The 71,317-nt window shown below is 48.2% G+C and overlaps 2 protein-coding genes and 1 long non-coding RNA gene across 5 annotated transcripts in view; 2 read left to right on the forward strand and 1 right to left on the reverse strand.

Annotated features, from left to right (window-relative positions):
- DEPDC5 (DEP domain containing 5, GATOR1 subcomplex subunit) overlaps nt 1–20,594 on the forward strand; it is a 159,917-nt gene extending 139,323 nt beyond the window's left edge. For all 3 annotated transcript variants that reach the window (XM_068135206.2, XM_078767894.1, XM_078767893.1), the window contains exons 39-42: nt 1,593–1,764; nt 1,871–1,931; nt 6,755–6,837; nt 18,470–20,594. In XM_068135206.2, the coding sequence (XP_067991307.1) occupies nt 1,593–1,764; nt 1,871–1,931; nt 6,755–6,837; nt 18,470–18,765 (612 nt within the window). In that variant the 3' untranslated portion in view covers nt 18,766–20,594. The remainder of the gene's footprint in view (nt 1–1,592; nt 1,765–1,870; nt 1,932–6,754; nt 6,838–18,469) is intronic.
- A 14,759-nt stretch (nt 20,595–35,353) lies between these two features.
- LOC144888758 (uncharacterized) lies at nt 35,354–41,632 on the reverse strand. Its single transcript, XR_013621329.1, has 2 exons — nt 41,328–41,632; nt 35,354–36,613 (listed from the first exon to the last, which is right to left on the reverse strand). It is a non-coding gene; the product is annotated as an uncharacterized LOC144888758 (long non-coding RNA).
- Nucleotides 41,633–41,755: 123 nt separating this feature from the next.
- On the forward strand, nt 41,756–60,337 carry LOC137439448 (14-3-3 protein gamma-B). Its single transcript, XM_068135209.2, has 3 exons — nt 41,756–41,955; nt 44,131–44,334; nt 59,240–60,337. The coding sequence occupies exons 1-3, from the start codon at nt 41,866–41,868 to the stop codon at nt 59,726–59,728; spliced, it is 783 nt and encodes a 260-aa protein (XP_067991310.1). The 5' UTR covers nt 41,756–41,865; the 3' UTR covers nt 59,729–60,337.
- Nucleotides 60,338–71,317: the final 10,980 nt, after the last annotated feature.

Consider the following 71,317-nt stretch of genomic DNA (forward strand, 5'->3'; position numbering starts at 1 on the left):
GGGAGAGGATGGAGGGGGAACCACCTTTAGAGGCCATTTTTCCCCGCAAGCGGGGGTTGGCCTTTTTCGGGAACTGTGGTTGTTGTTGTTTTTCGGTCCCCTTTTTGAAGCAATGTTTTACGGCCGGATGCCCTTCCTGACGCCAACCCTTTTTGCCGCCTTTAACGACAAGCAGGGAATTACCAGTGAACTGGTACTCAAATTTGCCGACCTCGGAAGGATGACAGGCTGAGTCAACCCCCCTGGCGTTAATTCAGCGATTGACCGGGATTCGAACCCAGGATCCTAGGATCCTAAGCCGGCACCCTAGCCGCTAGCCCAACACCAGGGAACGAACACCAGAAACAGATTTGACCAGATGCCACCAGGAATTGGAAGAGGGAGACAGGTTTGAGAGTTCAGTCTTGAGAAAGAAAAAAAAAAAAAAAAAAAACCTTTAGAGGCCATTTTTCCCCGCAAGTGGGGGTTGGCCTTTTTCGGGGACCGTGGTTGTTGTTTTTCGATCCCCTTTTTGAAGCAATGTTTTACGGCCAGATGCCCTTCCTGCCACCAACCCTTTTTGTCGCCTTTTACGACAACCAGGGAATTACCAGTGAACTGGTACTCAATTAGCCGACCTCGGAAGGATGACAGGCTGAGTCAACCCCCCTGGCGTTAATTCAGCGATCGACCGGGATTCGAACCCAGGATCCTAGGATCCTAACCTGGCACCCTAGCCGCTAGCCCAACACCAGGTCTCAGTCTTGAGAGTAGAGAGATATTGTTTTCTGGCTCTCCTGAAGGTAGACACACACTTGTTCCGGGCTTTGTGGAAGGAAATTAGATTGCCTTCCGTTGGATCTGCCTTCCAGGAGGCGAAGGCAAGTTGTTTCAGGGCAACTGCCTCACCGCAAGATTCCATGTACCATGAATGGGAGGAAGGGTATGACAACTGAAGACGAGATGGGATAAATCTGTGCATGAGAGAGAGCAGTTTACTTTGGAAGAATTCTGAGGAAGAGTTGATGTCAGGCAGTAGAGATGGGAGACCAGTCCAGGTGATTGATGGCTGCTTGAAGACCGTGCCAGTTGGCCTGAGTGAAATGCCAGACTCGTCGACGCTGAGGAGGCTCTCTGAGAATGGCCAGAAAGATGTCCACTTTAACAAGCATATGGTCAGATGAACCGATTGGAGCAGAAGAGCAGCAGACATTTGCAGGGAAGTTAGTCATAACCAAGTCCAGAAGAGAAGATACTCCGTTGACTGATATCCGGGTCGGGAAATTGACAGATTGTGTCAGTCCCAATGAGTCGCAGAAGTCCTTTGCCTGGGTGCCATGGCTGTTGTGAGAGGTACCCACACCCAGCCAGCTGGCATGATGACAGTTGTAATTACCAAATCAATCAGGAAGAGAGAGTTGGGATGAGTAGATAGAAGTTGGTCCATGCTATCAGACAGAGAGATGTAGATAGTGATAGTGAGTGTAGATTGTGAGTAGTGATCGTCCATTTTTTCCCCCATTCATGCTTTTTAATAGGTTATGAATTTTTTACAAGACCCAATCAAACGGCTTCCCTCCTTCAGTCAGTCATATGTATTTTGGTTTTTACAGGTTCAGGGTTGGTGTCGTAAAGCAACTTCCTGTGGACTGCACCTGGTTCCGGCTCTCGATGGCCCTTTTGCCCTTCCCAGTTTTCTTTATGGTGATCCACTCCGTGCACCTCTCTTTATACCTCTGAACATCACCTGCCTCATTCCGGAAGGCAGCGATAACATCTTTTCTGGTAAGTCTGGTTCAGTGAAACTCTGCTCAATCAGCAGCAGCCATTGTTTATGCATTTTCAACAATTAGTTTACAACTGTAATGGTTTGATAATTGTTGCCGCACAGGGTTCGACCCGGAAACATTTGTTGATCGAATGCAGCTGTTTCAAGAGGCCATTTTGTTACGGTAGGATTTGATATCTACACCGAAGGTGGATGGAGGTTATGTTTCAACCCTGTCTGTCTGTTTGTCTTCCTGTTTGTCTGTGAACAGGATGTCTCAAAAAGTTGTAGACGGATTCGGATGAAATTTGGTGGAGAGGTTCAGTATGTGTCAAGGAAGAAAGGATTCGATTTCGGTGAAGATCTGGATCTGGATCCGAAAAGATTTAAGTGATTCATCACCATTGAGAGGGCAAAAATCGATATATAGCATGATATCTCGAAATGTTGTGGACGGATTCGGACTAAACTTGGTGGAGAGGTTTGGTGTGTGAACAGGAATAATTGATTTAATTTTGGTGAAGATTCGAATCTGTATGTGGATCAGAGAATGCAAAGGGCTGGCAGAAAGACGAGGAACTATACTAGATAACGATCAATCCAGACAGCACCAACTGGGATTTCCGGGACGACTATTCATTCGAACATCAGTTAGGAGATGTCTATCAAATTAATTGACCCCATAACCACCTAAAACATTATTTTTATTTTTTTTGTACACAAGATCGAGGCTCGTGTAAGAGCTAACATTAATCACAAAAAAACAACCGACACATAAAACATATAATAAAGGGAGCGGGAGAAGATGGGGAGAGAGAGGGAAGCGCACAAGTACAACAGCAGAGAACAACGACATCGGGGGATCTGTGGGAGGGAGAGGGCTTGGGGAGAGGAAGCATGGGAAGGGGGTTGGTGGGAGAGGTAAAAAACACATGGACACTGCTAGGACTTCCAGGAAAGAAGTCGGTATTTCAAAAAAGTGGATCTGGGGTGAATTAACGGGGGTAGAAAAGATCAAGGTTTTGGATGGGGGAAGACAAGAGATGGTGGTGAACAGCTGTTTTAAAGACCTGGAGGGAGGAGTGGGATTGAAGAGAGTGAGGGAGTTTGTTCCAGGGGTGGGAGTTAAGAGGAATGAAAGAGTGAAGGTGAATAGAGAGTCTTGATTTTGGCAGTTTCAATTTTCGGCACAATGTTTTTGGAACTTTTTTTTTTGTTTGTTTTTGTATACTGAATCGAGGCTCGTGAAAGAGCTGACATTTACTTCACAAACAAATCAACCAGACAAACAAAATATATAAAAAGAGGGAGCGGAAGACAAGAGCCTCATCTCCTCATCCTCATCTCCACCCCATCATGCATCTCTGCCATCAAATCAAATGGACTCCTCCGACGACCCAGGTACATTCACCGTGGCTCCGGTCGTAAGTTTGTTTATTTGCAATCAGGTCACTCCATCCCCGTCCTCTGGTCGGTTCAGCGCACTCGCACTCTTCGTCCCAGCGCACCTGGTCACAGCAACGCACACGATCGCACCTCCTGCCTACGAACCCTGGCTAAATCACCTGAATTCATCCCTGCTGTTCAAAACAACATCAAGCTCACCTTGTTCAACACCCGGTCCCTCAACAACAAATGCCTCATCCTGAACGAATACATCCTGGATAACAAACTGGACTTTCTCTGTCTCACCGAAACCTGGCAACAACCTCTGGACTACTACACACTCAACCTCACCACACCCAATGGATATTCCTACGTCAATAAACCACGCTCGGAGGGCCGAGGTGGTGGAATTGCCGTTATCCACCGTCGAGACATCAAGACCAACCTCATCTCCATCTCATCTGCTCCATCATTTGAACACCTGGCTTTTAAACTCTCTGGTCGCACGCAGTCAGTCATGGCTGTCGTCGACCGCCCTCCCAAACCACACCCATCATTCCTGTCTGACTTCTCCTACTTTCTGACCCAGCTATGTTCCCTCTCCCCCTCAATCCTCCTCCTTGGTGATTTCAATATCCACATGGACTCCACTGACTCCACAATAACCACTGACTTCACTGATTTACTCACCTGCTTTAACCTCACTCAACATGTCGACTTTCCTACCCATATCCATGGTCACATTTTGGACCTTGTCTGCTCCACTGGATTAAATTTGCACCATCTCTCTGGCTCCGACCTCACCCTCTCTGACCACTTAGCCATCACTCTGACCATCAACATCCCCGCCCCAACACCAAGGCATTATCGCACTATCAACTTCCGTAAGCTAAACGCTCTTTCACCTACCTCATTCTCATCCACCCTCTCTGAAAAAATGTCCACTTCTCCCTTCATTGACCTCCACACCCCTTCCGACCTCACTGACTACGACAACCACACTCTCTCCTCCTGCCTTGACCAGCTTGCGCCTGTAAAAACCAAAACAGTTTCTTTCACCCATCTGCTCCCTGGTTTACCCCTGAACTCTGCCTGATGAAAACTCGTGCTCGCCAACTTGAAAGACTCCGCAATAAAACGGGTCTCACAGTTCACTCCCAAGCCTACAAGGACCACCTACAACACTACAAAGATGCCCTCTCCCGCGCCCGCTCCGCCTACTACTCTCAAGTTATCCACTCTGGCTCCGGAAACCCAAAAGCACTCTTCTCGACAATAAACAAACTCCTCCGCCCCCTGAACACCACCACCCAGTCATTCACAGTAGACAACTGCATCTCCTTCTTCTCTTTCTTCCAACGCAAAATTGACAACATCTACAACAGCTTGACCACCGCCGCACCCGCTCCCCCTCCAACCATCTGCCCCCCCTTGTCCTGCCATCCCCTGTCTCGGTTCTCCCCAATCTCCCCTACTGACCTCTCTGAACTCCTCATAGGAATGAAAACTGCCATCTGCACTCTTGACCCCATCCCCTCCAGCTTTGTCAAGGCCTCCCTCCCTGCTCTCTCTCCACTTATCATTGCAACAATAAACTCCTCCCTGTCTACAGGCATCGTCCCACCTTCCCTCAAAATTGCTGCTGTTACCCCCATTCTAAAAAAACCTGGTCTAAACCCTGACACCCTAAACAACTTCAGACCCATCTCCAACCTACCCTTTCTGTCAAAAGTTTTGGAACGCGCTGTAGCCACTCAACTCAAACATCATCTCTCTGCCAATAACCTGTATGAAACATTCCAATCTGGATTCCGCTCCAACCACAGTACTGAAACTGCTCTCCTCAAAATCACCAACGACCTTCTCCTCTCCTCTGACGCTGGCAACCTCAACATTCTCGTCCTCCTCGACCTCAGCGCTGCCTTTGACACCATCGATCACACCATCCTCCTCACCCGACTTGAATCCACCTTTAACGTTACCGGCACTGCCCTCTCTTGGATTAAATCATACCTCTCTGACAGACGCCAGTTCATCTCCATCAATAACTGCAAATCCCCCACTGCTCCCCTCCCCCAAGGTGTCCCCCAAGGTTCAGTTCTTGGCCCCCTCCTCTTCATCCTTTACCTGTCCCCCCTCGGTCACTTAATCCGCCGTCATGGTCTCCAATTCCACTGCTTCGCCGATGACATCCAGCTTTTCATCTCCACCAAGTCCGTCTCCACCGACACCCACTCTATCCTGACAAACTGCATCACTGAAATAAAATCCTGGCTTCAAATCAACTTCCTCAAACTTAACTGTGATAAATCTGAAATAATCATCATTGGCCCAAAAACGCTCACAAAATCCACCCATAACTTTGCCCTCAACATCGACGGTATCCCAGTATCCACCTCCCCTCACATCCGGAATCTTGGCGTCATCTTTGACCAAACCCTTTCCTTCGACAAATACACTAAACAGATCACAAAGTCAGCCTTCTTTCACCTGAAAAACATTGCCCGTCTCCGCTCATCCCTCTCCTCCACGGCTGCAGAAACCCTCATCCACGCCTTCATCACCTCCCGTCTGGACTACTGCAACAGCCTCCTCTATGGTTCACCCTCAAAAATCACCAATAAACTCCAATACATTCAGAACTCCGCTGCCCGTCTACTCACCCATTCCCGGACCCGTGACCACATCACCCCCGTCCTTTACAAGCTTCACTGGCTCCCCATCCCCCAGAGAATCCAGTACAAAATCCTCCTCTTGACATACAAAGCCCTCCATAACCTCGCCCCATCCTACCTGGCTGACCTCCTCTCCAGACACACTCCCACCCGCAACCTCCGCTCTGCTGGTACCAACCTCCTGACCCCCTCCATCTGGACCAAATTCAGATCCTGGGGGGACAGGGCCTTCTCCATCGCTGCTCCCACCCTCTGGAACTCACTACCTCACACCATCAGAGACTCCTCCTCACTCACCACATTCAAAACATCACTAAAGACCCACCTGTTCAACACTGCATTCAACATTCAACCCACAGCATTTAACCCCTGACTATCTCTTCTCCTTCTCCCTCCTTTTGCTTTAAATATTTCCCTATTGATTCTTGTCTTTTTGCAATTGTTGTTTTCATGTATTGTTATGCATTATGTTTTCCACTCTGTCAAAGCACCTTTGGGCTTCTGGAAAAGCGCTATACAAAATAAATGAATTATTATTATTATTATTAAGAGAAGGGGAAGCACACAAACACTTGAGAGCACACAACATTTAAGAGCAGGGAGATGTGTGGGAGGGAGAGGGCTTAGGGGGAAGAGGCGTGGGAAGGGGGGGGTGGGGGTGGGAGAAATATAAAACACAAGGACACCAAGGACTTCCAGGACAGAAGTTGGTAATTCAAAAAAGTGGAATTGGGGTGAAATTAGCGGGGATAGAAAAGATCAAGGTTTTGGATGGGGGAAGATAAGAGACATAAAACCAAAACAGTAAGCCAGGTTTTTCGAATTAATTTTCTTCAAACATAAAATGTGTTTTCAACTATTGGATTGACTTCCTCACCTGTGGAAATCGTTGAATGAATGATCATTGCAATGTAATGTTGTCTGAAGTGTATTATCTCGCTTTCAGGTTTGGATTCATCCAAGATAAATATTCGGCATCTGCATTTAACTTCCCAGCAGAGAGCAAGCCACAATTTATCCATCTCACAGGTATGAGCAAGCAAGTTGTACCTGTTTAATGTTCAAGTAGAGCATCGATTTATGGTACATTTATGGTGAGTAGAGCATCGATTTATGGTAAATTTATGGTAAATTTATGGTGAGTAGAGCATCGATTTATGGTAAATCGTTAAAAATCGAACAGCAGGTAGGTGCATCCGGCATGTGTAATTACTCATCCTGAAATTGAAGATGTTTTCAGCTATATATCCTCAGATATTTACATGCATAGGGCAAGGTGGCGGAAATGTTAGCCAGCACATCTCACGAGTTGTTCAATACTTGTTCGATCACCACTCAAATAGCCCATGTCCATATGCTGGTAGCTCGGCAGAGATGATGTTAGATTCGAGCGACGGTTGTTTCTTCCGCTTAATCGTGGTGATGGCATTCTCTCTCTCAATTGTGGTGGAAAACCACAAGATCAAGCCATCTCTGTTGTTTCATAACAGTTCTTTGTAAAATGTTCCCAACGCAAAAGCGAACATCCTGTCGGCCCGATCCACGCTCAGGTATTTCGGACAAACCTCGTCCAATTTCTGGCAACCCTCAGATCTTTTTGGCCATTGGTGTAGCATGAAACCACCTTGGTGTGTATTACTTCAGCCGCCAAGAACACATCGACCCGGCATTTTTGTAGAAATTTGAAAATTGTTCACCATTTGAGTTAAATCGTAAATCGTACCCGTAAACAATACAGAAGTGGCATTTAAAAATTTAAAATTCGCATTTAAAATCTCCGAAAATCTGGAACATTGGACGGAGTTATTTTCATTTTCATTTTCCTCTGCAGGATTGTTTAATTATGTCCATTAATTCCTTATAATCACCTGCTTATATACCTAGGGGAAGGGGGTGGGCCTATTCTGTCAACCAATCACAAAGCTGTGTTGCGAGACCTCGTGACCATTGACCCGTGACATGCATGTGTTGCAAGTGTTTTGTGTGTGTTTGAGAGGTGCATTGTGTTTTTGTTATCCTTCTCGCCTGTGTTGGTTATGTCCCACTTTGTCCTTGTCCTCCTCCCAGCATCGGTATCTCTCTAGTAGTCTAGTGTATTTGTGAACGAGAGGTCTGTATGCCTGTGATAATGCCAGAGTCTCCTCTCTCAATGGTGCCCTCGTTTGGCCAATGTGCCATGCCTCTAATATTCGCCTCCTGGCCCGGTTCGGGGATGCCGCCAGAACGTTCACTTTGTCCCATAGAGGAACATGGCCCGCCCTTATTCCATGCTTGGCGATAGCAGATCTTTCCAGGTGATTGCACTCAAAGGCCTTCCGGTGTTCATTAATGCGCTGGCCTTTGGTTCTTCCGGTCTCGCCTATGTATTCTCCACCACAGTCGCATGGATTAGTGTACATCACACCTGTGCGGTCATTCTTTTGTCTTTGACGTTGGTCAGTGCACTTCTCAAGGTGTATATCGGTTGATAGTTAACCCTCACCCAGACCGGTCTCAAAATCTTGCCAATCCTTTGGGCTACTCCTGGCACAAAAGGTAGCACACAGAAGCCCTTAGGTGGTTCCTGTGGAATTTCCTGAGGTCTTGGAGCAGCCAGTACCATTTTATTTTTTTGGCAGAGGTGGTATGAGTAGCCATTGGCTTTCAATACCCATTTAAGATGCTTGATCTCACTCCTCTTGCCCTCCAAAGTGGACGGTTTATTCCTTGCCCTTTTTACGAGTGTGTTCACCATGGCTCTTTTGTGGTACGTCAGATGGCAAGACGTAAAATTGAGGTAACGGTCGGTTTGGGTGGGCTTCCTATAGACTGTGGTACTTAAGCTTCCATTTGGGTTCCTCGTCACCATGGTGTCCAGAAACGGAAGCGACCCGTCCTGTTCTACTTCACAGGTAAATTTGATGGAAGGAAACGTTCCACCATACCGTTCACTTTGGAAGGCAAGAGGAGTGAGGTCAAGCATCTTAAATGTGTATTGAAAGCCAATCATCAGGGTCTTTTGAGTTCCCGGGGTGTTTTGCATCCTCGGAGTCTTTTGGGTCATCAGGGTCCGATGGCTCTTTTGGGTCTTCAGGGCCTTTTGGGTCTTGGTATTTCAGGTATTTGGTATTTGGTTCTTCATGGTATTTCAGGATCTTCAGGGTATGTTGGGGTATTGGTGGTCTTAAGGGTCGGGCTTGAGGGGTCATAAAGGTTCTTCAGAGGTCCAATGGGTCTCAGCAGTCCAAAGTGTCGAAAGACACATTCCGATAGTATGTAATTAATAGACAGGATGCCACTGACTTCAAACGGTACATAATTAATAGATGTATTGAAAACTCACATGGCTGGAAAAGATAATATAGTAGAGTTTCTTCTTCTTCAAACAATAACAACTTCTCGCTGCCAGACCGCAAGACCAATCGTGTTGAAACTTTAAACACAATCCGCTTTATGACTACTACATTACTTTGAAGTTTCACATTGATCAATGAAGCGGTTGAAGCGATAAAATTTATAAGAATTTCGTTCAATCCAATACGTCCAGCATGGTATACGCAAGGCATGGGGGAACATATGTTTGAAGTTTCGGTTCGATCTGTTCAGCCGTTCTGGAGGAGTGGCTTTTTTAAATTGTAGTCTTCAAAAAATCACAGCCGCCAAACCATGTGACCTATGATGTCATGGTCGCATAACTTTTTGTTTGTCATGGATATGTGATCATGCATGTAATATTTTGCCTCAATCTGTTTAGCCATTTCAGAGAAAAAGGGTTTTCGTGGATTTTAAGGCTTTGTGTTAAAACAAATATGGCGACCGAAACACGTGACCTATGACATCATAATTATCATTTAAAATTCTACAGGTGGAGGTGCACCTAGAGTGAAAACTTCCTGTCAATCGGACCAACGTTTGCAGAGAAAAGCATATTTATTCTGTGCGGACAAACAGACAGACAAACAAACAAATGGACTCAAATGCAATACCCTCTTCTCTGGAAAGGGTAACAATAACTTGCACTCCCAGAATCCACAGCACCGGAAAAAAAAAACATAGTGGAGCATCCAACTAATTACACACCCTTATAACCTTCACCACTCAACAACAAAACACAAACAAGAAAGAGCAATCAGAGATTGCAGATCCTCGCCAGGACGTGTTTTTAGTGTTTTTTAAGGTTTTTGTGTTAAAACAGACAGTTAATTATTCTGCAACTGGACCAGACGGCATCAGCCCATGGGTCCTAAAATCCTGCTCTGCTGCTCTTTCACACCCTCTCTCTGTTCTCTTCACCCTCTCTTTTGCTCAAGGTCATCAGCCATCAGCTTGGAAATCAGCCAACATCACCGCTTTACACAAAAAGGTGCAAAAACAGATCCTTGCAACAACAGACCAATCAGCCTGCTCCCAATTATCAGCAAAGTCATGGAATCCATCATTGCTTCGGATATCAAATCCTTCCTCTTCTCCAATGGCTTGATCTCTAATCATCAATTTGGATTCAGACCAGGTCATTCTACTGTCTCAACAATGGATGGAGGTCCTTAATGCCAAACAGGAAATCAGAGCTGTCTCCCTTGACATATCACGTGCCTTCGATGCGGTCTGGCAACCCGCTCTGCTCACCAAACTCTCCTCTAATGGTATCCATTGAAATCTCCACACATGGCTTGCAGACTTCCTCTCTGGTCGTAGTCAATGTGTGGCCCTGAATGGGTTTCTCTCATCTCCTCTTCCTGTTCAGGCTGGAGTTCCCCAAGGCAGTGTTCTGGGCCCTGTGCTTTTCTGGTCTTCATCAATGATCTCTCCGACTCTCTGGAAAATCCTCTCTATCTCTTTGCTGATGACTCTACACACTGCCGCTCCATACCTTATCCCTCAGAATGGCAGTCTGCAGCCTCCTCACTCTCTGCAGATCTGGACAAAATCACAGACTGGTCAACCAAGTGGAACATGTCTTTCAATCCTGACAAATCTCACACTCTCACTATGTCTCTCCGAAAAGACCGACTGGACAACCCTCCCATCTACTTTCTCAACAATCCTCTCCAAGAAGTTCTGTCACTCAAGCTTTTGGGTCTCACTATCTGCCATGACCTTTCCTGGTAACACCACATTCCCACGCTGGCCTCCAAAGCTAGTCGCCGACTGGACATCTTCCGTCGTGCGAAGTCCTTCCTTGGCACACCTGAGCTCCTCACCACATACAAAGCTTTCATCTGCAGCTCAATGGAATACTGCTCTCCCCTCTGGGCTGGTGCTACTGCCTCACACCTAGCTTGGCTTCACGCTGTTGAAACCAAAGCTTTCAGAATCATTGGAATCTCCCGCGATTAAGCTAACTCTGTATTTCAAAGTTTCAAAAAAGGCCAGAAAGGGCATTTCACTCACTCACCGCAGGCAGGTTGGTGGTCTTTCTGTCTTCTACCGACTCCTCTCCGGCCTAGCACCCCCAGCTCTGTCTGTGCTCTGTCCCCCAAATATTCCTACATGTCGCACAAGATCTGCCTACAACCCTCTTATGGTTAAACTGCCAAAATCAAGACTCTCTGCCCACCTTCACTCTTTCATTCCTCTTTTCTCCCACCCCTGGAACAAACTCCCTCACTCTCTTCAATCTCACTCCTCCCTCCAGGTCGTTAAAACAGCTGTTCACCACCATCTCTTATTTTCCCCCATGCAAAACCTTGATCTTTTCTACCCCTGTTAATTCATCCCAGATCCACTTTTTTGAAATACCGAGTGTGTCCATGTGTTTTATACCTCTCACACACCCCCCCCCCCCCCCGCATTCCCGTGCCTCCTCCCCCCAAGCCCTCTCCTTCCCAAAGAACTCCCTATGTCCCTGCTCTCAAATGTTGTACTTGTGTGCTTCCCTCTCTCTCCCCATCTTGTCTCCCGCTACTTTTATTATATGTTTTATGTGTCTGTTTGTTTTTTTATGATTAATGTTAGCTCTTACATGAGCCTCGATCTTGTATACAAAAAAACAATTTAAAAAATCACGTGACCGAACCACGTGGCCGATGACGTCACCATTTGTTTTTTCTCCACCAATTTATCCATAGATGACGCTGAATACATTTCATCTTGATCGGATGAAGTTTTGTACTTGTCGAATTATGACATCATAATGGAGGAACCTGTGGCATCAACATTACCTTTGCCACCGAAGGTGGATGGAGGTTATGTTTTCTACCGTGCCTGTTTGTTACTTGCCGGAATCTATTCCGGCAAGTATGTTGGTTGGTTGGTTTGTCTGTCTGTTTGTGCGCAGTACTACGGCTACATCATTGCACATAGCATCGCCATACTTTACACATATTTCCCTTGCCCTGGAATAGACTGTGCCCAATTTTTAACTCTCTAGGCCCAAGGCCTCCATTATGACGTCATAATTGGACAAGTACAAAACTTCATCCAATCAACATGCAATTTCATGAGCGTCATGTCGGCATGAACTGGTGGAGAAAAAAAATGATGACGTCATCAGTCACATGGTTCGGCCGCCATCTTGGAAAAACCGAAAAACTTTGCACCTCTATATCTCCAAAAGTGCTGAATAGAAAAAATTGAGACATGGCTCATTGTAAAGAACTCTCCATGGGGAATAAAATATGCTAATGATGATGTCATAGGTGCCTCCATTATGACGTCATAATTCGACAAGTACAAAACTTCATCTGTCGCTCCATTCCTCATACCTCAGATCGGCAGTCTGCAGCCTCCTCACTCTCTGCAGACCTGGACAAAATCACAGACTGGGCAAACAAATGGAACATGTCTTTCAATCCTGATAAATCTCACACTCTTACGATGTCTCTCCGAAAAGACCGACTGGAAAACCCTCCCATCCACTTTCTGAATAATCCTCTCCAAGAAGTTCTGTCACTCAAGCTTTTGGGTCTCACTATTTGCCATGATCTTTCCTGGGAAAACCACATTTCAAATCTGGCCTCCAAAGCCAGTCGCCGACTGGGCATCCTCCGTCGTGTGAAGTCCTTCCTTGGCACACCTGAGCTCCTCACCACATACAAGGCTTTCATCTGCAGCTCTATGGAATACTGCTCTCCCCTCTGGTCTGGTGCTCCTGCCTCACACCTAGCCCGTCTTCACACTGTTGAAACCAAAGCGTTCAGAATCATTGGAATCTCCTGCGATGAAGCTAACTCCAAGGGCCTTTCACTCACTCACCGCAGGCAGGTTGGTGGTCTTTCCGTCTTCTACCGTCTCCTCTCTGGCCTTGCCCCCCCCAGCCCTCTCTGGGCTCTGTCCCCCAAATATTCCTACAGGTCGCACAAGATCTGCCTGCAACCCTCTTATGGTTAAACTGCCAAAATCAAGACTTTCTGCTCACCTTCACTCCTTCATTCCTCTTTTCTCCCGCCTCTGGAACAAACTCCCTCACTCTCTTCAATCCCACTCCACCCTCCAGGTCTTTAAAACAGCTGTTCACCACCATCTCTTATCCTCCCCCATCCAAAACCTTGATCTTTTCTACCCCCGCTAATTTCGGTCCCCTTGTGTTTTATACCTCTCCCCCCCACCCCCCCCCTCCCCCTCCCACGCCTCCTGCCCCCAAGCCCTCTCCCTCCCACACTTCTCCCTGCTCTCAAATGTTGTGGTTGTGTGCTTCCCCTTCTCTCCCCATCTTGTCTTCCGCTCCCTCTTTTTGTATATTTTGTTTGTCTGGTTTGTTTTGTTTGTTTGTTTGTGAAATAAATGTTAGCTCTTTCACGAGCCTCGATTCAGTATACAAAAAAAAAAAAAAAAAAAAATCTGTCTGTCTGTTTGTGCGCAGTACTACGTCTACATCGTTGCACATAGCATCGCCATACTTTACACACATATTCTCCTTGCCCTGGAATAGACTGTGCCCAATTTTTAACTCTCTAGGCCAAAGGTCAAGCTCAAGGTCACCCAAAACGTGAAATCAGGGGGGTCAAGTGTTAATTTGAAATATATTTAAACCACTATAACTCTAAAAGTACGAGAGATATGCATACACTTACTGTTACTGACATATAGGAAGTCACATACGACATTTCATTTGGCACCATGACCTTTGACCTTGAGTGACCTTGAAAGGTCAAACTCAAGGTCCAAAATTGTTTTTTTTTTACTAATAACTCTGTCAAACATTATCCGATTCCCTTCTAACCAACACCGAAATGTTCATTATTGAATTCCCGAAAAATAACATGTGGCATAAGATAGTCAAAAATGCTTAGTTTAAATTATTTTTTGGGGTCAAAGGTCAGGGGGCCAAGTTTTCATTGAAAATATGTTTCAAACCACTATAACTCTGAAAGGACAAGAGATATGCATACACTTACTCAGTTACCTTCCATTGCTTAGTGTATATACATGTATAGATTTCCCACCATTTTGATCCAAAATGGCCAATTTAAAAAGTACATTCCGGCACATTCCCAACACAGCCTGGTGTTGGGCTAGCGGTTAGGGTGCCAGCTTGGGATCCTAGGATCCTGGGTTCGAATCCCGGTCGATCGCTGAATTAACGCCAGGGGTCGGCAAGACTCAGCCTGTCATCCTTCCGAGGTCGGCAAATTGAGTACCAGTTCACTGGTAATTCCCTGTTTGTCGTAAAAAGGTGACAAAAAGGGTTGGCGTCAGGAAGGGCATCCGGCCGTAAAACATTGCTTCAAAAAAGGGACCAAAAAAACAATAACAACCATGGTCCCCGAAAAAGGCCAACCCCCGCTTTGCGGGGGAAAATGGCCTCTAAAGGTGGTTATATATATATATATATGTTATTCCGGCAAGTCCTCGGTCTCTGACCGATTTTTCATCTGTCTGTTTGTCTGTGTGTTTGTTTGACCTTCTGTGAACAAGATGTCTCAAAAAATTGTGGACGGATTCAGACAAAATTTGGCGGAGATGTAGCATATGTGACGAGGACGAATTGATTCAGTTTTGGTGAAGATCTGGATCCGGATCCGGCTACTAGAATTTTTTTAAGTGTGATTCTTCACCATTGAGAGATAGGGCCAAAAACTATATGGAGAAAGATATCTGAAAAAGTTGTGGACGGATTCAGACGAAACTTGGTTGAGAGGTTGGGTGTGAGAGAAGGAAGAATTGAATATATTTTCGTGAAGATCTGGATACGGATACGGATAAGAGTTTAAAAAAAAATTAAGTGATTTTTCACCATCGAGTGTTAGGGCCAAAAACGATAAATAACATGATATTTCAAAACGTTGTGGACGAGTTGTGAAACAACTAGGTGGATGAGTTGGGCAAGTGACAAGAACAAGCTGATTAGATTTTGGTTCGGGTCCGAATCCAGATATGGCCTATCAGTGGGATACAAAAAATAAACTGTTCAGCCCGGGGAGGTTTGCCGTTCAAGTTTTACATGTGTTCTAGTTTAAGGCACGTATTGATACGCATTTGTTGGCACTTTATTTGAACGGCTCTACCCACCGTGTAGTCTACTTGCCAGCAATGTGAACCCGGAAATGTTGAGTACCCCAAAGTTTTAAGTTAGAAATGTACAGTATGGGTCCCCAGCACTTAGAAACTGCCGGATGCTAACTTGCATATGTTGGGCAATTAGCAAAATTAGCATTAATAGCATTAACCCTATCAAACATAGGCCTGGGACACTGAAATTTCTGTTTCGCTCTATTGCTCCACTTTTATTCACAGGTATTAGAGGTAACAAAGGCAAGTACCATACCAAACTAGAATAATATGACTATGGGTAAATAATATCCTCAAAATTAAAACACAAGTATACCCAAAATTATCAGAGCTGAAAAATATGTGCATTAGTTACACAACATAAAACTTCCATCAAGAAAGAGCGTCTTGCACTTCTACTACTCTGCACTGTTATAAAGCATATCCTCATCATAAAACTCATCCTCATCGTCTTCATCTTCTTCTCCTGACTCTACATTCTTGTCATATTGCTCTTCTTGCTGTGAGTGCGTGAGTGTGTTGCAACATGTACTATCAGAGCCTTTGCAGAAGCAGTAGCTGGTACAGGCCAGGCCTGCAGCTACGCAGCTGCACTTTGCTGTTAAACAGGGCTTTAACCCAGCTTTGCAGCTACAGCTGATCATTTCCAACACGGCAGGAGGAGCAACGGGGCTTGCATCCAGGATGGGCATGATGACTTCCTCTCCCTTCTCGCCTTCCTTCTTATTCCATCCAAACTCTGTTATGTCCACAGCTGGTGGGTCAGGGCAGTCTGCTGCTTTCCAAAGCAGCACCTGTAGATGGGCACGCCGTCCATGGAGGAGAGCGTTGCGCTCTGTAGGAGGCAGTGTCTTCAGTGCTGGGGGGGGGGGGGGGGGGGGGGTTTGCGCTTTCGGTAGATGTCATATCTGGCGACGTTCAGAGATGCCGACTCCCTCTCGTTGTACAGAGCCAGGAAGAAACCACTCACTGCCTCTGTAATCTGTAAATCAGTAGCTCCCTCTTCTCCGATGAAGTGAAGCAGGTCACCAGGTACTACTCTCATGGCCTTGAATGCGGACACCTTCCCTTTCCCTGCGGGATAGGAGGTGGTGTCACATCCGGAGAGAGCATGCATAGCCAGGATGGAGCGACACTGCTCACCGAGATTCTCTACTGTCGAATTGATGTTGAGAATAGTGCCATCCCATCTCTCCATCTGCAGGTTATATATGTGATACCCACCTTCCAGCACCAATAGACCATGAGTACGAAAACATCAGTGTCGTCGCTGAGAATGCGGACAGTTTCAGCTCCGTGACTGGCTGCATCCAACATGTATGAGATGAGGGAGACGTCAGCCTCGTCATGAGTGACAATACTGTCTGCTTTGCTGACCATCTTGATGTGATCTATGCTGTGTGTGCACAGGAGCTCACCCAGTCTCCGTTTGTTTGTCTTGTTCTTCATCACTTTGTCGCGGCTAGGTAGAGGCGTTGTCAGTGAGAGTCGGTACTCTGTTGAGCTCTCCCCAGCTCTTCTCTGCCTCTCGTGGTCTTTGGCAGAGACTTGCTCATACCGGTCAAAGATGACAAATGTTTCGGTGATGTAGCGATTAAGCCAGGCGCCCCATGCTGGCTGCGAGGTCAGCCACAGTGCCTGACGATGGCCACACCACGTGGTAGATGAGCTGCGATGCATCAACGAGTACAACATGTGGTGGGTGGGGATTGGGGGCAAGGATTCCAAGACGCTGGACGATCACAGACTTGTTACCCTTCCTGAAGCATCCATACTCATCGATGATGGATGCAGGGACCGGGCCGAGCTCGTAGTCAAAGAGGGCAGAGAGCTCCATTCTTCTCTTGCTCCCCACCACCAGCAGCCGAGCAAACAACGCCTCAAGGTCACATATGATCTTCGCATTGACCTTCACTCTTTTTTTGGTGAATGTCATTGTCACCACCTTATTTGAGATGGGCGTATGAAATATCTCAGGAGAAAATAAGGAGAACAGTGTGCTCATGTCCTGTCCAATCTTCAATGCATCTTGCACATTCACCTTTTCATCTGCCACCTGGCCATTTATGATATGGTGGAGGGTCGCGGTCTCTATGGTGAGTGGATGGGAGTTTTCCTGTAGCACTCTCAGGATTTTAGCCCGGTCCTCCGCGTCCAATTCCCGCCGTCCTTTACCCTCTTCTTTGTGTCTGTTGGGCTTCATTGTCTTATCCGGTGCTTCAGCATCGTCGTAAATCTCATCCAATGACTTGGAGAGATAGGAGCAGATGCCGAAAGATTGGATCCACACGGCGACCTGCTCAGGGTTGGTGGAGATGCCCTTCATGCCTCCTCCTCCCTTCCCTTGCTTGATGCATGTCTGCTCCCCAAACATGTCTCCACTCACTGCAGCTGCACCATCAGAGTGGAGGCACACATGGCTTCCAGCGTAAAGGTCATCCTTGGCAGTAGCAGGAAGGTACTGCATGTCGCGCAGATGCCATGTGATCCATCTTGTGTAGTGGTGATGACCGGCAGCAAAGAAATAGGGCAGCATCTCTTCAAGGCAGTGTTGTCGCAGCATCCAATCACCCTCTCTTTCTGCTCGCCAGAACCTGTGAGCTATTAGGGTAGGGGTGATGAAACAATCCACCCATAGCCGGACTAAAAATTAATCTAAATACTCAATATCTCAAAAACTATAGCAGCTAGCGAGATGGGGCTTAGTGCGTTGAACGTGCCAGGTTACGATCTGTTCAAATAAACACTAACATTGAAACTGTAGCTCAACATGAGAGTAGGGGCACTAACCGCGCAAAAAAATGTTGGGTGAAAAAAATCCACGGCTTTTACATCCCTTTTTTCACATGAAATTTTGATCGCAGGAAATTTTTATGAGAACACTCACGGAAAGCATATCTGTCTAAGTGTATTATGTCCAAATTTCATACGGATCCTTCAAATAGTTTGCTCACACGAAGCATTCAAACGGAGCAATAGAGCGAAACAGAAATTTCAGTGTCCCAGGCCTATGTTTGATAGGGTTAATGCTATTAATGCTAATTTTGCTAATTGCCCAACATATGCAAGTTAGCATCCGGCAGTTTCTAAGTGCTGGGGACCCATACTGTACATTTCTAACTTAAAACGTTGGGGGTACTCAACATTTCCGGGTTCACAAGAGGGCTCTATAGGCTTGGCAAGTAGACTAGTGCGTTTAATACTTGCAATAAGGTGTACATTTTCATGGCAGGTGTAGCGTTTGTGCAGCTGCCTTACTGCAAGCGGAAACTGGCATCGGAGCAATCACGGAGGCGCCGGAACTCTTCCAATACCAACACGCCGACGGTCCTACCTGAGGAGAAGTTGGGTTTCAATTGGACGGCAAACAGCATGCTGAGCAAGAGCTGGCGATCGGCGGCTACCGGCGATGACAAGTTTGCAGAACGCTTGCTCCGCAGCCTCGTCGAGTTTTGTACAAACAAGGATGACCAACTCGTGATCTTTTGGCAGGGGTGTTTGGACAAAGTGCAACCTGATGCACCCTGAGTGCCATCCTTCCTCTTCCAGTGCAGCAAGTACAAAAGCACCGCATAATGGAAAGTTTTTTTTTGTTGTTGTTTTTGTTACTGAGATTGTATTCTTCACCGTTCCGACTCGGCCATTCATCATCCATTGTACAATGGGCTCTCCTGTCCAAATCGTAAGGCTTTCTTCATTTCTGTTTTCTTCATCAGCACTGATTTGTACATCTACAGTGATAAAAAATATTTGTTTTTTTAAAATAACAATTGCTCGTCGGGGTCTTGCAATGTATTTGAAAAATTTGATAGAACTACCACCCACAGGGTATTGCATTTCTCCCGCAGTGTGGTACCACATACTGCCATGTCCATGATGTGCGTCGTTTGGTGATTTCTTTCTTTCTTTTTCTATCGAGGCCCAAGCTTATGAAGGGGAACGTGTGTGGGTCTTTGTACATTGTATGGCAAATGCTCAGAATGCCCTGTGCACGTATTGGTACGATTATTTAGAACTTGTTACTTCACGTTGTATTTGTAATGATTCTGTGCTGATGCTCTGCAACTTAGGGGAGGTTGAATAAGCACAAAGTGTCACGATATGACATATCATTCAGCTGAATCCTCATCGTATTGCAAGTGGATTTTATCCGCACAAAGCAAATGGGAAGGGAAAAAAAATTAAGAAAAGAGGTTTTTGGTAATCTGTGTGATCTGGGGTTTTCATAGACTGCGTAGTTTTGGAAACACGCGTGTGAAGCTTGTGACACTGTTAAACATGGCAATGCCCTGGAGATTGTGAATGGCATTCTGCTCTGTTGAGGTTTTTTTTTTTTCAAAGGGAACTCATAGTTTTGTTGCAGCATGACAATACCCAAACACACACACACACACACACACACACACACACACACACACACACACACACACACACACACACACACACACACACACACACACACACACACATGGCCTGGCCAGCACAACAATCAAATGTGTTCAAAAGTTGGCCTGTGAACTCGGGCTGAATCGACCCGATGCCACTGACCTTACACAATTTTGAATTTAACCTTTCCAAAACAATGAAGTAGGCTTTCCGGGAGACATCAATTTGCAGATGTGACACCTGTGAAGGAAGTGGTGTCAATTTTACCTGGCCAGACTAACAACCAACGAGCTCTGATGGAATGCACGAGCTCCTCAGATGATGGCAAAGGTGTATTGAAGTGTCAGAGCACTATGTTCTTCTTCTTCTTCATTTGTATGCAGCACAGGGCTGCAGGGTCTCATTTGGCCTCCAAAGCCAGCATCATTTGCTGCCGGTGCCATGCCCTCTCCTGGCTAGGGCAGGCATTTGTAATTTGTTCATGCACCTGCGATAGCTTGCCTACTCTTCGCAAAGGAGACCGTGGGATCTTTAACGTCTACCAACGAATGCTGGGAGACGAGATTCCCGTTTAACGACCATCCGAGGGATGGCACACACATCGATGAATCACCCTGCCTGTGCAACACCGAGATGACAGTCCATGGCTGAGTCGGGATTCAAACCCAGGCTAGACACCTTAGAGGCAGGTGTGCACACCTCTAGGGCCTAGGCCATCCTGTCAGCCCCAGCACTATGTTAAGAAATGTGGGAAGAAAAAATCATGAATAGTGCCCTGCCATACTAACATGAGCGCCACTGATCGCAAATAAACTTTGTTTTAACAATCTGTGGCACGATCACAAATGGACTGTCCTTTGGTATCATGCAGTGCTTGAACCCATGAAGCAGAGAGTCTGTGTTACCTATTGGAAAGGTGTCTCAATTGAGTGCTGCAGTAATTGTAGCATATTAAAAGAGCTGTAAATGTACAGTGTGAGTTTCCTTGTAAATGTAGGGTCTCCACTTCCTGCTTGGTACTTACTGGTCCTGGATACACCAGAAACTAAAAAGTATTTGTACTTATTCCATCCTCTCCATACCAACCCTTGTGTTCAAGGAAGCAAAAACGTGGACACCGACTCTCCTGATGTATGCGGCAGGACGACAACTATACTAGACAGTGGGCCAAGCCTCCAAAATCTGTCTAGTTTTTGACTTTCGTGACCCACCTCTGGTATCTACCTGAAATTTTGCAAAGATTTAGATAAAAAATCACTGAGAAAGAATTCACAACTCGTCAGTGCAAAAAGTTGCACATTAATTAGTTATGCTAATTAGCAAAATCTATAGCGCCATCTTGTGTCCATTATTATATAGTGTACAACTGAATGTACAACTGTGTACAACTGAATGGGAATTCTAAATATAAAGTATGTAGTCTATGTAGAGATGGGGAAACCGTCCAGGAGTTTGGGTGATCGAGGTCCTACACCCTCTCACACACACACCGACACCTACACCTACACACACACACACAGAGTACTGTATATATATATATATATACACACACACACACACACACACACACACACACACACACACACACACACACACACACACACACAACACAAGGAAATGATTTTAAAATTTTTTTACCATAAGATGGCCATTCTAATTTTAATATCAAACTGAGTGATATATATCTTTTTTTTAATTCTTCATGAACTGAAATTAATTTATCAAACTCGTTATCCAAGCTCTTATTAAAAATGAATTGGAATGTTATAAAACATAACATTTATGAAAAAATTAACTTATTAAAAATCTTATTAAATTGGTTCACGAGTTATCAAGTGACCACTATATTCGTCATGGGTGTGTGTCTGTCTGTGTGTTTGTCTGTCCGCAGCATAACTACCCGATGATGTCATCCGATCTTGATGAAACTTGGGTGGGAGGTTGATATCATGATCTAGTTGTGTCCTACCTAGAGTGAGTGTATTGCGCCCATTGTGGGCGGAGCCACGCCCGAAAAAGACGTCTTGTTAGGGGGTAATCGAGTTCAAGCTACATCTTCTCCGAGTGGTTTGGTGGAATCTGACAGGGGTTTCGGTATTTGGTTAGGCCAATGTCATGTGTCTAGCCCCATGGAGCTCGATTTTTCATTTTCGCCCCAACGTCACAAAATTTAGAAAAGTCCATTTTTGATGGTTTTATTACATTGTTCGCTTCCTGATGGGGTGAAATGTCGTACATGATCTTATATTATCACATACATCATGAAATACAAGTTTTCCAACAAATTTCAGAATCTTCGACCTTTGACCTTTGAAGGTCACAAAGGTCAAAGTTGTCGGAATCGAACCGAATTTTCGGTATTGTGTAGCTAACTAACCTCATAACCTCATAAAGTTCGGTAAAGGGACTATAAGTTGCTTTAAAAAAAAAAACAAGAGAACACTTTCAACCCAAATATCAACAAATCAGTATGGTTATCAATTTTCAGGGAAAAGAGTTTCCGAACTTTTTTTCAGTTTGTGTCCCTATTCACCTTGCTGTCCCTATTCACCCCATTTCACGGTACCAAGGCACAGACTTCCATATTGTCAAATTTCTGGATCTCTGAGCATTCGTTTGGATTCTGTCCCTGCCAATCAACTTTAGGCATGCTGTTTGCTGCTGCTGCTCGAGCAGCAAAAGTTGGAAGACCGAAGCCTCATACAATAAGTCAGGACCATCTTCATGGACAAACGTATATGAGGAATTAGAGACAGTCTGGCAACATTACCCTCTGGGCCGGTGCTCCTGCCTCACACCGAGCTCGGCTTCACTCTGTTGAATCCAAAGCTTACAGAATCATTGGAATCTCCCACGATGAAGCTCATTCTGAGGGCCTTTCTCTCTCTCACCGCAGGAAAGTTGGTGGTCTTTCTGTCTTCTACCGACTCCTCGCCGGCCTTGCTCCCCCTGTTCTGTCTGTGCTCTGTCCACCAAATATTTCTGGAGGGGACACAGGATCTGCCAGCAACCCTCTTCTGGTGAAACTATCAAAATCAACACTCTCTGTTCACCTTCACTCTTTCATTCCTCTTTTCCCCCACCTCTGGAACAAACTCCCACACTCTTATTAATCCCTCTCCTCCCTCCAGGTCTTTAAAACAGCTGTTCACCACCATCTCTTTTCTTCCCTCATCCAAAACCTTTATATTTTCTACCCCCGTTAAAACACCCCAAATCCGCCTCTTTCAATCTTTTCTTTTCTTCCTGCCGCAGATCGACCGACGTCCCTGTTGTCTACTCTTGTGGTTGTTTGCTTCCCTCTCCCTCCCCCTCTTGTCTCCAGCTCCCTTAATTGTATGTTTTATGTGTCCGTGCATGTTTTTCATGTTTAATATTTTAGCTCTTACACGAGCCTCGACTCTGTAAAAACAAACATTCTGTTGCCAAGTTATCTGTCTGTAGCATACAAGGCCATCTTTGTTCCTGGATTTCTCACCTTTTGCATTGCCATCAATGGAATATTCACCTCACCTAGTGAGTGTCTTAGGCCCAGTCATATATATAAAAGACCTCTTCCATGGTCTGGAAAACTCTGTCTTACCTTTTTCAGACAATTCCAAATTGTATCATACTGCCCTACTGACAGGCAGAGAGTAGCTTCCTCATTCCCTGCTAATTTGGAATTGATTAGATGCTTATCTGATATCCTGGAAAGTCTCACCAAATTCCCCTTCCTCTTCAATCTCACCCTCCCACCGGGTCTTCAAGACAGCTGTTTTCCACCATCTCAGATCGGCCCCAATCCATAACCATCATCTTTTCTACTCTCATTAACTGCCTCCCTCCCTCTCCACATCCCCAATCTCTCCTACTTCCAATTTTTCAGTTTTCCCGACTGAGAGTTTCCTTCTGTATCCATCTTGTCCACCCCTGCATCCTCTCCTGTACGCATTCCTCCTGACACCTATTGTGTATCCAAGTCTGCCTCTACTTTGGCCTTAAACTCTGCTGTTGGTGCCCCCCGCCCCCCTTCTCTCTGCTGTTCTTTTTGTCCCGTTACGTCCTGATACATTGTGTATTAGTACTCGCTCTTCCATGAGCCTGGACTATGCATACCCAAAAACCCCTCTTGGTTGAATTTCCACATCCAGGATGACTGCACACCTCAACTCTCTTCTATCCCAATGTTCCCTCCAGGGCGTCAAATAGGTAGTGCACCCCCATCTCATATCATCTCCCATTTTTACTCACAATCTATTATATGCCTCCCTTTATCCAGTGGGAAGATATGTCTCCCAACACGTCCAAAGAGCATGACTCCATCAATATGCAGTTTACTTGTCGCGTCAGGGTTGGGGTCTCAGGAATGTCAATTTAACTGTTTTGGCATTTTCAGATATTGTTTCATCAATATCCGAGAGTTACTTGTAGGACCTCTCAGAAGTTCAGACAGGCCCAGTAGTCAGGTTCACTATGTTAACAAATATAATTTCGTTCAAAATTTTGGGAGATTAGCAAACCTGTACATTTTTGGAATCATCAGAGCATGGAGAACCCGAAAATCAATGTTGGCATTTGCACAGACACAGATTTTGGATTTTGAAAATGGCCGCCATAAAATACATATTTTGCGCTATCTCGGCTTCTAGTCAACCTAGAAACTTAATTAAATATGCTAATCCTATGTTTTCTGTGTCAAGGAATCCAATAAAGGCCTCAAAATAGTGCTCAGGATTATAGAAAAGCAACAAACAAAGGTAATTGAAAACCATTGTCTTTATATTTGTGATAACTGTATTACATAATACATGATATTGCAAGTCCTTTGACGTTATAGGTGTGGGTGTATAAAGCAAGAAAGCAGCCTTGTTAGTATCAGATTGAACTACAGACTTGGCATTTAATATGGAATATTTTTTTCGTGGGGGTGAACTTACTTTTCAAGATGTCTTAGAACCAAAAGTTCATTGGAATTATGTTGAAATTATTCTAGATTTTGTTAATGTGACCTTTAAAAGAAACAAAAACCACATTTGACATTTCGAAACAAATAATTTGATCCTTGAAAGTGATGTAAACTGATATCGAACTCAATTGATGGACAGTACTGTGTTAAACTTCTGTACGTTTTCCAGAAGTATCTCTTTATTTTGCACATTAGCCAATTTTTTTTTGAACAAAAACAAAAGTTAAATTACGACTGGGATTACGGACAGTAAAATTACAGTTCAGTACTTCGTGTAACCCCCACGAGCATTCAGGAGAGCACGTACACGTTGAGGCATGCTGTTCACGAGATTTGCCAAGGTTTGGACAGGAATCGCTTGCCATGCAGTGACAATAGCCTGCTGCAATTCACGCACAGAGGTCGGCTGCTGGTCCAAGTGGTCGATTTGACGTGTTCATTCTGCCCACAAGTTCTCTATCGGATTCATATCCGGGGACATGGCAGGCCACTCCATATGCTCTACACCACGGTCAGCAAGGAAGTGTTGGATCATGCGAGCACGATGAGGCCGTGCATTGTCATCTTGGAAGACAAAGTTTCCTCGAAAGGCTGCATGAGCAAATGGAAGCAATGTTTCTTCCAGAATGGCCCTGTACTTGAACTGGTTCAGGTTTCCATTCAGAACAACCAGGTCAGTTTTGCCCCCTGCATGAAAAGCAGCCCAAACGGTCACCCCACCACCTCCAGCTTGTCCTCTTGGCACTATACAATCTTTGTTGTCGGCTTCATGCACTTGTCTGCGCACTCGGACGCGGCCATCTTGACGATAGACCAGAAATCTAGACTCGCCACTGAAGATCACGTGATTCCAGTGTCCTGGCTGCCATTGACGGTGCTCTCTGGCCCACTGCAATCGGCGCTGGCGGTGTTGTCTGGTCAGGCGTGGCTTTCTCAGGGGACGCCTGGCACGATAGCCTGCTTGAACCAGTCGTTGGTTGACTAGCTTTCTGGATACAGGCACATTTGTCAGTTGCTGCCACTCAGCCCGAAGCCGATTAGCTGAATTGGTACGGCCATTGCAGACTAACCGGTGCAGCTGACGATCATCCCTCCTTGTGGTTCTGCGGGGACGTCCTGGCCTCGGTATTGGAGTAGGAACACCCCTCTGAGCATTTCGTTTCAGGATCTTTGACACCTGACCTTGAGTGATGCCATACTGCCGAGCAATAGCACGCTGTTTCATGCTGTAATTTCGTAAAGCCACCACTCCATGACAAACAGCATTGTCGTGTTGAGGGACCATCTCCAGAGGAAGCGGGAATAACTTTTGGAGACGTGCAGCAGTTGTTTTCCACTAATACAGAACGCAACAACCCTTGTATACCCGACTGTGAAGCCAATCATCAAATGCACCTGTCCGTACATTTTGCCACGCCACCTGTGATATAATCCTGTTGTTGACTTCTTGCTGCGACAGACAATCAGTGACATGGTTCTTTCAACAAATAAATCACCAAAGTGTAAAAGAAACTCACCAGATTGATATACTGAGTTAAGAAAGTAAACCCAAGTCAAGAAAAAAAAAATATTCCATATTAAATGCCAAGTCTGTATAAGTCCTATACACAGGATCTACTAGGTCTATACCGTTTGTTACATATTTATGGGAATGTATGTGAATTACCATTCAGGTCTTTGCTTAGCCATGTGTAATAGATTAAGGGTTGTTGTGGTTGAAGGGTCAGGAGCCCTTCTGAAAAGTGTCCGGAAACGGAAGTGACCGGAAACGGAAGAGGAAAAGACACGAGGAAGAAAAGCGACGAGTATTCTTCTTCCTCGCCCCGCTCCGACGAAAGGTGGGATCGACCTTGCGCTGCGTGGAAAAGCGGCGTTCCGAAGCCCGTCTGGCGAGAGGAGTTACCGGGACGTGTACCTACCCGGTGGAGACGTCAAGTTGACGTGGGGCCGTGCATCGACCCCGCGTCTGGCACCGTTCGCGGCACCGTCTAAACAGACGTGTACGGGTCGCACATTGGGGCCTAACACGCCTTGCAAGCGGCGTGGGGCTTTTGGCTTGCTTTACCATACCCGCCTCGCGTGGCCACGAGGGGCTGCAGCCGCGGTGCCTGGTACGATACCTGCCCGGTGGAAACACGTCCACCCGGGGTTCGTTCAACCGCCCGAGTGCGGCGACGCCGACCAGCATCTTGGTCAGGAGGGGCCCAGAGACATTGTGAGGGGCAGAGACCAAAAGGGGGTCGTGAGTACAGAAGTGGACACACATATATAAGATGGCCATCTTAATCATATAGGGAATTGATTGTGGATTGGGAATTGTTGATGGTTGTTTGTTGTTGATTGCTCGGGGAATATATCCGTGATTGCATCCTTGAAATTGTATGATATCCTTACCCTGGAAATATATCATTGAACATCAGTTTCTCTTGGGTGGAATTCATAGGGATTGCGTTGCGAAAGCGCATAGATAATATTACTTTCTGGCGAAGGTCCTCTCACGGTCCGGGGGTCACCGAGACCAGGTAGTCACCGAGGGGACCACGTAACAGAATTGGGGGCTCGTCCGGGATCTAAAAGTGTATTGGTATAAAATAATAAAATAATATTTTTATTAATTAAAATTTATTAATTAAGTATTAATTGGTAAATTTTTGGGAAATTGGGGTAAAGTCTTGGGTGAAGGTTAACAGGTGTTAACGATAGTCACCATGGCGTTTGTGGCACAGAACATTGCGGTAACACCGAGTGAGGCACAGTTCCGAGCGTTACTAAAGTCGGACCTCTTGAAATTGGCCAAACATTTTAACTTGGAGGTCCGAACTAATTTGAGGAAGGCAGAGTTGCAGGCCACGGTGATACAATCTATGGTGGGATTAGGAACATGGGACGAGTTAGCCTGGGAGTGGCTACCCGAAGAACCAGAAGACGTTGAGCTCCGGAAACTGGAGTTGCAATTACGGAGCCAGGAACGGATCAAAGAAGAAGAAAGGAAAGCAGAAAAGGAAAGAGCAGAAGAAGAAAGGAAAGCAGAAGAGAGGAGAGAAGAGAAACAAGCAGAGGAAAGGAGAGTGGAACGAGAACTCCAGGAAAGGTTAGCAGAAGAAGAAAGGAAAGCAAAAAAGGAAAGAGCAGAAGAAGAAAGGAAAGCAGAAAAGGAAAGATCAGAAGAGGAAAGGAAAGCAGAAGAGAGGAGAGAAGAGAAACAAGCAGAGGAAAGGAGAGTGGAACGAGAACTCCAGGAAAGGTTAGAAGGGAGAAAAGCAGAGGAGAGGAGAGCTGCAAGGGACCTCGAAGCAGAGGAGAGAAAAGCGGAAAGGGAATTAAAGGAACGTGACATGGAGCTTCAGCAAGAAATCAAATTCAAGGAGCTGGAGTTAATGAGAGAACGGGGAGAGGCACCACCCTTGCTGACGGGGTCGACACCTAACCAGAAAACCTGGGATGTGGGCAGACATGTGAGGCTGGTTCCACCGTTCAGTGAAAAGGAAGTCGCGAAATTTTTTCCACACTTTGAGAAAGTGGCTCGACAATTAAATTGGCCGGAGGAGGCCTGGACCATACTCGTGCAAAGTGTGCTGGTGGGGAAAGCTCAGGAAATTTATTCGGCGCTACCAATGGACCAATGTGCAGATTATGAGGTACTGAAGAAGCACATCCTCAAAGCCTATGAGTTGGTTCCGGAAGCTTACAGGCAAAAATTCAGGAATGCCAGGAAGAGGGAGAGTGAGACCCATGTGGAGTTTGCCAGAGTGAAAGAAAACATGTTTGATCGGTGGTGTGAGTCAAAAGGAGTCGGGAAAGACTTCGAAACATTGCGTGACTTGATCCTGGTGGAGGAATTCCAGCAGTGTGTCCACGAGGACATCAAAGTGTACCTGCAGGAAAAGAAGGTACCAAAGTTGTGGGACGCAGCCACCATGGCAGATGATTATGCCTTAACCCACCGAATAGGGGTCCACGAACCTAACTCCTCGCCTAGATCTCCGCAGGGGAGGTGGGGAACAGCAGGTGCGGAGAACGACAATGCATGGCGGCGGCCTCGAGAGGATTATGGGGACAACGCGGATACCCCACCTGTTCGAAGTCAGAGGGCTGCGGGCCCAAGACAAACTTATTTTTCAGGGGGCCCGAGGCAGACCACGAGTTTTTCCTCCGGGCCTACTTGCGCGTTTTGCAAGAAACCTGGACACTTGATGTCCAGTTGTTACCTCATGAAAAGGGACAACCCAGAGCGGAGTCCGACTATTACAACTCCGAATGCGATGGCTAGCGTAAGAAATCGCCATCAAAAGGGTTACCAACCATTTATTTCAGAGGGGTTTGTGTCACTGGATGGAGCCTCGACTAACCGGAGACCGGTTAGGATATTGAGGGACACAGGGGCACATCAATCTTTAATGCTTGAAGGCATTTTGCCATGGTCCGAGGAGACGGCAACGGGGGATAGTGTTCGTTTACAGGGGATCGGGGGCGGTGTTAGTGCTCCCCTTCATGTCATCCATTTGGAGTCCGATTTGGTGTCAGGACCGGTCACCGTCGGTTTACAAGCCACGCTTCCTGTAGAGGGTGTATCTGTGGTTATCGGGAATGATTTGGCCGGGGGTCAAGTTTATGGTAACCTGAGGGTTGGTAAAGAGCCCAGCAGGGAAAATAACACCACACCAGCTCGGGATGGCGACAAAAGTGCCAAGTTATTTGTAGGGGGACTGAACTTCAAAACAGAGGAAGAAGTTCTGACCTCTGTCTTCAACAGATATGGGCCGCTGGTGGAAGTGCGGTTGGTAAGAGACTGGGAAACGCAACAGTCAAGAGGGTTCGGCTTTGTCACGTTTGCCAGCACAAAAGACGCCAGAGAGGCAGAGAAGAATTGGAATGGCAAGGATTTGGAGGGTCGGACGATAACAGTAGGGAAGGCATTTCGTAGGCGTCGAGAGGTCTACAGGAGAGGACAACTGGGCGGTAGTTTTGGTGGTGGCCGCAATCAATATTATTATGGAGGCTCCCTGAGTTACGGCAGCTCCCGAAGGAAGGATTGTCAAAGTAGTGGCCGAGAAGGAGACCGCTATTCATGGGACTACCGGGACAAGCGGTCCCACCATAATTATTAGGGAAGTTCTGAGAAGTTGAAGCACTGAATGCGGCGGAGCCGCCGAGCCAAGATTCCTACACGGATTAACCGTGAACGCCGTTCCTAAAGGCGTCCAGGTAGTGAACTTTCATGCACGGACTAACCGTGAACTCCACGTTCCTCAAGGTGCCCCTGTAGAGAACTTTCCTGCACGGACTAACCGTGAACTCCACATTCCTAAAGGCATCCATGTAGTGAATACTCGGCTTGGCCTCCCGGAAAAAGTGCTATCGAGTTGCTTAACTTTGGATCTTTGATCAACCCCTTAACCTTCATTCACAAGAAACTGACGGTCAAAGTCAGAGGGTCATGAGATGGAGTTTGATTTGGCAGGGACAATGTCGTTGCTGGTGCTTAGTCCAGAGGGAGTAATCTGGAGGGGTTGTGGGGAAATTTTGGTTGCTTTATTTTTAACTGATAATGTGGGGGGGTTGAGTTATCTGGTTTGTTTCTCCAAATTGGCCGGCAAAGAAAGTTTTCGCTGGGTTCAAACTTTCTTTCTTGAAGGGGGGGAGTGTTACATATTTATGGGAATGTATGTGAATTACCATTCAGGTCTTTGCTTAGCCATGTGTAATAGATTAAGGGTTGTTGTGGTTGGAGGGTCAGGAGCCCTTCTGAAAAGTGTCCGGAAACGGAAGTGACCGGAAACGGAAGAGGAAAAGACACGAGGAAGAAAAGCGATGAGTATTCTTCTTCCTCGCCCCGCTCCGACGAAAGGTGGGATCGACCTTGCGCTGCGTGGAAAAGCGGCGTTCCGAAGCCCGTCTGGCGAGAGGAGTTACCGGGACGTGTACCTACCCGGTGGAGACGTCAAGTTGACGTGGGGCCGTGCATCGACCCCGCGTCTGGCACCGTTCGCGGCACCGTCTAAACAGACGCGTACGGGTCGCACATTGGGGCCTAACACGCCTTGCAAGCGGCGTGGGGCTTTTGGCTTGCTTTACCATACCCGCCTCGCGTGGCCACGAGGGGCTGCAGCCGCGGTGCCTGGTACGATACCTGCCCGGTGGAAACACGTCCACCCGGGGTTCGTTCAACCGCCCGAGTGCGGCGACGCCGACCAGCATCTTGGTCAGGAGGGGCCCAGAGACATTGTGAGGGGCAGAGACCAAAAGGGGGTCGTGAGTACAGAAATGGACACACATATATAAGATGGCCATCTTAATCATATAGGGAATTGATTGTGGATTGGGAATTGTTGATGGTTGTTTGTTGTTGATTGCTCGGGGAATATATCCGTGATTGCATCCTTGAAATTGTATGATATCCTTACCCTGGAAATATATCATTGAACATCAGTTTCTCTTGGGTGGAATTCATAGGGATTGCGTTGCGAAAGCGCATAGATAATATTACTTTCTGGCGAAGGTCCTCTCACGGTCCGGGGGTCACCGAGACCAGGTAGTCACCGAGGGGACCACGTAACACGTTCAGGAATATGCTTTTACAGATCTTCATCACTGTCCTGAGTGTCATTTTCGCAAAGGTGTCTACGCAAATACCAACATTAATATTTGGATTCCTAATGCTCTGAATATTCCAAAAATGTATAGTTTTGCTAATCTCCAAAAATTTTGAACGAAAAAACACAGTGAACCTGACTACAGGTCAATTCCAGCTTTTGAGGGCCCTGGCCAGAAAAAAAATAGACTACAGCGAAGTCGATGGCGTGCCATCGCAAATACCCACGCTTTCCAACGAAAGCAAAGTTGAAAGATGGCAAAAAGTTCCACCGAGGATGACCAAATATCAAATCGAGTTTTTTGTTTGTTTGTTTTGACCCCTGGCTTGAAGTCACCACCCGCTGGGGCATGAACCGGAGGTCAAATCCAAAAACATAGTCACATATTTCATGTATCCTCCAATGTTGACAGGTCAAATCCCCCCAAAATCGTCATATATTTCATACGCCCTCATATGTTGAGGAGGTCAGATATATATTTTTAAAGTCATATTTAATGTATCCTCCAATGGTGAGGAGGTCAAATCCCCAAAAATCGTTACATATTTCATGCATCTTCCAATGTTGAGGTCAAATCCAAAAAAAGTCACATATTTCATACATCCTCCAATGTTGAGCAGGTCAAATCCAAAAAAATCGTCACATATTTCATACTTCCTCCAATATTGAGGAGGTAAAATCCAAAAACATCATCACATATTTCATGCATCCTCCAATATTGAGGAGGTCAAATCCAAAAAATCATTACATATTTCATATGTTCTCCAATGTTGAGGTCAAATCCAAAAAAGATAGTCATATTTTATGTATCCTCCAATGTTGAGGAGGTCAAATCCCCAAAAAATCGTCACATATTTCATGTATCCTCCAATATTGAGGAGGTCAACTCCAAAAAATCATGACATATTTCATGCATCCTCCAATGTTGAGGAGGTCAAATCCAAAAAAGTCACATTTCATACTTCCTCCAATGTTGAGGTCAAATCCAAAAACATCATCACATATTTCATGCATCCTCCAATATTGAGGAGGTCAAATCCAAAAAATCATGACATATTTCATGCATCCTCCAATGTTGGAAGTCAAATCCAAAAAAATCGTCAAATATTTCATATGTCCTCCAATGTTGAGGAGGTCAAATCTAAAAACATCGTCATATTTCATGCATCCTCCAATGTTGAGGAGGTCAAATCCCAAAAAATCGTCACATATTTCATGTATCCACCAATGTTGATTACATATTCAAAGTTTCCAGATACCTCTCTATCCACAATACTTGAAGACACCTCATTCCAATTTAAATCGATATACCCCTCTATCCCAAACACTTGTAGATACCTAATTCCAATTTACATATATATACCGTTTCTGCTGCCACTTCGTTTCCAAGGAGAGCATTCCCAGCACTAACTACTCTCTGAGTGAAGGAACGAAGACCTCACCTTAATACCGTCCTAACTGCTTTTTCTCACTCTCAGGTTATGACCCCTCGTCGGACCTGGTCCTATCCCTACTGTTATGTATTACCTCCCCAAACTCCGGTTACGGTGCACCTCAGAGTCTGGAGCGGGACACGGCAGAAAGATTTGTTATTTTGCGTTTTCTAATAAACCATGGTAAAACCACACCAATACAATTGTAGAACAAAACAAGTAGTTGTATTAAGAACTCTCACATGCACAATAATAACACTCTTAAAGATAGTACAATGAAAATATCATGTGCATCAAATGAACAATACATATGATGGTACCATCATTCCCCAATGCTCTCAAAGCAAGGAACTCACGATACGCCAAACGTGAGTACAATGTAACATTTCCCAAAGTCCGTGCACGGATCTCCACGTGGGGTGAAGGTCGAGGTCGTGCAGAACGGCAAGAACAACAGGCAGGTATTGGCGCGGCTGTGGATGGGGAGTTACGAGGCGAGAGGTCAATTTGGGAATTGAGCCGATAGGTAAACCAACGGCAATCAACATAATGAGGTCGATATGGAAATCCCAACGGCAAAACAAGACGCACCAAGCGGACAGCCTCTTCTTCTTCGAGGGCAAAATGGCGTTTAGGCCCATAATGGAAGCGCTTGATTTCTCCAAAGATGACTCACACTTGGTGATAAAACCTGAGCCGCAGGTTTAATTGCACTCGCAATATATGACGATGTTGCAAACAATCCCTTTCACGGGAAACCTCAACTCATTCGTGACCAATATATAAAAACAAGTCCGCTCTCAGTTTTGCACTCGCAATATATGACGATGTTGCAAACAATCCCTTTCACGGGAAACCTCAACTCATTCGTGACCAATATATAAAAACAAGTCCGCTCTCAGTCTCGACGTGACTCACAGCTCTCTCCTCCTCTCTCTGCCCATATTGATCTCTCTTCTTCCGGGCTCTGTGCCTTTTTTTCTTTTTCCTTCACATTTATTTTCACCTTTCACTGAAGTCATCTCCATTTCACACAAAAATCTTAACAACAATACCACCTGAAACGAAAAATCCTACAAGTATATAATAACAACAAAGGCGGAGTGACGGATCTCTAACACTGCCTAATCTGCTGAAAACCTCTTCCTGACTTGTTCGGCCACTACTCTCAACTCTTCATTATCCAAAACTGCCTCTATCACGGTGACGTAATAGTTGTGACACTTTCATATTGTTACGGTTTTTAGAACCTTCACTAGTAAATTTTAGTAAATCTTTCCCTTATAAATGATCCCCTGTAAATATCCCCATCAATTGGCTTTGTTAAAGATCGCACCCTAGTTAGTCCATGTACAACAAGTAGCGAACCATAGGACTTCTCCGTAGTTATTTCATTATTGTGTGTTTCAGTTAAGGATCTGTTCCCAATAGTTGAATCTGCGTTGCATTAATCAAATAAGATAGGCCCCTTTCAATTTCCCCAATCGTCTCACCCGCTTTTCAAAGTAACAGTAGGGCAGCGTTCGCCGCCGTTTGCATTGGGCTGTTTTACTGGCACCACGCCGCCATAAGCCATGCGGTCAGGCCGAGGAAGAAGGGGGTGGGGCCGCAAGAACAAGGTGTGGCACGTCGACGCATCATCAGAGGTGGAGTCAGCGAGCCCTTTGCCGGCCAACCAGCGCCGCGGTGAGCCAACGGGTAGGCGTGTCATCGGAGCCGGCCGCTTGATTCTAACACGAACAATAAAAGCGGCTGAGAGGGACTGCTTGAAGAGAGGAGACGAGGGAGATGAGTGAGGGAGTTGAGAAAGAAGACGTGATCCGGCAGATGATTGAGGTACCCGACGAGGATACGGAGCATTGAAAGGAGGAGAGTGGGTCCCTTTGACGGCGACAATCCCGCGCTTCATTCGCATTGTCCGACCGTGTGAGATATGAGACCAGAACAGAAGCTGCCGCTGGCTGTTCACTTCCAGCCCGGAGCGTGGACCTGGAGCGGACCTCAATGCTGTGCCTCTGCCCGAACCTTCCAGCCCTGCTGTCCCACCTGGACCTTCTCCCTCTTCCAGTCATTCCTGCCTGCTATTCCCCTTTCATGTAAGTCTGTGTGTTTGTCCTGGGCGTTGATAATTAAGACTGTTTTAAGGTTTGCCCTGTGTATCTGCTTTTTCCTACTTGTAAATGCCCTTCTTTCGTTTCCTCTTTTAGTATAGAAATAAACCTGTGTTCTTCCTTTACCCTTGTTGGTTCTTTGGCTTCCTCTCATCCGGTCGCTTTAGTCTTTTCCCCATTGGTACCTGTGGCACGATTTGGCCAACGCTCAGAATCGGGTTAGTCGATTGCTAACGGCTCGAATCGCGGATTGCTAAACCGCTCGGCAAATACCATCTTGTCCGTGGTTCGAGCGGTACTTGTCTCCCTGCTTTGCGGAGGGATTGGTAAAGGTATTCGGGAGAACACCTTGACCAATAACCCTGACCAATTTCACCCCGCAGAGGAGCGTTATAAGTACCAGGACTAGAGACGGCCAGCTTAACAGGCCAAGGGGATTAACCCCCCCTTGCTAAGGGGAGTGCCATCTCTGAGATCCGTAACAATATTATTTGTCTCCATGGCAGGTAATTAAGTCGTCTTGGAACCACATTTATTATTTGGTTCGCTTATAATATAAACTCAACATCAAAAGAAACTTATCAAATCTTGAGGACACTCATTGAAATCCTCCACACAAAAATGAAAAATATTTGAACACAGAGGTAAAGTTCAGCTATCTTTACTAAACACATGTCAACAAACAAGAGGTTGCCTCAATCACAGAAAACAAAAAGCATGAACATCACAAGGAGTGGTCCAATAAAAGTCACAGCACTGCAACAAAGGCACGCACCTGAATACAGTCAAAACAAAATGACACAGGAATGGGCACAACACTCCTAACAGTCAAGGACAGAATGACAGCAGTCCTCAATATCGTGTGTCCTCCCTGAGCTGTGATACAGGCTGTACACCTCCGACGCATGCTCTGTACCAGGTGTCTGATGCGGTCCTGGGGAAGTCTGTCCCACTCCTGCAAGGTTTGAATGAGCATTTGCCGATTGACAGCCGTTGATCTCCTCGATGCAAGACGTCGACCAAGCTCATCCCATAAATGCTCAATGGGATTGAGGTCAGGGGAATAAGGCATCCAAGGCATCACTTCAACACCCTGTTCCTGGAGAAAGTTAGTGGTCAGGCGAGCAGCATGGGGTTGAGCATTGTCCTGCTGGAAAACTGCGGTCAGGATGAGCCTGGAGAAATGGCAGCAGATGAGGTCTCAAAACTTCATTGACATAACGCTGACTAGTGAGATTGCCTTCGATGATGACCAGAGGTGTCCTGAAATGGGTGGAAATGCCGGCCCATACCATCACACTGGGTCCTCCCCAACGATTCATCTGGCGAATACTGCATGATGCATACCTTTCCCCACCTCTGCGCCATACCCGTTCACGCCCATCAGCAGCATGGAGGCAAAATATGGACTCATCACTGAACAAGACTGCACTCCACTGTTGCTGTGCACAGTGGCGATGCTGCAGACACCATCATAGTCTGTTCCACCGATGCACTGCGTTCAACACTGGACCTCTGCAAGGACGTTTTGCCACCAGTCCCCGACTTCTCAAGCGCCTCCGCACAGTAGAGACTGATGCGGGTTGTTGTGGCGACCTTTTGTCACTGCAGCTGTTTGCGTCGCAGGGCAGAAACAATCACAAAGATGCTGCAGCACAATCCAGCGGTCTTGGTTTGGGATGGTTACCCGTGGTCTTCCACTTTGTGGACCATCATTCACAGTTCCAGTTTCACCGTTAACATCTGACGAGGTTGGGAATTGCAGGCTGTGAGCAACCAAGACGTTGGGCAATTGTTTGCTGGCTTACACCAGCCTCAAGCATCCCAATTGCCCTTGAACGTTGTTCAGATGTCAGGCGTGGCATCTGAATGTTCTTGTTGTTTTTTCTGTCAGAAGCCTCTAGTCTAGAGTGACAAAAGACAGCAGTAAATGAATGTTTAACCACGAGAACTGAAGGATTTCATTATGAGGGTCATTATTTAAAGGGAAAGATCCCAATACAGAACCACTCAAGCATGCCATTGTTGATCAACCAGGTGATGGAAGTGAAGTTCCCATTACATAATCAGCCATTACAATTGAAGAAACATGTTTGTAAAGCCGCAGATTTAAAAAAAATGAAAGTGATCAGTTTATTTTGATGTTTAGTTTATATAAAAAGTCAATAAATAAACCATCTACTGTGGCGGACACGAAAGCTCACTGGCGTGATGGCATCATTCCGCGCACCAAGTGGGCGGCGGCCACGCCCAAGGGGTAGGCGTGGCCGTGGGATATACACCGGGCGCGCAGCCCGGAGTGCTCCAGTGCTACAGTGTAGCTCTTGTAATAAAGACTCTTTGAACTTAACGCGTTGTCCGCTTCCTCCTTGCTAAACAAGTAGCGCGCGTAGCACCGCGCTTCATTGGTACCCTCCGACGTTCTGGTCAGCCGTCGCTGACCACCCGAACCCGCCACAGCAATGGCCACCAACGCGGTCACAATCAAACTCCCCGAGTTCTGGGAGGCTCAAGCCGAAGTTTGGTTCCTGCAGGCAGAAGCCCAGTTCCGACTTCGAGGCATCACGGTGGACGAGACCATGTACTGCCACGTGGTCGCCTCCCTCGGGCCCGGCACGGCCGCTCGCGTCATGTCGGTCCTGAAGAACCCACCTGCCAACGGCAGGTACGAGGCGATCAAGCGTCTCCTCCTCGCCACATTCGGCCTCACGGTGGACGCACGGGCCGACGGCCTCCTGGACCTCACCGAGCTCGGTGACACGCGACCGTCGGTCCGCATGGACCATATGCTGTCACTGATGGGCGACGAAACCCCGAACGCTCTATTCCGGGCGTTATTTCGACGCCAGCTGCCGGCACGAGTATGCCTCGCGTTGGCCGGTTCCGTGATAACGGAACCCCGAGCTCTCGCTGCCGAGGCCGACAAGTTCTTCGTGGCTTTGGACACGCAGGCGAGTTTTGGCGCGGCCGTCGCGCATCTCGAGGCTGATGCACACCTCGTGGCTGATGCTGATGCACACCTCGCGGCCGCCGCCACGCCCCGCCCACCACCGCCGCCACGGAGAAAACCGCCGCCTCCGCCGTCAACCTGGTGTTTTTTCCATGCCCAGTTCGGCCACGAGGCTCGGCAATGTCGCCCGCCGTGCTCATTCGGCAGGTCGGGAAACGCCCGGGCCGGCCCTCGGTAGTGGCACTGAGCGCCGGCCGTTCAAACAGCCTACTGTTCATCACGGACACCTTATCCGGGCGCCGTTACCTGTGCGACACGGGAGCGCAGGTGAGTGTCGTTCCCGCCGGTACGTCCGACAAGCGGGCCGGGGCCCCGCGCTGCTTGCTGCCAACGGTACGTCCATTTGCACATACGGAAAACGCTGCCTTTCTCTGCGGTTCGGAGGGCAGGTTTTCCGGTGGTCGTTCGTCACTGCCGACGTGCCTATGGCACTGCTTGGCACGGACTTCCTCTGTGCCAATGGCCTGTTGGTGGACGTAAAGCACAGAAGGCTTGTCCAGGCTGAGACGTTCAGCTCGCTCGCTTGCGCGCTGCCCGCCTCGTTGAGCAGCTCCCGGAGCGGCTCATCGAGCGGCTTGCTGAGCGGTTCGGTTCCGGCCAGGTTGATCTGTACGCTTCCGGCAGCGAACGAATTCACCCGCCTCCTCGCCGGCTTCCCGGCCCTCACGCGGCCCACCCTCTCGGCGGGGGCCGTCAAGCACGGGGTGGAACACCACATCCCCGCCACCGGTCTACGCCTGGGCACGCCGCCTCGAGCCGACGAAGCTCGCGGTAGCTAAAGCGGAGTTCGCTACGCTGGAGCGGCTCGGCATCGTGCGGCGCTCCGAGAGTGCTTGGGCGTCACCACTCCACATCGTGCCAAAGCCCGGCGGGGGATGGTGACCGTGCGGGGACTACCGGCGCCTCAACGACGCCACCACCCCCGACCGCTACCCCGTCCCCCACATTCAGGACTTCTCCGCCCGGTTGGCGGGCATGTCCTTCTTTTCAAAGGTGGACCTCATACGCGACTACCATCAGGTCCCCGTCAGGCCGGAGGACATCCCGAAGACGGCGGTCATCACGCCATTCGGACTTTTCGAATTTCTTTGGATGCCCTTCGGTTTGAAGAATGCGGCTCAGGCGTTCCAGCGACTAATGGACAGCGTTTTGCACGACTTGGATTTTGTCTACGTCTACCTGGACGACATCCTCGTCGCCAGCGCGTCCCGCGAAGAGCACCTCCACCATCTCCGCACCCTCTTCGAACGCCTGGACCAGCATGGCCTCATCGTGAACCCTGCCAAGTGCCGGTTCGGCGTCGCCGACATTGACTTTTTGGGGCACCGCGTCACCAGGCACGGGGCCGTCCCCCTACCGGCCAAGGTGGACGCGGTGAAGGGGTTTCCGCGCCCCCGCACGATCAAGGGGCTCCAGGAGTTCCTGGGCATGGTAAACTTTTACCATCGGTTCCTGCCCCGCATCGCCCAGCTCCTGCGCCCCTTGCACGAGGCCCTCCGAGGGGAAGCCGGCAAAGGTGACGTTACCTGGACCGAGCAGATGGACGCGGCGTTCGCGGGTGCGAAGCTCGCCTTGGCTAACGCCACCATGCTCGCGCACCCGGCGCCCGATGCACCGATCGCCCTCACCACCGACGCCTCGGACTACGCGGTGGGCGCGGTGGACGAGCAATGGGTGCGTGGTGCCTGGCAACCGCTGGCGTTCTTCAGCCGGCAGCTTCGCCCGCCGGAACGCCGTTATAGTACCTTCGACCGCGAGTTGCTCGGGCTTCACTTGGCGGTCAGGCACTTCCGCCATCTGCTCGAGGGCCGTGCGTTCACGGCCTTCGCCGACCACAAGCCACTGGTCTTCGCGATGGGCAAGGTCGCCGAGCCGTGGTCGGCCCGGCAGCAGCGTCACCTCTCGGCCGTGTCCGAGTACACGACGGACATCCGGCACGTCGCGTGGAACGACAACCCGGTGGCGGATTGCCTTTCCCGGTCCGTCGCCCACGCAGTCCACCTTGGCATCAACTATGCCCGGATGGCGGCGGACCAGGCCGCCGACCCCGGCGTCCAGGCCTTGCGGACCGCCGTCACGGGCCTCCGCGTCACCGAGGTGCTGTTCAACGGCGCGGGCACGGCCCTCTTGTGCGACGTCTCCCTCGGGCGGCCTCGCCCCATCGTGCCCGCGGGCTGGCAGCGCCAGGTTTTTGACGCCATCCACGGCCTGTCCCACCCGGGCACGAAGGCCTCCCAGAGGTTGGTCGCCGACAAGTTTGTCTGGCATGGCCTCTGGAAGGCCGTCCGCGGCTGGACCAGGACGTGCCTCGCGTGCCAGCGCGCGAAGGTGCACCGACACACCCAGGCCCCATTGGCCCCGTTTACGGTGCCGGAACGTAGGTTCGACCACGTTCACGTGGACCTGGTGGGACCTCTGCCCCCCTCACGGGGTTTCACCCACGTCCTCACCATGGTGGACCGCACCACCCGGTGGCCGGAGGCCGTGCCTTTGGCGGCAACGACGGCGGCAGACGTCGCGCAGGCGTTCATCGCCACCTGGGTCGCCCGGTTCGGTGCCCCCTCGGACATCTCGTCCGACCGCGGCCCCCAGTTCACCTCGGAGCTCTGGGGGGCGGTCGCGCGGGGGCTCGGGGTCCAGCTGCACCGAACCACGGCCTACCACCCCCAGGCCAACGGCCTGTACGAGAGGTTCCACCGCTCGTTGAAGGCCGCGCTCCGGGCCACCCTCCGCGACGGCGGCTGGGTCGACAGGCTCCCCTGGGTCCTGCTCGGCCTCCGGACGGCGCCCAAGGACGACCTGCGCGCATCCGCGGCGGGGTTGGTCTTCGGACAACCGCTGCGGGTGCCGGGCGAGTTCCTCCCAGACCCCACGGCACCATGGTCCGCGGCGCAGGAGCGCTCCGCGCTTCAGGAGACTGCCCGGACCCGGAGGTTCGCCCCGATGCCGACGGCGCACCACGGGCACCCACCTACGCACGTCGCCCTGGAGCTTCGCACCGCGGAGTACGTCTTCGTCCGGCATGATGCCCACCGGACACCACTGCGGCCCCCGTTCGACGGGCCTTTCCGCGTGCTGGAGACCGGGGTGAAACATTTCACCTTGGACATCGGCGGTACTCCCGACTGCGTCTCAGTGGATCGCCTCAAGCCGGCCACCTCGACGTGGACCACCCACCGCCGGTGGCTCGGCCCCCGCGTCGAGGCCGCCCCCCTGCGGGCGGACCCCTGGCACCGCCCAGGCACGCCGCCCCCCGGTCCGGCACCCCGCCCTCCGGTCCGGCACCCATCCCGGGTGCAGCCAGAGGCATCCCAGCTGGCATCCCTGCACCCCGGACGCCGCCAGTCGCCAGAGGACGCTTCGGCCGGGTCATCCGTTTGCCCCGCAAACCTCCAGGTGCGCGGGAATTCTGGGGGGGCGCGTGTGGCGGACAGGAAAGCTCACTGGCGTGATGGCATCATTCCGCGCACCAAGTGGGTGGCGGCCACGCCCGAGGGGTAGGCGTGGCCGCGGGATATACACCGGGTGCGCAGCCCGGAGTGCTACAGTGGAGCTCTTGTTGAACTTACTTTCTTTGTTCTTGAGTTGAACTTAAGACTTTGAACTTACCGCGTTGTCCGCTTCCTCCTTGCTAAACAAGTAGCGCGCGTAGCACCGCGCTTCACTACAAAACATTTTTAGTTCGAGAAAAGGGTAGAGTGAGCCGAGCGTACTGCACTGTACTGTCCTCGTGGCGAATGATTATTCTCCTGTACCTTCTCCACGAAAATCCCTCCTTTTCCACTACTTGAACTCATTTAAAAGAGCGACAAGTCGAGACACCGTGCATCGCACGTTAGTTTACAGGACATCGTGATTTTGCGTACGTCACGCGTTCACATCTCGCCGCTTCCTTGATCCGCCTTCAATCTGGTGACGTCATTACGTTAGTTTACAGTACGTCTTCAGTTTTCGTGCGGTGCACGTGCTCATTCCTCACCGCTTCCTTGACCCGCCTTCAATCTGGTGACGTCATTACGCAATCCCGGCCTCTTCTTCCCGGGACGTTGCCTCGCCCAGAGGTTGTTATAAAAGGTTTTATCGGCGGGTGTGGCCGGTAGTTTGAGTTAAAGAGCTCTTGGATCAAGGTCGTTTTGGAACAGTCAGTATGGGAGAGAAAGTGCAACAGCTAGTTGAGAAGGCCCGGTTGGCCGAGCAGACCGAGCGATATGATGACATGGTGGAAGCCATGAAGCAGGTGGGAAGAGAAAGAAGCGGGTATTTTGTAATGGCCGCGCGTCGTGTGCTGCTCTTTTGTCCCGAGTGTCCCGGGATTGTGTGCGTTCTTCCCGGCTGTTTGTGGTGTGTCCGTGCTTCCCATAACGAGCTCTTTCCTGTCCAAGAAAGAGGTTTTTATTTGATTCCTGAGCGTGAGAGGAATGTGAAGGTGCGGGCGACCTGAGGGGTTTATATCCGCCATCGGTTCGCTATTATTACGCGGCTTTGTGTTTATAAAGTTCTCTTCATTCGGTTGTACTTTCTCAGGTGCAGACATCCCGTGTCGTAGTTGTACTTTCGCAGGTGCAGATATCCCATGTCGTAGTTGTACTTTCTCAGGTGCAGACGTCCCGTGTCGTAGTTGTACTTTCTCAGGTGCAGACGTCCCGTGTCGTATTTGTACTTTCTCAGGTGCAGACATCCCGTGTCGTATTTGTACTTTCTCAGGTGCAGACGTCCCGTGTCGTATTTGTACTTTCTCAGGTGCAGACATCCCGTGTCGTATTTGTACTTTCTCAGGTGCAGACGTCCCGTGTCGTAGTTGTACTTTCCCAGGTGCAGACATCCCATGTCGTAGTTGTACTTTCTCAGGTGCAGACGTCCCGTGTCGTAGTTGTACTTTCTCAGGTGCAGACTTGTACATTTCCAGGTTGGGCTGAACTGTTGTGCAAGTAGGGACAGGCGCGCGCAGGGTGTGGTACTTCGTCCCGAGTCGCGGGCGGGGTTGTGGAGAAATGCCGCCAAAATGGAGCTCTTTCGGGCATGAATGGAAGACTGGGAACTCTGGGGTTGGGGTTGATCCCGAACTCTGGGGGGGAGGGGTAGGGGTTGATCCCGATCTTGCCAAAGGTATCATCATTTAAATGATTGACGTGCACGTTGTGAAACCTGAGGGGTGAGGGGGAAAGGTGGGCCTCAAATTTGCTACAGGTGGGCCTCAAATTTGCTAAAGGTGTCCAAGTAATAAAATGATGGATGTGGAAGTCTAGTGGGGAAAGGTGGGCCTCAAATTTGCTACAGGTGGGCCTCAAATTTGCTGAAGGTGTCCAAGTAATAAAATGATGGATGTGGAAGTCTAGTGGGGAAAGGTGGGCCTCAAATTTGCTAAAGGTATCCCTTTAATTATTAAAATAATGGACGTGCCAGTTGTGGAACTCTAGGGGGGAGGAGGAAAGGTGGGCCCCAAATTTGCTAAAGGTGTCCAAGTAATAAAATCATGAATGTGCCAGTTGTGGAGGTCTCGGGAGGGGGAGGGGAGGTGGGAGGGGGCGGGGGGGGAGGTGGCGGGGGGGGAGGGGGAGGTGGCGGGGGGGGGAGGTGGCGCAGGAGGGAGGTGGCGCAGGAGGGGGAGGTGGCGCGGGGGGGAGGGGGGAGGAGGTGGGGAGGAGGTGGGGGAGGGGGGGAGAGGTGTGGGGGGGGAGGGGGGGAGAGGTGTAGGGGGGGAGAGGTGGGGGGGGGAGGGGGGAGAGGTGGGGGGAGAGGAGGAGGAGGGGGGGAGGTGGGGGGAGAGGTGGCGGGGGGTGGGGAGGTGGCCCTCAAATTTGCTACAGGTATCATTGATGAAATGATTTACGTGCCAGTTGTGGAACTTGAGGAACTCCAGATGTCTGATCACTTCGCCATTAAAGGATGAAGATTGTGGCGTGTGGTTCAATCGGCCACTGTCGTTGTGTTGTGGCGTGCATTACCTGTATTAATGGGATAGGTGTCCCAGGATTAAGGATTTCAGTACAAGTTGTAATACCCTCTCACATGAGTCGGTGCTCTCATACATACATACATACATACATACATACATACATACATACATACATACATACATATTAGAGATTTGGGGTCTTCCCCCACACTGGACCTATTGCCTCAATTTGCTCCACCACGTTCCTTTCACACGAGGAAGGTGTCGACGTCACTGAAAACTTTCCATGAGGCAGTTTGGCCCAACATTGCCACGTTGCACTCCCGAGTGAGCTCCAGACATCAAGTGTGATGGTTTTCTGAAGTCGAAATAAGCCGATCTTGATCAGGTGACCCAACTTGTTTGATAAGGCTGCTTGGACCAGTATGGCATTTCGTGACGTTTTTGAAAGCATGATATTGATTCTGACCTCTCGTAACATGACCTCTTTTTCTCACCCACCTCCTTCCCGGGCAGGTAACTATTGAAAAAAAGCGACTGAGCAACGAGGAGCGCAACCTGTTGTCGGTGGCTTTTAAGAATGTTGTCGGTGCTCGCCGATCTTCTTGGCGTGTTCTCAGTTCCATCAAAGACAAGTCCGCAGATAATCCGGAAAAGTTCTCTGACTTGGTGACAGGTTATTTGGCAGAGGTGACCAAAGAGCTGGAAGGTGTTTGCAAGGTAAGAGTGTATTTTGATGCTTCGCTTGCTCTACTGTAGCCCGATTGTATGTACAGTATGTACAGTATGTACAGTATGTACTGTTGTAGTTTATCATGGTGATATTACTCCACCTGCCTTGTTTGTCTGTCCGCTCACTTGTACTTGCCTACAGATCACAATTCACAATTTTAAACCGATCTTCACGAAACTTCACCAAATGGTAAATAGAGTTCGTGGTCCGACAAAAATATATATATTTTTGAGGTGAAAAGGTCAACATAGGCCGAAGGTCAACCACCTTTTATTCAAATTTCTAAAATCCTCGATTTTCATCCGATTGACATGAAATTTGAATAGGATTTACATATCGGCGAACTGAATTCAACGACCAACTATTTTTGAGGTCGACATAGGCCAAAAGGTCAACATAGGCCATATTTCTAAAATTGTCAATTTTCATCCGATTAACTTGAAATTAAAATTTTAAGATGACATGCATATCTGGTCATGCAAGTGGTAAAGCATGTAGTGAGGTGGAAAGAACTGGGAAGTGGCCATGTGCTGTGTGCAGGAAGGGTGTCGGAGTGAACTCCATTCAATGTACAATGTGCGCTGAGTGGGTTCATCAAAAATGTAGTGGTTTGAGAGGGTCATTAACCAGTGTGGCAGCTTTTCTTTTTTTCTTTTTTTTTTGTATACTGAATCGAGGCTCGTGAAAGAGCTAACATTTATTTCGCAAACAAAACAACCAGACAAACAAAATATTTAAAAAGAGGGAGCGGAAGACAAGATGGGGAGAAGAAGCACACAAACGCAACATTTGAGAGCAGGGAGATGTGTGGGAGGGAGAGGTCTTGGGGGGAGGAGGCGTGGGAAGGGGTGGGACAAGTATAAAACAAGGATACCAAGGACTTCCAGGACAGAAGTTGGTATTTCAAAAAATTGGATTTGGGGTCAAATTAGTGGGGGTAGAAAACATCAAGGTTTTGGATGGGGGAAGGTAAGAGATGGTGGTGAACAGCTGTTTTAAAGACTTGGAGGGTGGAGTGGGATTGAAGAGTGAGAGAGTTTGTTCCAGAGGCGGGAGAAAAGAGGGATGAAGGAGTGAAGGTGAGCAGAGAGTCTTGATTTTGGCAGTTCAACCATAAGAGGGTTGCAGGCAGATCTTGTGCGACCTGTAGGAATATTTGGGGGACAGAGCCCAGAGAGAGCTGGGGGGGGGGGGCAAGGCCAGAGAGGAGTTTGTCGAAGATGGAAAGGCCACCAACCTGCCTGCGGTGAGAGTGAAAGGCCCTTGGAGTTAGCTTCATCGCGGGAGATTCCAATGATTCTGAACGCTTTGGTTTCAACAGCATGAAGACGAGCTAGGTGTGAGGCAGGAGCACCAGCCCAGAGGGGAGAGCAGTATTCCATTGAGCTGCGGATGAAAGCCTTGTATGTGGTGAGGAGCTCAGGTGTGCCAAGGAAGGATTTCGCACGACGGAGGATGCCCAGTCTGCGACTGGCTTTGGAGGCCAGATTTGAAATGTGGTTTTCCCAGGAAAGATCATGGCAGATAGTGAGACCCAAAAGCGTGAGTGACAGAACTTCTTGGAGAGGATTATTCAGAAAGTGGATGGGAGGGTTGGCCAGTCGGTCTTTTCGGAGAGACATCGTAAGAGTGTGAGATTTGTCAGGATTGAAAGACATGTTCCACTTGTTTGCCCAGTCTGTGATTTTGTCCAGGTCTGCAGAGAGTGAGGAGGCTGCAGACTGCCGATCTGAGGGATGAGGAATGGAGCGACAGAGTAGAGTCATCAGCAAAGAGATAGAGGATTTTCAAGAGAGTCAGAGAGATCATTGATGATCAGCTACGTTCAAGTGTAAGGTGTGCACAGAGGGAGCTGCAGATGGAGGAAATGTTGAGTTGGATCTTGGAGACGGTGTGAAGCTGGAAGGTGTGAAAACATTTTGCTACCTTGGAGACATGCTGAATGGAGAAGGTGGATCAGACTCCAATGGTTGCTGGAGTCAGATGTGCATGGAAGAAGTTTCGGGAACTGAGTGGCATGCTGGCGAGAAGGAGTCGTTAAAGCTGAAGGGAAAGGTGCATGGTGCATGGTGCATGTGTGAGAAGTGTTATGATTTATGGGAGCGAGACATGGGTAATGAACGTAGAGCAGCAATGAAGGCTGGAAAGGGTGGAAATGCGAATGGTTCGGTGGATGTGTGGAGTATCGTTGAGAGAGGGGAAGACAAATGATGAATTGCGAAAGATGATGGGAATAGAGCCTGTGATGGATGCTGTGAAGAGAAACATTTTGAGATGGTTTGGTCATGTGTTGAGGAAGGATGAAAGCGACTGGTTGAGAAGAGTGATGGAAATGAATGTGGAAGGAAATAGAGGACGGGGAAGACCGAGAAAGACTTGGCTAAAGATGGTCGAAGAAGAAATGCGGGCAAGGTGGTTAACAAGGGGAGATGCAGAAAATAGGGCAAAATGGAGAAGATTGTCATGGGGACCGCAAGGCTAACCCCTGCTCTTGCAGGGAAAATGGCCTTAAAATGCCGTGTTGGTGTTGGTGTTGGTGTTGTATGCATATCTGGTCACTAAATTCGTTCCCAACTATTTTTGAGGTCGACCACTTTTTTCAAATTTCTAATATCTTCAATTTTCATCTGATTTACTTAATTTGAATAGGATTTGCATATCAGCTTACTGAAACCAACCACTAACTATTTTTGAGGTCAACATAGGCCAAAAGGTCAACATAGGCCAGATTTCTAAAATCCTCAATTTTCATCCGATTATCAATCCTCAATTCGGAGAACGCTTGGATTCAGAAGAGGGTCAGAGAGCGGTATTCAGGATTGCAAAGCAGATAGCGAAAGAGGTGTGATGTGATGGGGGTGAGTTGCTTGAAGGATGAAGTGGGACAAATCGTTGTGGACCCAGATAGAATTAAAGGAAGATGGAAGAGATATATGGAAATGCTGTTGAATGCAGAGAATGAATGGGATGGCAACAAAGAGAGTAACCCAGTTTTAGGACCGGCAGAGAAGATAACTGAGAAGGAAGTTGAGGAAGCGATAAAAGCAATGAAGAGTAGAAAAGCAGGAGGGCCGACTGGAGTTGTGGGAGATATGTTGAAGGCAGCAGGAAGTTGGGGTGTGAAGAGAATGACAGAACTGCAATCTGGTGGTGAAAGAAGGCCGCATTCCAGTGGATTGGGAACTGAGTATCCTCGTCCCTCTATACAAGGGGAAAGGTGACCCTCTGGAGTGTGGCTCGTACCGAGCGATAAAGTTATTGGAGCATGGAATGAAGGTATTGGAAAGGGTGTTGGAGAGGAGGATAAGGAAGAAGGTGAAGATCGATGAAATGCAGTTTGGATTTATGCCAGGAAGTGGAACGACAGACGCGCTCTTTATTGTGAGGCAGTTGCAGGAGAAGTACATGGAGAAGAGGAAGAAGTTGTTTCTTGGGTTTGTTGATCTGGAGAAAGCATTCGATAGGGTTCCATGCAAAGTATTGACATGGGCATTGAGGAAGTTAGAAGTGGAGGAATGGTTGATCAGTAGTGATGGCAATGTACAAAAGAGCACGCACAGCTGTAAGGACGAAGGACGGGAACAGTGGTGAGTTTGAGGTGAAGGTGGGAGTGCATCAGGGGTCGGTACTAAGTCCACTACTATTTGTAGCTGTGATGGAGGTGCTGGCTCAGAACGTAAAGGAGGGTTTACCGTGGGAGTTGTTGTATGCAGATGATCTGGTGTTGATTGCGGAAAGTATGGATGGACTGAAGGAAAAGATGAACAAGTGGAAGGAATGTATGGAGACAAAAGGTCTGAAGGTGAATATAGGAAAGACGAAGGTGATAGCAAGTGGTAAAGCATGTGGTGAGGTGGAAAGAACTGGGAAGTGGCCATGTGCTGTGTGCAGGAAGGGTGTCGGAGTGAACTCCATTCAATGTACAATGTGCGCTGAGTGGGTTCATCAAAAATGTAGTGGTCTGAGAGGGTCATTAACCAGTGTGGCAGCTACATTCAAATCTAAGGTGTGCACAGAGGGAGCTGCAGATGGAGGAAATGTTGAGTTTGATCTTGGAGACGGCATGAAGCTGGAAGGTGTGAAAACATTTTGCTACCTCGGAGACATGCTGAATGGAGAAGGTGGTTCAGACTCGGCAACGGTTGCTGGAGTGAGATGTGCATGGAAGACGTTTTGGGAACTGAGTGGCGTGCTGATGAGGAGGGGAATGTCATTGAAGCTGAAGGGAAAGGTGTATGCTGCATGTGTGAGAAGTGTTATGATTTATGGGAGCGAGACATGGGTCATGAATGTGGAGCAGCAACGAAGGCTGGAAAGAGTGGAAATGCGAATGGTTCGGTGGATGTGTGGAGTATCGTTGGGAGAGAGGAAGGCAAATGATGAATTGCAAAAGATGATGGGAATAGAGCCTGTGATTGATGCTGTGAAGAGGAACAGGTTGAGATGGTTTGATCATGTGTTGAGGAAGGATGAAAGTGACTGGTTGAGAAGAGTGATGGAAATGAATGTCGAAGGAAGTAGAGGACGGGGAAGACTGAGAAAGACTTGGCCTAAGATGGTGGAAGAAGAAATGCGGGCAAGGGGGTTAACAAGGAGAGATGCAGAAAATTGGGCAAAATGGAGAAGATTGTCATGGGGACCGCAAGGCTAACCCCCGCTCTAGCAGGGAAAATGGCCTTAAAATGCATGTTGTTGTTGTGTTCATCTGATTAATTTGATTTGAAGAAGATTTGCATATCATGTCATAATTCAACCACCAATTATTTGTGAAGTCAAAAGGATGCTCTACTGAGTGCCCTACTTTGTTATCTTTTAGCAAGTGTCGCTCTGAGCAATTTTTGTTTATCCGTTTGTCAGTCGCCTACATTTTACAATTTTCAACCGAAATTTTTTTACATTTTTTTGTATACAAGATCAAGGCTCGTGAAAGAGCTAACATTAATCACACAAAAAGTCAAACCGACACACAAAATACAAAAATAAGGAGCGGTAGACAAGCTGGGGAGATGGGGGAGGACACAAACACAACATTTGAGAGCAGGGACATCGGGAAAAATGTGGGAGGGGGAGGGCTTGGGGGGAAGTGGGAGAGGTATAAAACACATGAACACTGCAAGGACTTCCAGGAAAGAAGTTGGAATTTCAAAAAAAAGTATTTGGGGTGAATTAGCGGGGGTAGAAAAGATCAAGGTTTTGGATAGGGGAAGATAAGAGATGGTGGTGAACAGCCGTTTTGAAGACCTGGAGGGAGGAGTGGGATTGAAGAGAGTGGGTGAGTTTGTTCCAAAGGCAGGAGAAAAGGGGAATGAAAGAGTGAAGGTGAGCAGAGAGCCTAGATTTTGGCAGTTTAACCATAAGAGGGTTGCAGGCAGATCTTGTGTGACCTGAAGGAATATTGGGGGGGACAGAGCACAGAGAGAGCTGGGGGAGCAAGGCCGGAGAGGAGTTGGAAAAAGACAAAGACCACCAACCTTCCTGCAGTGAGTGAGTGAAAGGCCTGCAGAGTTAGCTTCATCGCAGGAGATTCCAATGATTCTGAAAGCTTTGGTTTCAACAGCGTGAAGCCGAGCTAGGTGTGAGGCAGGAGCACCGGCCCAGAGGGGGGAACTATTCCATTGAGCTGCGGATGAAAGCCTTGTATGTGGTGAGAAGCTCAGGTGTGCCAAGGAAGGACTTTGCACGACGGAGGTTGCCCAGACAGCTACTGGCTTTGGAGGCCAGCTTGGAAATGTGGTTTTCCCAAGAAAGATCATGGCAGATAGTGAGACCCAAAAGCTTGAGCAACAGAACTTCTTGGAGAGGATTGTTGAGAAAGTGGATGGGAGGGTTTTCCAGTCGGTTCTTTTCGGAGAGACATTGTAAGAGTGCGAGATTTGTCAGGACTGAAAGACATGTTCCACTTGTTTGACCAGTCTGTGATTTTGTCCATGTCTGCAGAGTGAGGAGGCTGCAGACTGCCGATCTGAGGGATGAGGAATGGAGCGGCAAAGAGATAGAGGATTTTCCAGAGTCTGAGAGATCATTGATTAAGACCAGAAATAGCATGGCCCAGAACACTACCTTGGGGAACTTCAGCCAGAACAGGAAGGGGAGATGAGCGAAATCCATTCAGGGCCACACGTTGACTATGACCAGAGAGGAAGTCCGCAAGCCATGCGAAGAGATTTCCATGGATACCATAGGAGGAGAGTTTGGTGAGCAGAGCTGGTTGCCAGACCATATCGAACGCATGTGATATGCCAAGGGAGACGGCTCTGATTTCCTGTTTGGCATTGAGGACCTCCGTCCATTGTTGAGACAGCAGAAGCAACATGCCCAGAGTAGAATGACCTGGTCTGAATCCAAATTGGTGATCGGAGATCAAGCCATTGGAGAAGAGGAAGGATTTGATATCCGAAGCAATGATGGATTCCATGACTTTACTGATAATTGGGAGCAGGCTGATTGGTCTGTAGTTGCAAGGATCTGTTTTTCCACCTTTTTGTGTGAAGCGGTAATGTTTGCTGATTTCCAAGATGCTGGCAGATGTCATTGAGCAAAAGAGAGGGTGAAAAGAACAGAGAGAGGGTGAGATAGAGCGGCAGAGCATGATTTTAAGACCCGTGGGCTGATGCTGGCTGGTCCAGTTGCAGAATCAGCTTCAAGGATTGGCAGAAACTTCTCCACCTTGTCAGTAGAGAAGGACACAGAGTCCAGGAGCAGCTGGGTACGGTGGATACAGAGAGAGACGGGTTTGGGACGCAAGATTTTGAGGCAAACACAGAGTTGAGGCATTCAGCTTTTTCACGTGCAGAGTCAGCTGTGTAGCCGTTTGAGGTAAGGGAGAGGATGGAGGGGGAACGAACACCAGAAACAGATTTGACCAGACGCCACCAGGATTTGGAGGAAGGAGACAGGTTTGAGAGTTCATTCTTGAGTGAAGAGATAGTGCTTCCTGGCACTCCTGAGGGTAGACACACACTTGTTCCGAGCTTGGTGGAAGGAACTGAGATTGCCTTCAGTTGGATTTGCCTTCCACGAGGCAAAGGTGAGTTGTTTCAGGGCAACTGCCTCACCACAAAACTCAGTGTGCCTTGGAAGGGAGGAAGGGTAAGACAACTGAAGACGAGATTGGATAAATCTGTACATATGAGAGAGCAGTTTGCTTTGGAAGAATTCCCAGGAAGAATTGATGTCGGAGGCAGTGGAGATGGGAGACTAGTCCAGATGATTGATGGCTGCTTGCAGACCGTGCCAGTCGGCCTGAGTGAAATGCCAGACTCGTCGGCGCTGAGGAGGCTTGTGGTCTTTTAGGGTGCTTTGTGCTCTTTAAGGGTGCTTTGTGCTCTTTAAGGGTGCTTTGTGCTCTTTAAGGGTGCTTTGTGCTCTTTAAGGGTGCTTTGTGCTCTTTAAGGGTGCTTTGTGCTCTTTAAGGGTGCTTTGTTGCTCTTTAAGGGTGCTTTGTGCTCTTTAAGGGTGCTTTGTGCTCTTTAAGGGTGCTTTGTGCTCTTTAAGGGTGCTTTGTTGCTCTTTAAGGGTGCTTTGTGCTCTTTAAGGGTGCTTTGTGCTCTTTAAGGGTGCTTTGTGCTCTTTAAGGGTGCTTTGTGCTCTTTAAGGGTGCTTTGTGCTCTTTAAGGGTGCTTTGTGGTCTTTACGGGTGCTTTGTGGTCTTTCAGGGTGTTTTGGTGGGGGTATTTCATGGTGTTTTGGTGGGGGTATTTCATGGTGTTTTGGTGGGGGTATTTCATGGTGTTTTGGTGGGGGTCTTTCATGGTGTTTTGGTGGGGGTCTTTGAGGGTGTTTTGGTGGGGGTCTTTGAGGGTGTTTTGGTGGGGGTCTTTGAGGGTGTTTTGGTGGGGGTCTTTGAGGGTGTTTTGGTGGGGGTCTTTGAGGGTGTTTTGGTGGGGGTCTTTGAGGGTGTTTTGGTGGGGGTCTTTGAGGGTGTTTTGGTGGGGGTCTTTGAGGGTGTTTTGGTGGGGGTCTTTGAGGGTGTTTTGGTGGGGGTCTTTGAGGGTGTTTTGGTGGGGGTCTTTGAGGGTGTTTTGGTGGGGGTCTTTGAGGGTGTTTTGGTGGGGGTCTTTGAGGGTGTTTTGGTGGGGGTCTTTGAGGGTGTTTTGGTGGGGGTCTTTGAGGGTGTTTTGGTGGGGGTCTTTGAGGGTGTTTTGGTGGGGGTCTTTGAGGGTGTTTTGGTGGGGGTCTTTGAGGGTGTTTTGGTGGGGGTCTTTGAGGGTGTTTTGGTGGGGGTCTTTGAGGGTGTTTTGGTGGGGGTCTTTGAGGGTGTTTTGGTGTGGGTATTTGAGGGTGTTTTGGTGGGGGTCTTTGAGGGTGTTTTGGTGGGGGGTCTTTGAGGGTGTTTTGGTGGGGGGTCTTTGGGTGTTTTGGTGGGGGTCTTTGGGTGTTTTGGTGGGGGTCTTTGGGTGTTTTGGTGGGGGTCTTTGAGGTTGTTTTGGTGGGGGTCTTTGAGGGTGTTTTGGTGGGGGTCTTTGAGGGTGTTTTGGTGGGGGTCTTTGAGGGTGTTTTGGTGGGGGGTCTTTGAGGATGTTTTGGTGGGGGGTCTTTGAGGATGTTTTGGTGGGGGGTCTTTGAGGGTGTTTTGGTGGGGGGTCTTTGAGGATGTTTTGGTGGGGGTCTTTGAGGGTGTTTTGGTGGGGGTCTTTGAGGGTGTTTTGGTGGGGGTCTTTGAGGGTGTTTTGGTGGGGGTCTTTGAGGGTGTTTTGGTGGGGGTCTTTGAGGGTGTTTTGGTGGGGGTCTTTGAGGGTGTTTTGGTGGGGGTCTTTGAGGGTGTTTTGGTGGGGGTCTTTGAGGGTGTTTTGGTGGGGGTCTTTGAGGGTGTTTTGGTGGGGGTCTTTGAGGGTGTTTTGGTGGGGGTCTTTGAGGGTGTTTTGGTGGGGGTCTTTGAGGGTGTTTTGGTGGGGGTCTTTGAGGGTGTTTTGGTGGGGGTCTTTGAGGGTGTTTTGGTGGGGGTCTTTGAGGGTGTTTTGGTGGGGGTCTTTGAGGGTGTTTTGGTGGGGGTCTTTGAGGGTGTTTTGGTGGGGGTGTTTTGGTGGGGGTCTTTGAGGGTGTTTTGGTGGGGGTCTTTGAGGGTGTTTTGGTGGGGGTCTTTGAGGGTGTTTTGGTGGGGGTCTTTGAGGGTGTTTTGGTGGGGGTCTTTGAGGGTGTTTTGGTGGGGGTCTTTGAGGGTGTTTTGGTGGGGGCCTTTGAGGGTGTTTTGGTGGGGGTCTTTCGTGGTGTTTTGGTGGGGGTCTTTCGTGGTGTTTTGGTGGGGGTCTTTCGTGGTGTTTTGGTGGGGGTCTTTCGTGGTGTTTTGGTGGGGGGTTTTCGTGGTGTTTTGGTGGGGGGTTTTCGTGGTGTTTTGGTGGGGGGTCTTTGAGGGTGTTTTGGTGGGGGGTCTTTGAGGGTGTTTTGGTGGGGGGTCTTTGAGGGTGTTTTGGTGGGGGGTCTTTGAGGGTGTTTTGGTGGGGGGTCTTTGAGGGTGTTTTGGTGGGGGGTCTTTGAGGGTGTTTTGGTGGGGGGTCTTTGAGGGTGTTTTGGTGGGGGGGTCTTTGAGGGTGTTTTGGTGGGGGGTCTTTGAGGGTGTTTTGGTGGGGGGTCTTTGAGGGTGTTTTGGTGGGGGGTCTTTGAGGGTGTTTTGGTGGGGGGTCTTTGGGGGTGTTTTGGTGGGGGGTCTTTGAGGGTGTTTTGGTGGGGGTCTTTCATGGTGTTTTGGGGGGGTCTTACGGGCGTTTTGTGGGGGTCTCGAGGGCGTCTTTGGGGGCGGGGTCTTTTTGGGTCTTTTTTTTTGTGTGTGTGTGTGTGTGTGTGTGTGTGTGTGTGTGTGTGTGTGTGTGTGTGTGTGTGTGTGTGTGTGTGTGTATGTGTGTGTGTGTGTGTGTGTGTGTGTGTGTGTGTGTGTGTGTGTGTGTGTGTGTGTGTGTGTGTGTGTGTGTGTGTGTGTGTGTGTGTGCGCGCAAGATCGAGGCTCTTGAAAGAGCTAACATTCATCACACAAAAAAAAAAATCAAACAGACAAAACTTACAATAAGGGGAGCGGTAGACAAGATGGGGAGAGGGGGAAGCACAAGTTTGACAACTTCTCCACCTTGTCAGGAGAGGACAGAGTTCAGGAGCAGCTGGGTTCGACTGGGTAAGGTGGGTACAGAGATGGGTTTGGGACACAAGATTTTGAAGCATTCGGCTTTGTCACGTGCGGTGTCAACTCTGTAGCCATTTGAGGTAAGGGAGGGGATGGAGGGGGAACAAACACCAGAAACAGATTTGACCAGATGCCACCAGGATTTGGAGGAAGGCGACAGGTTTGAGAGTTATTTTTTGACTGGAGAGATGGTGCTTCCTGGCACTCCTGAGGGTAGATACACACTTGTTCTGAGCTTGGTGGAAGGAACTGAGATTACCTTCAGTTGGATTAGCCTTCCAAGAGGCAAAGACAAGTTGCTTCAGGGCAACTACCTCACCACAAGATGCAGTGTCCCATGGACGAGAGGAAGGGTATGACAACTGGACGAGATGGGATAAATCTGTGCATGAGAGAGAGAGCAGTTTGCTTTGGAAGAATTCCCAGGAAGAGTCATCACCATGCTAATCATCTCTGCCACCTCGTTTGATACTCTTGGATGTATATTATCGGGTCCTTAAGCTTTATCTTTTATCGATAGGTCAGAAATCAAAAGTGTTGACGGACCACTTAACTTGAGGGTGCTGAATTCATTGTCACTTTGTACTGACTAGCTATTTACCTCACAAAATGTACAGTACAACACGAAGAACTGGCCACCATCGACTATTCCAGCACACAGCTGGCATACATTTTTGTTTTGGTGGCAAACCAAACAGAAAATAATGGCAAACAGAAAATTGGCCGTACAATTATTTTGCAAGATTTGAATGTCTTGAACTGTAATGTTCTTAGCCGTCCTGGTTCAATTTCTTCATTTATTTTCTTTCTTTTTTAACGACGCATTAGCTGGAGGCCTTGTTTTCGTGTTCTGTCCGTTAGTCCGGCATTGCTTTCAATACTGCGAATACTTAAGAATGGCTGAAGGTATCAGTCAAACCTGGTACAAGTTTTTATGTATTATGATGCAAAGATTAACTGATTAGATTTTGATGTCGGCGGTAAGTCCAGGTAAAAATGTGATACTTGAGAACAGCTGAAGGGATCCAAGTCAAACCTGGTACAAGTATCTAACATGATGCAATAATGTTGGCAGAGGTATATCAGCCGAAGAGTGCCGTTGTGGTTTTGTATTCATATTTTACATGGTCAAGGCTCGTGGAAGAGCTCGTATTAGTATTGGTAACAAATAGTAACAAAACAAAATTAACAAAAGTAACAAAGTATCAAAAACAAAAAAGTAAGTGTACAGTAAGTTGTAAAGTAAAGTAACAAAAGTTAGTTGAGGGTGTGGGGTTGTGGGAAACACCAACAGCAGAGTTAAAGGCCAAGATGGAGGCATACTTGGATAAACAATGTGTGTCGAGAGGAATTGGTGGCAGAAGAGGATGCATAGGTTGGAGAAGATGGCTGCAGAAAAACTCTTGGGATTTTGGGAGGGATGGGTTAACGAGGGTAGAAAATATGGTTTTTGATTGGGGATTTGAGCAGTGAACCTGGATTTAGATAGTTTCACCAGAAAAGGGGTTGATGGTAGACTGTGCGCTGCAGAAACCTGGGGCAGGGTTAAATCAGAGCAGAGAGGGTACAAGACCATAAAGGAGGTGGTAGAAGACCGTGACCATCAACCTGTCTGAGATGGTAGTCATAGACCCATCCATAGACTCGTCTTTGGTGCAGGAAATTCCAATAATGTTGAAGGCCCTGGTTTCCACAGAATCGAGCTGAGCAAGATGAGGTGAGGCAAGGGACTCAGCCCAGAGGGTAGTGCAGTACTCCATGCTGTGGGTGAAGGCCTTGTGGGTGGATAGGAATTCAGGTGTACCAAGGAAGTACTTTGTATGACAGGATGCCCAGTCGGCACCTGCCTTTTTGGAGGCCAGCTTTGAAATGTGGTCTGCCCAAGAAAGGTCATTGTTGATGGAGACCCAGTAATTTGAATGATTGAACCTCCAAGAGTATTGTGAAGAAAGTAAAGGGTGTTTCCCAGATGGTCCTTTTGGAGAGGGATAGTGAGATTCGTTGGGATTGAAAGGGTATTCCAAGTGTTTGACCAGCTTGTGATATATATATTTTTTCCAAGATCTGAATGGAGGGAAAAAGCTGCAGCCTGCCTGTGCAGGATTTTGGATGTCATGGAGGGTGGAGTTGTCAGCAAATACATAAAGGGGATTTTCCAGAGATCATTTATGAAGATCAGGAATAGGATTGGGCTGAGCACACTAACTTGGGGCACTTCAGCCTTGATAGGGAGAGATGAAGGTTTTGTTGAGAGCTGCACGTTGGCTACACGAGTCGAGGACGTTTTGTGGATTCCTTGTGTATTGGGGTTTCATCTATGCCAAGATTGTACATTTCCCTGGTTTCAAATGAAATCTGTTACGTTTGAGGGCAGGGTCCACCTGCTCAAAAATGTGAAGGTATTGGTGAGTTATAGTGGAGCCAGTGTTTTTTTGTTGTTGTTGTTGTTTTGTTTTGTTTTTTTAAGATTTTTTTTTACAATCCTGGAAAATGGACACAATTCATGTATGAATTATTTCGGGTTGTCCGTCCGTGATAGTTTTTTGTTACCATGATAAATCAAGACTGACTGAAGGGATCAAAGTCAAACTTAGAGTTATGTATGATATAAAGATTAACTGATTCGATTTTGGGGTCTTGAGGTCAAAGGCCAGTCTATAAAAAAAAATTTTTTTTTTTTTTTTTTTTTTTTTTAACTGTAATAACTTGACAGTTGAAGGGAACTAAGTGAAAGCTCGTACAAGTGTGCATGATGATGTAAAGATGAACGGATTCGATTACGGGGTCCAAGTTCAGGAGGTCCCTTTTGGTTTTATTTATGTAAGAGTTTCAAATTCTGTTACCATGCTAACTTGTGAACCATTACTGGAATGTTGACCAAATTTGGTGCAGGTGTGCATAATGATGTAAAGATGAACGGATTAGATTAGGCCAGAGGTCATGTCAGGTAAAATGTGATACTTGAGAACAGCTGAAGGGATTTAAATAAAACTTGGTGCAAGTTTGTAATGATGAGTGGAAGCATATCAGTTGATGTCGAAGAGTACCCGTTCTAGTTTATATTGCTGCTGGACTGCATAACCGATGACCTTGTCATTTTAATGCTGCCGCCGATTTCATTAGTGGGTCACCCTCAAATTTTCGTATTGATCAGATAATGATTTTGACCAATCCAATTGTGACGTCCTCATTATGGCACTGATTGTCATAGTTCTCAAATGTTATTCCCGATAGTGAGTACCTGACATGTGCCAGGTTTCAAATGTTTTTCGTTGAATGAAGATTGCCAAAGCTTTTCCTTTAATCCAATCTGGCTGCCATGCAACATCACTTACGATGTCTTGGATGTTGTTGAAATATATCTATGGGTTAGAGTTCCTTTGTTGAAAATTGTCAATCGCTCAATTTGGTTGTAGAGAAACAGAGTGGAGGTGGCCATTTCATTTATTGTGCTTTCGCTTTGCCTTCAAAGGAAAATGGATTCCACCCCGTTTACATTTACTTTGCTGTTGTAACTCGTTTGGGTTTTTCCCAGAGACCTCGCATGCTCGACTGATTTCTTTTGTATCCCCATCTCTCTGTTCTACCCTCCTCCCCTCACTCAAACTGATGTCATCCCTGACGTCCTCTGTGTTTATCTTTCTTCATGTATTGTTAATCATTTATGCTTCAACATAGCCTGGTTCCATACTCTGCTCCCCCCCCTTTCCCCGCTCTTCTTTCATTGGAACGCATCTTTCAACACACGAATATCCCCACTCTGTTCCTCATGGATCGGCTTTCAAACCACTCCCCTCTTCCGCCCTGGTTTCTTTTGGAAAGAAGCATGTTGCCTTGAGCTCCTTGGTCTCACTATCTGCCAGAGACAGTCTTGGGTGGACCATGTCCCTAAACGCGTCTGGAAAGCTGACTAGCGCGTCTGTATTCTCAGAGCCAAGTCAATTCTGAGATGCACAACATACATTACATTGTATGTGACGAGACTTTCATCCAAAGTATAATGGAGTATGGATACCTACTCTTAGCTGGTGCAGCTGCTCCCCATTTTGTGTCCCTGGGGATGAGTGCAAGGCATCTTTTGGCAGAAGGCCAAGTCTCAGGTTGTTCTTGCCCATCACAGGCAATTAACCCGAAATGAGCAACTATAAAGCATCTCAAAATTGAAAACCTGCCCACAACCGCTTTATACTCGAACTAAACTTGACAAATGCCAGTTTAAAAAAAAAAAAAGTACATTTTATTCATTTGTTCTCCATATTCTCATTATAAAGGTTTGTTGAAGATTTGATGACAAAAGCTCAAATGTTAAGAGTTGTGGGCCAGACAGACACACACACAAGCGATTGCAAAACCACTTCTCGTGCTGCACAGGGGGGAGGGAGGATCATCAAAAATGTATACCTGGCTGCGTGTGTGCACTTTAAGGAAGGTGCAACTATAAAAGGGCATCAGGAAGCATGTGTCTGCATCGTCCTCTCACTGGCTATTTCCCAAACATAGACAATTAAACGAATACCACCCTTAGCTCAACTACTTTATTTATTTTTTTTAAATCTTTTTTGCATTACCTTCATCCTTTTAACTCTGAAGTAAAAGTACAATCTGCAATTCTGAAATGCCCTTTTTGGGCTTGCCAAGTAATCGGTGCCTTTCTTTTCAGCTACCTGTGTGTGGTGCTGCTATGCATAGTACACCATTTCTTCTATTTTGGCAATTATGTCCCACGCAATGCATGGCGAGATGAATAACTTGCTCAAATGCTGACTGTGTTCTGTTTGCAGGATGTGTTGAACCTTCTGGATTCCCATCTGATAACGAAAGAGATCGACAAAAGCCTCAAAGAAGAGGAAAAAAAGAGCGAGTATGAAAGCCAGGTCTTTTACCTCAAGATGAAGGGCGACTATTTCCGTTACTTGGCTGAAGTGGCACACGAAGATGACCATAAAGAAGTGATCGCAAAATCTGAAGCTTCCTACAAGGAGGCCCAAGTGATCTGTAAAAACATGGATCCCACGCATCCGATATGCCTCGGCCTGGCCCTCAACTTCTCTGTCTTCTATTACGAGATCTGCAAGTCACCTGAAAAAGCCTGCGAGATGGCCCAATCGGCTTTCAACGCGGCGATGGCCGGGATCGATAACGTCGGAGAGGAGTCCTACAAAGATTCCACTCTTATCATGCAGCTGCTCCAGGACAACCTTTCGCTTTGGTCTGATCAGCCGGAAGAAGGAGACAAGACTGAGCAAGCAGACGAACAGCCCGAGGGATAAATTGCCTTTTGGTACGCGGCGCTAGTTTATTCTCTGGTTGTATTTGTTTCAGTTTTGTTATAGGTTGAATTTTTTGTTTTCAGGGGGTGTTTGATAATCCTACCTTAAAATACTTTGCATGACTTGGTAACTGTATCTCACTCGTAGTTGCATTTCCAACTCTGTCTCTCTAATCGCGTTTTTTTTTCCTGTGCACTTGCTTGCAGCCAATGTTTGATTATTTTTCTCTTCTTTGCATATGGCCTGGCTTTGTCGGAATTTGTTTGATCCAGTGAAAGATCAAACTTCTGATAATGGGGAAAGGGTCCCTTAAGTCCTTCACCCTTCGCCCCTTCCCTCCAAGGTGTTTCCTCTTTGCACATACTGTACTTCGACTTGGGAGCAAAACTAGTTTTGGAAAAGTCACGGTTTTGTTGGATTTTTTTTTTTTTTTTTTTTTTTTAACGGTTTTTTTGATACCAGAATGTGTGCATTAGTTTTATTTGTCTAACAAAATGGCTCACTTGGAATGCGCCGAACTCGAGTCGAACGGTGCAAGTGCTATTTGGCTCGGTAGCATGCTGCTTCTGAAAGGTGGAAATTTGCAATAAAGGTTTTGAGTTGCACGTCCGTGCTTTACGATGTCGTTTTGTCAAAGCCGAGCCCTCGTGTCTCCTGAATTCGATTTTTGTCCCATTTGAAGGTGTGAACCTGGTTTGCTCCGTTTTTGTTGCATGAACATGTTTGGAATGGCATCTATTGGTCGTCTTGTTGGCCTGAAGGTTTTGTGGGTTTTTTTTTTTCCTTTTCTTCTTGAAGTCAATGTCGATTGGATAGCGTGTAGTATTTCCTGATGCTGCAGCGTGAAGTTATTTCTTTAAAATGCTACTGCTTCATCTGTCCACCAATCGCATAAACAGTTGAACAGAAATTTACCAAATTTGGTCGTTATGATCACATGGCATGAAAGATGCAAGAGTTGTAATTTTGGCCCCACTCCCTTTGGCATGGGAAAACGGTCACATACAAAAAATTTCAATTGCGGGCACATTTTAAAATGAAACTTTGTATATGGGGGGGGAGGAGGGGCGCATGACATGTAACTATTCGTTTACATCTCTGGTTCATGCCCCATGGCGGTGGGGAGGGTAGGACTTGATCACGGTGGTCAAAATGGGAAAGTTTAACTTTATATTGGGTCATTCCAGGTGGAACCTTTTGCCTGCCACCTTTAAGGTGGGAAGCATGGGGATCTGTGACAAAGCATCGACTTCGCTCTAGTTGATGTGCTACACACTCACGATTCTCTTTTGTCGCATTACTTTGATTACATTTTTTTTTTTCAGCCCTGATGATGGCCGAGACTCTTGAGGTACGCACGTTCACCTCTAAGTTGTTTAGCCTTGGTTTGAATCTGGACCCAGCTATGAAATGTCATCCCAGTGTTTCACATCTGTGTGGGCCCTTGGATGGACGTTAAATGGGTGTTCTGGCTGCCATTGGTGAACAATGAAGATCCCATGGCATCCTTTTGCGAATAGTGGGCATGTTATCACCGGCACCATGAACAAATTCCTGTCGGAGTGATGACCCGTCCAGGATGTTGACCTTGCTGGAAGCTGTTTCAGCAGAACGGACGCTCTGCACGTAGCATGGTACATGATCTGATGTAGATTGTGTGACGGTTCCCAGGCTCTTCCAGTTGAACGCAAATTCCAGCCTTCTTAATGGTGAGATTTCCCAACAAGTTTTATTCATACAACAGGGCCAAATAGGAGAATGGACTAGATGGGAACCGATTCACCATTTGATCAAAAGTCCGAAGAATGAGCCAAGTTCCACAAAACACATGTGCAGCTGAGAAACCCCGAATGATTTGTCTATCAGATATGTACGTTCTGTTAAGTGCGGGTACGTTCTTCAGAGCCCTGTTGAGGTTGGGTGTTTGGATGAGACACTTCTGCCTTTGTGAGCTACATGTTCGGACGGCGCCCCTTGCTTAATCCACACATTCTTGCCATTCCTTGAAAGCTGCAGAGACGGTGAGCTAATGGATGTGCATCGATGTCAGATTTCGTTGGCACACCCATAAGCCTTTTCTTTATTGGCCGCAATTATTCCCACTTGCTTTAGGAGAGAATTTGGCCCAAGGCTTTCACGACCGGTCGGGCAAACCTCGTGTTCAAGTGGGGTTAGGGCAGGAATTTGTTTATGGTGCCGACTCTATCTCGCCTTCTCTTTCCGAAGGACACCATGGAGTCTTTAATGTCCACGAACTAATATGAAACGGGACGCACCCAGTCTAAGGTCCATCCTAGGGACGGCACACACATGGATGAATCGTCCTGCCGGTGAATCACCACGGTGACGCTTTATGGCTGGATCGGGACTCAAACTCGGGCCGGAGGGTTTGGAGGTGAGTGTGCGTACATCGAGGCCATCGTGTCGGCCCACACCCATAAGCTTCTAAAAAATGCATTTTCTCATTATTTCTGCTTTCTGACACAAAAGGCCAATTTCTGACAAAAATTAACATTTTTGCTGATTTGCTGCGATGCACCATCCCGAGTGTTCTATTCGGACCACTTGGCCAAATACGTTTAAGCCAACAGCCGGTACCTGGGGCAACCTTGTCAACAGGAAAGTTTGTCATTTTTGCAAGATGTGATTGAGTTTGTAAATGCGGTTTTAGAAAAAGGAAAAAAAACATTCGAAATGTTTTTTCAGGTGTTTTACATCAAATCCTCTTGTGCCGATGACTGTTTACAATGTAACTTTTGTGTTCTTTGTGCTTCACTTGCTGCGAACAATGCATTTGGTGGTTGTATTGCAGGTCTTGGCATTGAGGGTGTGTCTCTGTCTCTGCGTGTCTGCCCTTTAGCGATATAAAGGTTCAAAGGCCAGGGTGTTCCTTGTAAGCAATGGACTCGGCCCCAATGACTGTTTAACCTGCAGCGAAAACAAAATCCTTTCAAGTCGATTGTTGGAATATCTGCTGCGGGATGACGACTTGGTCCTAACAGGCCTCATTTCCTTCTCTTGTGCTGGGTTGAGCCTGCCAGGGTAAGAGTGGGCAACGTTTTGCAAGTATGTTCGGGAAACAGCGCCCTCTGGTGGGGAATGTAACTGTCGGACCTTCAAGTGACGGTTGATACGGAATCGATAATGATTTGTGATCACACGTATTCGATCAGTCAGCCCCAGTTTTTACACAAGTCATTACTCTTGCTTCGTTGTGGACAAAATGCAGATTTGTCATGGTAGCAAAACAAGAATGACCGCACTGGTCACAGCCAGAGACACAATGCAGTATATATATTGTTACAGACGCGGTTGTGGATGTTGGTTTACCGAGCGGTTTGGTATGACCGCGTCTGCACAGTTTACCCGATTATACTCGAACGTTGGCCGAGTCGCGCTATGCTAAATCAATTACGGAAAGGACACAACGGCTGGATTAAATGACACGACACCAGGGGTACAGTTCTCAAGACCTCCGGAGGAGGTTATAATAGTTCGGAACGTTAGATTACAAGGACAAGAGAGACAGCATAGGAAGGTAGGCACTTAATCACGGTCTTATAGTAACCCCGACAGACCACAGATAAACAGGACAAGACTGACTCACATGGGGATTGATGGCAAGGAAGGGCAGGTAGTCGAGGCTCAAGGTGTACCTTGGCGCAGGGGCAGAATCGACCCGGTCCGGTCCAGAGATGCGGGAGGTCTCATCGCGCTGGAGGTGGCGTCTGTTTCTCCTTCGTGGCTGAGGCGCATCTGACGTCACGTCCGGTAAGTCGCCGCGTATATCCGGCGGGGAGTGACACGCCCTTGGCTCGTTAGCTCCGCCCCAGATGGAATCGGCCCGTTGCTTCTTATTGGGTGCGGGGGGTTACCGGGCTCCGCCCTTGACGAGGGGCCGACAGGCAGCCCCTTCGTGGTAACCCCGTCGGCGCACATGGGTAATGGCGGCTAACCGAGCCGGAGTGAGGACGCACACTCCCCGCGCGCGGTTATGGTAGTTGTTGTTGTTGTTTCATGGGGAAGATGGGAGGAGGTATGGGGAGGTCCTAAACTCACTACTGGTGCCATACAATCACATTCTGGTGCAACGAAGAGTCAGAATTAATGGAAACGAGTCCTTAACTGACATAGACTACGAATAACTAGCAAGATGTCCGAAAGTTGTCTACGTGAGATGCGGTGGACCTGGGCACGACATTTAATGGGGGAAAAAGGGGAAGGTCGGTTCTACAGAGTGTTGTTTACAGACAATGGGACTAGGGAATGGGGGATTGGGGATAGTTGGGGAGTATTGGGGAAATAGGGGAATATTTACAAGCGGATATGGAGGCCAAATCCCATATCCGCAACATTGCACCCTTCTCTACCCTCGGGGCGTCCCGACCCGATAAATTTTTACCTATTTTAGTGTGGCACTCAGATGTAGTTCCCTCTACTATTAACTCTACCCTGAGTGCGACAGTTTTACCGATATTCACAAATGAGTAGATATGTCCCCCTGCGACGTTGCACCCTTCTCCTCACAGAAACACACCCACAGGATAACCGAATCGCGGAAAGAATTCGCAAACTAAACATACAGCCGGTAGGGAGCATTATTTACACAAGACTACGCTGCTATTTACACTACGATCCAGGACCTGTTTTTGGAGGAACACATGCAGATGTTATGCATAGAGAGAGCACGCATGCCAGCATCGATACACCAACCCACGAGTGCTCTGTGGCCTTACGGCCTTTAATAATGTGCAGAGCACCCCTTCCAAGCACCAAAAGCACCACCCCATAACACAGTCAGCACCATCCGGTGCAGTCACCATTGTTCATTAAAATAAAAACAACAACCCCTTACCCTGCAGGTGTCTCTTGCTCTTCGTGTGGTGCACTTGGCCTTCTTGCTTCTTTAAAAATAAAGAAAGGCGCCAACCGCGTCCATCTCCTATTTGTGGCCGTCAGGGGGCCAACTATTAGTGGTTCACCTGTATGGCATAGGTGCCACGTTGACCAACAGGTCCATCCACGGGTGGTGCTTGGCCGCAAACGAACTGCGGTCCATTGTGGGTGGCCACCAAAATTGCGGTCCATATGGTGTATCGATCCAGGCAGCAAGCAGCGAAAGTGCAGGCCCACAACTGCGGAGCCAGCACCTCTCTCTCCTCTCTCTCTGCCCCAAAGCCAGATCCTCGGAGGTGGGAGACAAAAGAAGCAGACAAGTGAGTAAGGTGGTAAGGGCGCAAAAGTGCACACAACACAAGGTAATGCACACTAGGGGCACATGGGAACCAGGTGAGACAGGTACGTTCCTACCGTACGCTCCCCCCCCCCCCCCCCCCACCAGGTAACCTACATTGCCCCTCCCTTACCCCTTACTGTATCCACAAAACACAACACTACCCATAAACATCTACTTTACAAATCAACAAACGTCCCTACTGTCTTCCCCGTTCCTCCCATAAACCAAATTCGTCTTCTCTCCCTCCTAACCAATCAAATTTGCCATTTTCAACTTTCATCAAAATTTGCCATCTCCAACTCAACATCATAATTTGTCATCACCAATTCATCATCAGTCCCTCCTAAGGAGGGAGAGATGGAATCACCCCAATGTCTCATCCACGTCGTGATGCGTCTCACAAATCCTCACAGCAATTCTCATTCCCTGCACACAGAACAAAGAAAACACAGGTGTGGAGTCATCATCATCACCACAGGTAAGTGGCTGCGTATGGTGCGACAGGTTCATCAATCCTAACTATTTCCTAAATGACTTTAACAACTTTACATTACCCGGGGTCTTTCTCCTGCCAAACCATTGGCCCTCTTACACTATGGGTTCTAAAAACCAATTCCCATTGACCAAACTGTGGTGCTTTTCAATTTGGGGTCTCACTCCCCCGATTCATCTCCCGGTGCCCTCGCACAATTTCTGGGCTGTGGCGTGTACCTCTCCCAGCGGGTCTACCCACCTGCACACCTCCACCACTGCAGTTGCCTCCGAGCTTACCTGCTCCTCACCCTAACCTAACTACCTGGGGAAGGCCCTCTGGCGCTCTCCCCACTCGGTGCCCTCTCTGGCACTGGGCTACCCGGGTCCGTCCTCCGGATCCTCGGGCCCCATCTACAACTACCGGCTCCCAGAGCCCACCTGCGGCCTCACCTGGCCGACATCCTCACAGTGGTGGAGTGCCCAACCAACTACACACACTAACAGGCTACACGCCCAGCCATTTCCACAACACTAATGCACCCATCCACAATACCATTCTGCAACCGCACCACAAATGCCAATATCCAACCACAATTTACCTATACCCTCTACCTAACACTTACACTACCCGCCCCGGGTATCCGTGATGGGGGTCCACGCTTCCCCCATTCACACCTTCGCACCATGCACACCACTCCGTACCACTTACTCCAACTCTCTCCACACCACTCATTCTCTGCTCCATATATTCCACACACCTGTACTTGCACACCTGTGCTCTCACACCTGGTGCCACCTGCACCCTTCTCTCCCCAAGCGCATTCGCGCTGATCCACAACACTCACTACTCATACACTGCTCCACTCACCTGTCCAGTTGCACACCTGTGCAATCACACCTGTTCCATCCTCACACACACGGCATCATCTCAGCTAACTACTCCCTTCTGAAACTTGCGCTTCCCAGTCGTCCCTTTAAACTATTGCGCTCCCTCGTCATTATCATCCATACTAAACTACCTGCGTCCCCACTACAGGTATCAGTCACTATCTAAACCTTAACGTTACCTAATGTCATCTTCTAGGGCCCTATCAATATCCTAACCCACCCGGGCTAGTTTTCACTGCCATACACCCCATAATCTATTGCGCATTTGCCCCACGCTATCATGGGAAGGGTGGCAGGGATGCCACCCTTACCCACCGTCATACGGCGCGAGTGGGACCTTGTGGGACCACCTCGTATGCGAGTCGTTGCCCGCCTGCCGGACCCCGTGCGTCGCCCCTTGCGGGGTCAGCGCGGGGCCGAACCGGCCGGGCCCCCACAGTACATTACCCCCAAGGGGCTCTCGTGCCTCCCCGGTCCCTCCAACAACTACCCCTGTTGGTGTCGATGCATGGGTCACACCTCCGCAACCCGCTACCCATTCCATACCACCACAACCTTGCTCACCCACACCTCGCACCTCTCGTTCCATACCCTCCGGACCAGCCATACACCTCACTCTTGGTCTCTCACGAACATCCGGGTCTATCTCGACCCCCAAGCTTATCAAATCACCTGGCGCATCATACGCACGACCATATTGGTCACCACTTACACCGGGTCCTCTTTCTCTTCGCTTCTCCTCCATCACCTGCGAATCCCTCATCCGGTTAATGAGCACATCATCACGATCCGAACACAGACTTTGGACCAATGCTTTTACCTCCTCTTTTATCTCTTTCTTATCCTCTCTCCGTCGCTTCTTAATTTCGCTCACCCCTTCTTCCACTTCTAATTTCTGCTTCACCTCCTTCATCTCCTCGTGCGCCCCTTTAAGTTCTTCCTCTAACTCCACTTTATTTTTTTCTATGTGCTCCCGCACCTCCCGCTCTTTAACCTCCATCACCTCTACCACCTTGTTCATTTTCCTCATCAAGTCCTCATGTACCGTCTGACACTCTTTTTTTAATTACCCCTACGTCCTTTTTCATCTCATTCTGCGTCGATTTTAACCCCTCTATTACCGCTGTGTTCTTCTTTACCTGTTCCCCCAACTCCTTTTGTCCCACTGTCAGTTGTTCTACTCCCAGCGTCAACTCCTCTATACCACCTTGCAATTTTACAGTCCCCTTTCTCACCTCCTTCTCCATGCGCTCCTTACAGTGCCTCACCTCCTCACTCACTCCTCTCCTGATCTCCTCTCCCATCACTTGCATCTCCTGCGCAGATGCCACCCTCATCTGCTCCATTTCCTCCCTGTGAGCATCCAGTTTGGTTTCTACCCCCATTCTGACCCCCTCTATCCGCTGCTCCATTTGTTTAACTTCCCTTTCCGCTTGGTCCCTCATGTCCCTCAATTTGCCTTCCATACTGTTTTCTAACCCCTCTAACCCCTTTTGCATCCCTTCCATTTGATTCTCTTGAGCGGCCATTCTGTTTTCTACCCCCATTAACCCATGTTTCACCCCTTCTATCCCATTGTCTAACCCCTCTAATTTCTTGTCTAATCCCTCACCGGTACCCCTCGCTTCGTCCCTCATTACCCCCATTTGGCCCTCTAATCGCTCACTATCAGCCCTCATTTGCTCACTCTGAGCATCCATCCGATTCCCCATTACCCCCATTTGGCCCTCCAATCGCTCACCCATTTGTTCCATAAGGGCCCTCATTTGCAGGAGGAAAAGGTTCGAATCCACCAGCGGTGCTACCACGGTCGCGGGCGTGGTCGCCGTGGCCATGTGCGAGGCGCCATTTTGTGCGTCTGCTACCCTCACTGCTTCGCTCTCCTCTTGTCCCTCAATTTGGTCCTGGATCGACCCTGCCTCACTCCCTACTACCGGAACCCAGCCGTCTTGGTCTGCCATAGCGCGACTTTCAAAATTCGGGTTTTTATTTTCGTAAAACAAAATCAAATTTCGCCGTTATAATTTCGAGCGCGTGAAACGCGCTCCGGATCGAATTCCACTTCCCAACACCAATTGTTACCCTAATGGTACAATTGGTGTTCCAAAATTTGGGCCTAACAAATTTAGTCCCAGGTCCGAATCCAACTCCTCGACACCAAATGTTAGACGCGGTTGTGGATGTTGGTTTACCGAGCGGTTTGGTATGACCGCGTCTGCACAGTTTACCCGATTATACTCGAATGTTGGCCGAGTCGCGCTATGCTAAATCAATTACGGAAAGGACACAACGGCTGGATTAAATGACACGACACCAGGGGTACAGTTCTCAAGACCTCCTGAGGAGGTTATAATAGTTCGGAACGTTAGATTACAAGGACAAGAGAGACAGCATAGGAAGGTAGGCACTTAATCACGGTCTTATAGTAACCCCGACAGACCACAGATAAACAGGACAAGACTGACTCACACGGGGATTGATGGCAAGGAAGGGCAGGTAGTCGAGGCTCAAGGTGCACCTTGGCGCAGGGGCAGAATCGACCCGGTCCGGTCCAGAGATGCGGGAGGTCTCGTCGCGCTGGAGGTGGCGTCTGTTTCTCCTTCGTGGCTGAGGCGCATCTGACGTCACGTCCGGTAAGTCGCCGCGTATATCCGGCGGGGAGTGACACGCCCTCGGCTCGTTAGCTCCGCCCCAGATGGAATCAGCCCGTTGCTTCTTATTGGGTGCGGGGGGTTACCGGGCTCCGCCCTTGACGAGGGGCCGACAGGCAGCCCCTTCGTGGTAACCCCGTCGGCGCACATGGGTAATGGCGGCTAACCGAGCCGGAGTGAGGACGCACACTCCCCGCGCGCGGTTATGGTAGTTGTTGTTGTTGTTGTTGTTTCATGGGGAAGATGGGAGGAGGTATGGGGAGGTCCTAAACTCACTACTGGTGCCATACAATCACATTCTGGTGCAACGAAGAGTCAGAATTAATGGAAACGAGTCCTTAACTGACATAGACTAAGAATAACTAGCAAGATGTCCGAAAGTTGTCTACGTGAGATGCGGTGGACCTGGGCACGACATTTAATGGGGGAAAAAGGGGAAGGTCGGTTCTACAGAGTGTTGTTTACAGACAATGGGACTAGGGAATGGGGGATTGGGGATAGTTGGGGAGTATTGGGGAAATAGGGGAATATTTACAAGCGGATATGGAGGCCAAATCCCATATCCGCAACAATATATATACTGTATATATATTCTTCTGTCCACACTCCTTCATCCTTGCTGTTGAAGGTTTTATACTATAAATCTCTGAGGTCTTCACGGTTTGGTTGACCATCAATTAGCAATCTGATTGACAGTTGGTTTCAGGCAACGAGTGCACAAACTCCGAACCAGAACAGTCGGAAGGGTTATGTTATTGTCCTGTGTGGGGTATATAGATTACAATAGATCTAGGCTACGGGCCTCAATAATGTCAGAGGTGTGTTCAGTTACCAAGTTTCCACCCTCCCGCTCTCTCCCTCTCTCTCTCTCTCTCTCTCTCCCGCTCTCTCTCTCTCTCTCGCTCTCTCTCTCTCTCGCTCTCTCTCTCTCTCCCGCTCTCTCTCTCTCTCCCACTCTCTCTCTCTCTCCCACTCTCTCTCTCTCCCGCTCACGCTATCTCTCCCGCTCTCTCTCTCCCCCGCTCTCTCTCCCCCACTCTCCCTCTCTCTCCCTCTCCCGCTCTCTCTCTCCCGCTCTCTCTCCCGCTCTCTCTCTCTCGCGCTCTCTCTCTCCCGCTCTCTATCTCTCCCGCTCTCTCTCTCTCTCTCTCTCTCGCTCTCTCTCTCTCTCCCGCTCTCTCTCTCTCTCCCACTCTCTCTCTCTCTCTCTCCCGCTCACGCTATCTCTCCCGCTCTCTCTCTCCCCCACTCTCCCTCTCTCTCCCTCTCCCGCTCTCTCTCTCCCGCTCTCTCTCTCTCGCGCTCTCTCTCTCCCGCTCTCTATCTCTCCCGCTCTCTCTCTCCCGCTCTCTCTCTCTCGCGCTCTCTCTCTCTCTCCCGCTCTCTCTCTCCTGCGCTCTCCCGCTCTCTCTCTCTCTCTCTCCCGCTCTCTCTCTCTCCCGCTCTCTCTCTCTCCCGCTCTCTCTCTCCCGCTCTCCCGCTACTGGTGCTGGTCCCGCTACTGGTACCGGTGCTCTCCCGCTCTCTCCCGCTACCGCATATATACCTTGAGTGTGAACGATTGCAACCTCTTTTTACATTCCTTCAGGAACGTTTTGTGAAGCTTGGTTCCCTCTTCAATCACAATGTTTTTATTTATGGTGTTTTAGGACCGTCTTCCCTTAGGAATGTGGTTTTAATGAATTTTTTAATTGGCCAAGCCAAGTTTGCAATTTATAAATCCAGGAAGAAAAAAATGGGAAACGCTTCTGACTCGTCATATGATGTACTGCTCACCTTTAAGGCTCTTGTAAATGCAAGACTAAAGCTAGAGTACCGGTTTTTTAAAATGAACAAGAATTTAACATGTTTTAAAGAAAAGTGGGTTTTTAATGATGTCATATGCACACTTGATGATGATGATTTGATAATAATTTTTCCTTGAGACCATTTTTATTGTGTTTTGTTTCTTTATGACTGAACATTACTGATTTTTTGTACTCTTGTAATAAAAGGAAGAAACAGTCAGTCTCTCCCGCTCTCTCTCCCTCTCTCTCTCTCTCTCTCCCCCGCTCTCTCTCCCCCCCTCTCTCTCTCCCACGCGCTCTCTCTCCCACGCGCTCTCTCTCCCACGCGCTCTCCCGCGCGCTCTCTCTCTCCCGCGCGCTCTCTCTACCGCGCGCTCTCTCTCTCCCGCTCTCTTTCTCCCGCTCTCTATCTCTCTCTTTCTCCCGCTCTCTATCTCTCCCGCTCTCTATCTCTCCCGCTCTCTATCTCTCCCGCTCTCTATCTCTCCCGCTGTCTATCTCTCCCGCTGTCTATCTCTCCCACTCTCTATCTCTCCCGCTGTCTATCTCTCCC

Source organism: Myxine glutinosa, chromosome 14 (assembly GCF_964187855.1).
Source record: "Myxine glutinosa chromosome 14, kmMyxGlut1.1, whole genome shotgun sequence".
NCBI lineage: Eukaryota > Metazoa > Chordata > Myxini > Myxiniformes > Myxinidae > Myxine > Myxine glutinosa.

What these genes read in the sequence shown, in the direction of transcription:
- LOC137439448 (XM_068135209.2), top strand. Translation starts at nt 41,866, where the DNA reads ATGGGAGAGAAAGTGCAACAGCTAGTTGAGAAGGCCCGGTTGGCCGAG. An exon ending in TGGTGGAAGCCATGAAGCAG is followed by an intron (nt 41,956 to 44,130) that starts GTGGGAAGAGAA and finishes CTTCCCGGGCAG; the next exon opens with GTAACTATTGAAAAAAAGCG. An exon ending in AGCTGGAAGGTGTTTGCAAG is followed by an intron (nt 44,335 to 59,239) that starts GTAAGAGTGTAT and finishes TTCTGTTTGCAG; the next exon opens with GATGTGTTGAACCTTCTGGA.